Source organism: Gastrolobium bilobum, unplaced genomic scaffold, assembly GCF_033153095.1.
Source record: "Gastrolobium bilobum isolate Gb01-03AN ecotype WA unplaced genomic scaffold, APGP_CSIRO_Gbil_v1 utg8480, whole genome shotgun sequence".
NCBI lineage: Eukaryota > Viridiplantae > Streptophyta > Magnoliopsida > Fabales > Fabaceae > Gastrolobium > Gastrolobium bilobum.
In genome coordinates this window covers 655,939-726,166 of record NW_026899605.1, presented here as the reverse complement: position 1 = coordinate 726,166, position 70,228 = coordinate 655,939, and the positions used below count along the sequence as shown (strand labels likewise).

The 70,228-nt window shown below is 32.8% G+C and overlaps 10 protein-coding genes across 17 annotated transcripts; 7 read left to right on the top strand and 3 right to left on the bottom strand.

Moving 5' to 3' along the window:
* Positions 1-4,957: 4,957 nt before the first annotated feature.
* Positions 4,958-10,522, bottom strand: LOC133291908 (probable 1-deoxy-D-xylulose-5-phosphate synthase, chloroplastic). The gene is made up of 10 exons (XM_061490264.1): positions 10,253-10,522; positions 9,898-10,017; positions 9,647-9,811; positions 9,252-9,402; positions 8,742-9,010; positions 8,051-8,333; positions 7,029-7,321; positions 6,201-6,479; positions 5,703-5,987; positions 4,958-5,241 (listed from the first exon to the last, which is right to left on the bottom strand). The coding sequence occupies exons 1-10, from the start codon at positions 10,397-10,399 to the stop codon at positions 5,089-5,091; spliced, it is 2,145 nt and encodes a 714-aa protein (XP_061346248.1). The 5' UTR covers positions 10,400-10,522; the 3' UTR covers positions 4,958-5,088.
* Positions 10,523-15,529: 5,007 nt separating this feature from the next.
* LOC133291934 (EG45-like domain containing protein) lies at positions 15,530-16,154 on the top strand. Its single transcript, XM_061490290.1, has 2 exons — positions 15,530-15,653; positions 15,850-16,154. Exons 1-2 carry the CDS (start codon positions 15,530-15,532, stop codon positions 16,152-16,154), a joined length of 429 nt encoding a protein of 142 aa, XP_061346274.1.
* Positions 16,155-18,523: 2,369 nt separating this feature from the next.
* On the top strand, positions 18,524-20,710 carry LOC133291894 (probable histone H2A variant 3). The gene is made up of 2 exons (XM_061490248.1): positions 18,524-18,771; positions 20,159-20,710. Exons 1-2 carry the CDS (start codon positions 18,652-18,654, stop codon positions 20,453-20,455), a joined length of 417 nt encoding a protein of 138 aa, XP_061346232.1. The 5' UTR covers positions 18,524-18,651; the 3' UTR covers positions 20,456-20,710.
* A 565-nt stretch (positions 20,711-21,275) lies between these two features.
* On the bottom strand, positions 21,276-22,799 carry LOC133291893 (3-ketoacyl-CoA synthase 11-like). Its single transcript, XM_061490247.1, has one exon. It carries the CDS (start codon positions 22,797-22,799, stop codon positions 21,276-21,278), a length of 1,524 nt encoding a protein of 507 aa, XP_061346231.1.
* A 3,156-nt stretch (positions 22,800-25,955) lies between these two features.
* LOC133291895 (uncharacterized) lies at positions 25,956-28,307 on the top strand. 2 transcript variants are annotated; one of them, XR_009748847.1, is made up of 8 exons: positions 25,956-26,181; positions 26,282-26,324; positions 26,393-26,485; positions 26,861-26,923; positions 27,003-27,098; positions 27,309-27,386; positions 27,825-28,000; positions 28,099-28,307. XR_009748847.1 is itself a non-coding variant. In XM_061490249.1 (7 exons), the coding sequence occupies exons 1-7, from the start codon at positions 26,060-26,062 to the stop codon at positions 27,909-27,911; spliced, it is 582 nt and encodes a 193-aa protein (XP_061346233.1). In that variant the 5' UTR covers positions 25,956-26,059; the 3' UTR covers positions 27,912-28,092. The 2 variants fall into 2 exon arrangements, 1 of the variants encoding a protein (XP_061346233.1); XM_061490249.1 differs by lacking the exon at positions 28,099-28,307 and having other exon boundaries at positions 27,825-28,092.
* A 13,100-nt stretch (positions 28,308-41,407) lies between these two features.
* On the top strand, positions 41,408-48,545 carry LOC133291886 (pleiotropic drug resistance protein 1-like). 7 transcript variants are annotated; one of them, XM_061490239.1, is made up of 24 exons: positions 41,408-41,727; positions 41,867-41,987; positions 42,099-42,187; positions 42,289-42,373; positions 42,480-42,639; positions 42,730-42,806; positions 42,882-42,935; positions 43,026-43,116; positions 43,202-43,503; positions 43,600-43,881; positions 43,992-44,308; positions 44,392-44,552; positions 44,652-44,755; positions 44,869-45,025; positions 45,108-45,189; positions 45,370-45,466; positions 45,717-46,049; positions 46,190-46,480; positions 46,565-46,648; positions 46,739-46,872; positions 47,026-47,253; positions 47,631-47,802; positions 47,937-48,191; positions 48,288-48,545. In XM_061490239.1, the coding sequence occupies exons 1-24, from the start codon at positions 41,408-41,410 to the stop codon at positions 48,543-48,545; spliced, it is 4,254 nt and encodes a 1,417-aa protein (XP_061346223.1). The 7 variants fall into 7 exon arrangements, with proteins under 7 accessions (XP_061346223.1, XP_061346222.1, XP_061346220.1 ...); XM_061490238.1 differs by having other exon boundaries at positions 45,108-45,192; positions 45,340-45,466; XM_061490236.1 differs by having other exon boundaries at positions 45,108-45,215; positions 45,309-45,466.
* A 902-nt stretch (positions 48,546-49,447) lies between these two features.
* On the bottom strand, positions 49,448-53,161 carry LOC133291892 (probable protein phosphatase 2C 22). Its single transcript, XM_061490246.1, has 4 exons — positions 52,577-53,161; positions 51,396-51,602; positions 50,743-50,954; positions 49,448-50,456 (listed from the first exon to the last, which is right to left on the bottom strand). The coding sequence occupies exons 1-4, from the start codon at positions 52,724-52,726 to the stop codon at positions 49,892-49,894; spliced, it is 1,134 nt and encodes a 377-aa protein (XP_061346230.1). The 5' UTR covers positions 52,727-53,161; the 3' UTR covers positions 49,448-49,891.
* Positions 53,162-57,624: 4,463 nt separating this feature from the next.
* Positions 57,625-58,816, top strand: LOC133291933 (protein ALP1-like). The gene is made up of 3 exons (XM_061490289.1): positions 57,625-57,951; positions 58,050-58,275; positions 58,380-58,816. The coding sequence occupies exons 1-3, from the start codon at positions 57,625-57,627 to the stop codon at positions 58,814-58,816; spliced, it is 990 nt and encodes a 329-aa protein (XP_061346273.1).
* A 261-nt stretch (positions 58,817-59,077) lies between these two features.
* LOC133291932 (uncharacterized) lies at positions 59,078-59,634 on the top strand. The gene is made up of 2 exons (XM_061490288.1): positions 59,078-59,422; positions 59,524-59,634. Exons 1-2 carry the CDS (start codon positions 59,078-59,080, stop codon positions 59,632-59,634), a joined length of 456 nt encoding a protein of 151 aa, XP_061346272.1.
* A 6,743-nt stretch (positions 59,635-66,377) lies between these two features.
* LOC133291858 (protein CHLOROPLAST VESICULATION) lies at positions 66,378-67,010 on the top strand. Its single transcript, XM_061490183.1, has 2 exons — positions 66,378-66,510; positions 66,657-67,010. Exons 1-2 carry the CDS (start codon positions 66,428-66,430, stop codon positions 66,997-66,999), a joined length of 426 nt encoding a protein of 141 aa, XP_061346167.1. The 5' UTR covers positions 66,378-66,427; the 3' UTR covers positions 67,000-67,010.
* Positions 67,011-70,228: the final 3,218 nt, after the last annotated feature.

Below are 70,228 nucleotides of genomic sequence, written 5' to 3'. Positions count from 1 at the left end.
GTAAAGGAACTTAAATAATAACCATTTTGCGGTGAGCAGATGACATGTGCCTAATTTACCTAGAAAGGAAGATCATTTTACACGTCATTCGGGATTATAGTAAAATCAAATCATTGTGGCTTAAATTAGTTTCAAGTGATAAAGTTGATGATTTCTTTTTTAGAAGATATGGATTGGTGACTGTCAGAAAATACTGTCATGCATGTTAATAACAAACAAGATAAAAATGGCTAACTAGTTTCTTTTTTACATGCTAAAGATTTGGCATTGGCAAAATGAAAGAACACATGGGGCCTCGCTGACGTCCATTTTCGTGAAGGAAAACCTACTCCAAAATCTTGCAAAGGATGTGGAAGAGGTTGCAAACAAATGTACAAATTTGGCTCCTAACATAAAAATTATGGTAGTGGACATATCTTGGCAGTTTTCCAGTTTTCCAATTGAGGTGTTGTCAAGATTAATACGAATGGGGCTGCGCATAGTAATCCTGGTCCAGCTCCTTGTGAGGTGTCATTTGTAATGAGTGTGGTAAGTGGCTTGGTGGCTTTGCGTATAAATTAGGGAGATGTTATTCATTCAAAGCAGAATTATGGGGTGTCCTTAGGAGTTGGAGATGGCTTGGAATGCTAGATATCGTAACATCATTATTGAAAGTGATTCAACAAGTGTGATTAGTGTGCTCACTAAAAATGATGCAGCAGTCTATAAGAATAATTTGATTTCACGCATACGGACATGGATCGATAAAAATTGGTCTATGATTTTCAAGCATACTTTGAGGGTGGTAACTCGTGTGCAGACTGGTTGACGAATTTCATATTAGACTATGAGAGGCAGGAAAACTATCTTGTTTGACAAGAACCTCCTCCTGGCATCTAGTTACGATTGCTTGCTGATCTGTCAACTGTTGGGAGACCTCATACTTTGAGTTGCAATAATTAAGTTTCTTTTTGTGTTCTTTTTTTATTTTGTGGCTTAGAACTTTTGTTTACCAAAATAATAATAATAATAATAATAACTATTGGGTTGATACACTTAATAATAGCATAGTATACCTAGGATACCAAAAAAAAAAAAAAAAAAATAGCATAGCATACCTCGCTTGCGGCACAATCCTTGAAAAATTTCTTTGAACTGAAGAAGAAACTTTTATGCCTAATCCTTTGTTCTAATAAGGAACTAGTTCTAAAAAGAAAAAATGTTTGTCCTTTTAAAGGATATATAATCTAAGAAACACGGACACGCTTTTTTTGAGAAAAAATGTGTGTCCGATACGGACACGCGTCCGACACGTAGTTGACTTTTTAGGACAAGTTGACTAGTGGGACACGCGAATTTGACCGTATCCGACACGCGATCAACATATGTGGACACGTTTTGGGACACGTTTTGCATTTTTTTTGTAAAAATAAAATAAAATTACAATTAAAAAAATACAAAAATTAAAAAAAAAATCAGAAAGTCTGGGACACGTTGTGGTGTGTCTTCTTTTCGTTACTTCAAACCCCCCATCGTATAATCCGAAACAACCTTCTCTCTCTGTTTCTCGCTCTTAGGTTATCGCTATCTTCTTCTCTGCAATTTCGATCCTTCTCCGAATTTTTGTTGCTTCAATTTGCTCTGCAGATTACAATCTTCTCACTAGCGCCCAGCCGCCCACCATTTCACTGGTAATTTTTTAATTTTAATTTATTTTTTATTGCGATAGTTTCTCTCATCTATGTTTTTAAACCTTTGGTCTTTAGGGTTTCGTTATTCAAATTCCAAACAAGGTATCTGTTGAAATGTGGTTTTTCGGTAATTTTTGAATTTTGATATGTAAATTTTTTTAATGGGTTACCTGCGTAGGAAATCGAACAAAGCGTGAGGTTTTGTTATCTTTGTTATGTTTTTCTTCTTATGGTAATTGTTTGTTTGTTTTTTTAAGCAGGATGAGGGACTGAAGTTTAAGGGCAATAAAATTGTGCAATGGGTTTGCTTCTTGGGGATTTAAATATTGAATATGATGCCAAAACAAATACACAGAAATTATGCTAAATTGAAAATTGGGAATGAAATTATTCTAACTTCGCAACCCAGCTTGTTGGGTTTAATTTCAATCTCAACTTGGAAACTTCAATTATTCATGTTTGATTCTCATTTGAAAAAATTATGTGCAAGATTCTTTGTTCAGTTTAAATGTACTAGTCAACTTCAATAGGGGATTATTTAATTGGTTATATGACTTATTATGGATTCTTATATGTATTAAATATAAATTATATTATATATTAAAAATTTTATTTAATATCAAAACGTGTCCCAACGTGTCCAAATATGACATTTTTTAGAATTAACGTGTCGGCGTGTTGTATCGTGTCGTGTCCCGTGTTCCGTGTCCGTGTCCGTGCACCATTATATATAATCGTGTCATTTTAAGTGAGAGAATAATTTAATTTAATTTTTTTATTTAAAATTTAAATTAAAAAAAAATTATTCACTTTCTCTTTCGTAATTTTCATTGTTTGTATCTTTTTCTCTTAAAATGACACAATTGAAGACGAAACTTTTATGCCTAATCCTTTGTTCTAATAAGGAACTAGTTCTAAAATTAATGACACGGAATAAATAGGTAATATAAATATTTTAATATAAATTCTAACATCAATCGGGATAAGATATTTTGTCTATTTTTTTTTTTAGGGAGGATATTCTTACCTATTCATCTTCAATACTATTGGATCAAAATCTTACTATTTCTCTCTACTCTTGAGATTATGATCTAATGATATTAAAAATATGTAGATAAGAAACAAAAATAAATAGAATAATATATTCCATATAAGGGGAGGAATATACTTATCACCAAAAAGTTTTACCACTCTTACAACTAACCTAATCGTTATTGATTTCCATTAATTTAACGGTTATAATTTATTAAAAAATAATAATTAATTAATAAGTATGACCCAATAAATTTTATTAATTCTCAATAAATTATAATAGTTAGATTGATAAAAATCAACGATGATTAAGTTAGTTGAAAGAGTGATAAACTTTGGAGAAAATGTTTCTGCAGTTACTGCAGATAAGTTATCTGCATTTATTCTAAAACGACGTCGTTTTGGTATTAAAATCTTAAAAAATTATAAATATAAAGACTATTATAACCTTAAAATAAATTAAAATTACAAAAACACTATGATTTCCGCCCAACGATGTCGTATTGAGCTTATTGCAGATAACTTATGTGCAGTAACTGCAGAAAAAGTGAACCATTTTTATATAGTGATAAATATATGGTTCTCCTCCATATAAACCATATAATTTTTAGTAATTATACACGTAAAAATTATTTTATTCATTGTTATCTGCCGCTGATGCAGACTGTGAGATTCTCTCCTATTATTACATGTAAAAAGCGAGCACACTGGTGGCACATGAATCTTTGTTCCTATGTTTCAAACTTGAGTCAGGGTAGATAAACTTTGGTGCTCCCCTTTCGCTTAAATGGGGATTTAAAGAGAAAAATACTAGCTTAAGTGACATAAAAATTTTCCCAATTAAGAGAGAGGGAAGCACCGAGTTTTGGAATAAATTTTTGGTGCATATGTTGCACCTAGATTCAGTGTATTTTATCAATGAGAGTATTACATGTCAGAGGAGAGAGAGAGAATGTGACAGAAAAAAAGAGAATTTTGACTGACATATAATATTTTTATTGATAGAATATACTGAATCTTTGGTGCAACAGTAGCACCAAAAATTTATTCCGAGTTTTGGTGCTCCAAAGTTTCTCTTTAGTTAGAGACCTATTTAGTGAAGGCTGTGGTAAAAAGTTAAAATGACAACTTTAAGGAATAAGAGCCCGTTTGAATTGTGTTCCCAAATGAATCTTTTTTATGTCTTACTTGTTTAAAAATATTTTTTACAAAAGCTAAAGCTATTTAGATTTTTTAAAAAAATATTTGATTTTGGAAAAAAAAAATTGACTTTTGACTTATGTTTTTTTTAAAAGCTAAAATTTTAACTTATAAAAAAAGCAATTTTGACTTTTTTTATGACTTCTGTTTTTTTTTAAAAGTAGACATCTAAACAAACTTTTTTTATAAGTTCTTTTTTTCTTTAAAAAAACAATTTTTGGAGAGAAAAAATACTCATCCAAACTTCCTTTAAATAGCATGTATGAAGGTTATATAAAATAAAATAAGAGTTCATTTTTCTGCAGTAAATGTAGATAAGTTATCTGCATTAAACCCCAAGCAACATCGTTTTGGGGCAAAAATAAAATATTTTTATAATTTTAATTTATTTCAATATTATAATAGTCTTTGTAATTATAATTTTTTAATATTTCAACTCCAGACGACGCTGTTTTGGGAGTAAATGCACTAAAAATATTTTTTTGATAAGATTAAGGAAAAACACTTCTCCTTTCATAGGAGTGAAAACAGAAATCTCTTTTCATGCCACTCTCATTTCGATTTCTGCATCATCTATTTTATTTTTTTAAGGTGGGCACCACATTTTTTCTCTCTCAACCGGAAATTCTAAACTTCTCGAGAGGAGAAGTTGAAAGCCCATAAAATAAACACACGAAGAGACACACACAACACTTTTATTATTATTATTATCTCCAAACATAAACTTCTAAGGGATGGTATAATAGCCTTAGTTACCTGCTAGCATTTAGTCATTTTTCAGAACTAACGCGAACGACCATTGAGTCAAATGTTATGTGAACTACTAAAGTTACTGATCAAAAGATAACTGCTGAAGTTGACATAAAACGTTCATGCTTCATACTTTTGTTAGTATCATCATTCATGGCACTTGTAAGTAAATGCATTCTCAATTTCATCATAGATCTTAGATTTGTTAGGCCGTGTCACAGTTAATATTATTCTTTTTTTCTATTTGACATCAGTACTGTACATTAAAATGGCATTCATGATATCTTTTCTTTTATTCACCAGACATGTAAAGCAGAACTACACAAGATTACAAATACAAAAAGAGATCAGTAAACCCTAGGCATTCTTGATTCTCCTATTCAGCTATCCAACTTCCATTCATCATATCTGCAAAAGGAAACGAAGCATAAGAGTCTCAGGAGCACATAAATTGGAGAGCTTCACGGGTACGGCCTAGCAAACTCAAGGCTGTGGCAGCAATGTGATGTCCAGTTAACCCTGCCTGGTCAAGCTGCTCATTTGGTATTGCATGCTCAATATAACAATCTGGTAACACAATTGGTCGCCACTGGAAGAGTTTATCCATATAAATGAAACAAAATATTAGTTACTTGCTCAAACAAAACAAAATTTACTCATACCTTGCCATGCATGATAAGTCAAAGCTATGTATGTTTGAAAATGCAACAAATACAACATAGGTTAGATTACCAAATGATCTTTAAAATAATATTAAACTAAACAATAGGTTGTATGAAAGGGAAGCCAAGCTACTTGCAAATCCCATGTATACACAACATAACAAATATTTGGGTGCTATGAAAAGATAAACCTATATCTTCCCACCAAGAAATTCAAAGAGGTATAGAAATGAAAGAAGTTCACAGATTGTCAATTTTATATGACTAATAGTCAACAATATATCTTTAAGCCAATTATAAATGGAAGCCCAATAACACATTCACAATCCCAAATATTTTTAAAACCATAAAGCAAGTATAACCATCCCACGTAGCTTGAACTAATTACCTTAATTCTTCCATCAAGCAGTCCATCAAGTGCAATGAACTGAGCAACATGGGAACCAAATCCTCCAATAGATCCTTCCTCAACAGTAATTAGGAAAGAATGGTGTTTACAAAGTTGCCTCAGAAGCTTCATGTCAAGGGGCTTGCAGAACCTTGCATCAGCAACAGTCACCTCAATGCCAAGCTTTGAAAGAAGTGAATGAGCGTTTAGGCAGTTCTGAACCATTGATCCATATCCCAGTAAAGCAATATCTTTACCTTCAACAAGAACTCTACCTTTTCCAATCTGTGCATGAATAAATTACGGCCACTCCAAAATTAAATAAGGAAGACATATTATACAATATTATGAAAAATCTATGGTGAATGTAAAAATGACTGTTGCTTCCTCCAGTTAAATTCATGTCTAGACAAACGGACAATTAGTTTACCCTTTTCAAAGTAATAGGTTTCAGCATAACTCACGATGTATCAAGAAAATAGTGAGTCGCCCAATTACCTTAATGGGGATTCCATCACATATAGTGTGTTCTTCCCCAGCCAGTGCACCCCTTGGATACCGAAAGCAAACTGGCCTATCGTTGATTTGGGTTGCAGTAGCCACCATGTGCATCAGTTCAACCTCATCAGATGGCGCCATGACAATCATGTTTGGTAAGCATGACATAAAGGTTATATCAAATGCCCCACATTGGACAGGACCATCAGAACCTACCAATCCGGCACTTGTAATGACAAAACGCACCGGAATTTTCTGTTGATCAACATCATGGACAACCTATATTTGACATGTAACATGTTAAAAATTGTAATTACTTATATCAAATCATTATGCAATGTGCACTAAGTATCCATTCTGTATACAAGAAGGTAGGCACACTTCCACCCACCGACACAATAGTTGCTTGTTAAAATTCCACATAATGATATGATACCTATTTACTTCTTCTTGTTACATAATTTTGCGAACACTGCCATAGATCCTTGAGTACCAGACTCCCTGAAGGTTCATAAAGTACAAACCCTTCAGTCCTTACAATTTGGCAGCCTAGGCATGTACCAGATATGTAATACTGTTACCGCTTTCCTTCTCTTTTGCTATCTCTCTCTTCATATAATTATAATAATAATAATAGTACTGGTAACTGTTCAACAGGTTTCCAAATATAGTCCATCCTTCATGCTGGACATTAAATTCTTTTCTATAGAAACCATTAGATTAAAAGTTAATATCAACTATAAATATCTTATTCTCCAAGAAATTCCCATTTCCTGTGAACAACAGATAGTGATCATCATGATAGTTTAAGCTGAAATAAGGTTGAACCTGATCATAAGCTCTTTGTAGAAAGGAGGAAGGTATAATGCAAAATGGCTTCAACCCACCACATGACAAACCAGAAGCAAATGTGACTGCATGTTGCTCAGCCATTCCCACATCAAAAAACCTATCTGGAAATTTTTCCCGAAACAGTTTGAGTGATGGTTCCATCATGATTCCTGCATGAACAACCACAATATCTCTGTCTTTCTCTGCTTCTGCAATCAAAGTCTCCACAAAGCAATCACCATATGTTCGAGGCCAAACAGCATAATCTAACGAATCAGATTTAACAGAATCTGAAAAGTTAACATAGGCAACTCATTAAAAATTGTTTGGACAAATGACATATCATTCAAATTTTCAAAATAGTGTGACAGTCAAGACATAAAGAAGATAAATTATAATCTCCTGGCATTCAGAAGAGATGGCGGTATACCTATATGAAATATTAATAATATCCACACTAATCCAGATAAGAAGCCAAATAATTGCAGTACTGGCTTGGCTTCAGCTCAAGTAAGGGTCAAAAGGCTTGGAAAGAATATTAAAGGGGATAGAGGAACACCTAAGAAAATGTTAGGAAATAACATTAAAAAAGAACTTGCTCTGAACGGTTTTACTGGAATTTTTGTTTTTGATAGAGCCCAATGGTGTCCACTTATCCATGTGGCTGATCGCACCTAGCAGGATGAGGCTTGATTGTTTAATGTTGTTGTTGTTGTTTTATATAGTATCATATCCTTAATAAGTTAGTTATCTTCAAGCTGTTGTATAAAGTCTATCTGTAAGCTAATCAATAAATGAAGCTATTCATTTCATTTTCTGAAAGGCTTAAGTATTTGAAATAAACTCAACTAGTGGGAAAAAAGTGGAAAACCAAAAATTAAATAAATAAATGATACTAAGAACTAGAGTGTAAGCTTGTAATTTGGCAATATAATTATAAGCTATTTCACAACAAGAAATAACATGCAATGGAACACTACATAGAATACAATTACGACAGCGAATAGCAAAAAGCATACCACCCTGCTGCCCATCTGTTATATCACTTTTCTGACTGTTTTCTTCTCCCTGATTTTCATCCGTTATCACATGAACCAAGACAGGACCCATTGAATCCAGGGATGCTACTTCTTGCAGAACACATAATAGATCTTCAATATTATGTCCATCCACTGGGCCTATGTAGTACAACCCAAGCTCTTCAAAAAGAGTAGAACCTAGGGGACCCACCATACCACGAGCATATTCATCAACTTTAGCTGCCAACTCATGCATACCTCTACCGATTCGCTTCGTAACACCCTGAGATAAAGCAGATAAATTATCACTAACTTAAACATAATGTGAATATGAAGCACAGGGCACTAAGATATGAAAATTGGGGTCTAAAGGAAGGATCATCATTATTACTTATTAGATATATCACTTGTTTTGAATGAGAAGGTAACATGGAATAACTAGAGCAAAAGGCGGGGGATGCACAAACTCAGTTGTGACAGGAAATTAAAAAGAAAAGTGGTGAATATTTTTGACAGGCCACAAACCATATAATAATACTTTTAGTGTATTAATCCATTTTACTAGGCTCATTTTAAAGTTGAATGATGTGGCATTGTCATATATGGACCTGCATGCTAGCAACAAATACTGAAGACTAATTTACATCTATCTAGCATTCTTTCTCCCAAAGGAGGAGTAAAAGACAGAAACCTTAGCAGCTTCTCTAAATCTTCGGAAAGATTTACTGGACTGGAGCCTGCTTAGGGTACTAGATAAGGCACTGACAGATGTCTTTGGGCCCTCCTCAATTTTTGGGAGTATAGAGTGACGGCTGTCATTCAAAATCACCACCATATTTGAGTCCAAATATCCTGCACTGCTCATTGCCTCGTACACCTGACCAGCCATAGTTGTCAAATTGCTGATAACTGCAACTACACGTTCTCGCCTCCCCTTAATATCCCGTGCAACTGCCATGCCTGAAATAAAGTGTACTAGATATGATTTTGAGATCACTTTAAACTTCATCTATAGGAATTTTATTAATTCAACTAAGAAGGAAAATGTGAAGTGGCCTTATTCATTGCAGAAAAAAGTATAATTTATCAATCCACATGCATATACTCAGAACAGTAAATGACAACAACAAAAATGAACAAAGCGTGAACAATGATCAAAGAAACTAATATTGTCAAAAAGGGAAAAGGATTTACAAACTACCAAGTCCGGCAGAAATACAATTGCATCCATGACCTGCACCAAATGCATCATATTCACTCTCAAATCGCGAAGTAAAACCAGAAAGGCCATTCTTTTGTCTCATTGACTTCATGAGTGATCGCCTTCCTGTAAGAATCTTATGTGCATACGTCTGCACACAAATAATGAATAAGTTTGAATGGGTTATATCATCCAAAACAGGTCATTCATTGAATTCTTAGAAAATGAACTCCAAGAAAAGGGAATATTCATTAGTTTGTTTCAAAAAGAACTCCAAGGAAAGAACAATTATAACAATCTGCTATACACATTCAACTTCCCAACTCCAAAAGGAGAGAGGAAAATTTAAAATAAGAAGGAGACACTTGCATTATTGTTTACAAATCAAATCTTACTTGGTCCCCAATTTCCCACAAAATCTTGTCTACGGGAGCATGAAAAACATGGTGTATTGCAACTGTCAGCTCCACCACTGCCATACTTGCTTTCGGTGATATTTGTGTACCTAACATAATAGAAGACAAATCCAAACGGATTTCAACAGCTAATTGTTTCAGTTCCTGCAAATACAATTATTTAGGGAATGAGATACTGCAACATTGCAAGTACAAATGATGTAAAAACAAAACGAATAAGATAAAAATACCTTAAGAGACAAGTTCTTCAAGCAAATGGGATTTTCAACCGTGTCAAGAATGGGTGTTGGAAATTTCTCCCAGTAGAAATCATCAATATCAGGTAGTGCACACACTCGATCAACTAATCCCTACATCCAGAACTTATCAGATACTACTCATTCATCCATAATGTTGTAAAAATTAAGACTTTAACATTGTTAACCATGCTAGTGACCCTTCTGTGTCTAACACCATATTATTAAGTCATCCATGTTATCCCAATTGCATGGAGAATAATACTTTTGAAAAATCTTATATTTAATGGCGTGAATTGTGTTCTCTGCAATGAATCATTATCAAATAACACATAATAGAGATATATACCTTTGAAGCAGAACGTGGGCACAAGGTAACTCTTGAAAGGTCCACATGAAGGGGGAACTGGGAGATTGAGTAGTCAACTATGCGAGGGAGAGCTTCTTGGGAATGAAAAGAGATTCCAAGTGGGTATCTAGCAGGAGCACTACCCATTGAGAAATGAAACAAAGTGTTGTTACTGAAAATCTTCAAAGTTCACAGTTTACGAGGAACCATGATTCCATAACTTGAGAGCTATTTTTCATCAACAACAAAAATCAATAAATAAATAAATAAATTGAGTATGATGGGATGATTCAAAATGATAGATAACGAAGGAAGACACGAACGAATTAGACAACAGACAACATCGACGACAAGGCCCAGAATCTAACCACCGACTCACCCGTAGCTTTTCTCCTGGACTTGTATGCCTGAAGGGCAAATTTGGAAGTATAATATTCAGAAATTAACTTTGTTTTTTATTTTATTTTTTTGTCTTATTTCAATTTATTTATTGGGAAAAATATCTATCTTTTAAAGGATAAAAACTTATATCATTTTAGATTTTAACTGTTAATTTTCGTCTATCAACAGTTATAATCTATTGGGTCAAACTTAATGGGACAAATTTATTATTAATTAATTAATAATTTTGATCTAATAAATTATAACCGTTGATGGACGAAAATCAACGGTTAGGATCTAAAATGATATAAATTTATATCCTTTAAAATAACAATTTCCTTATTTATTTATTTGGATTTTTCATAATATATTGAACCAATAGGTGAAAAATTACAGTTAGCCGTTTGGAGATTCTTTATTTTTAGCTATGATATCTGTTTTCCCATGCGTGAATCAAATCTAAAACTACCAACTCTGTTCTCTGTTGACACATTTTCAAAACGACTCTTAAAAAAGTCTTAAATATAGATAACTAATTTTGATCATCGATTTGCTTATATATAATAATTTATATATCTAGTAAATCAAAGTTATTATATGTAAATAGAATTAATTATCAAAATTGAGAATGTAAAATGATCCGAGCATTTTTCAAAATAATTATTATTTAAGATATTGAGCAAATGTTAAGAAAATTATTAAATATTCAATGGTCAAATTACTGTTTCATTTCATTAATATTTTTTTCATTCTACTTAGTAGAAATACCAAGAGACAATAATGAAATTAAAACAAAATAATGCCTTCTTTATTTTTTTAAGGGACAAATAATTTTAAAATATTAAAATTTCTAAAATAAAATGTATTCGAATTTATTTATTTTATTAATGCAAACATAATATTACAGATTCAATTCATATGTAGATTACTTATCCAAAAAATATATATTAACATTTTCCGAACTTTGACAGTTACTCTCTAAAGGTTCAAAAACCAAAAGGAAGTTATATTATTCATTATTTAGTGAACTATAGAACAAAACAGAATATTATATCATGGGATTATTCAAAATGATAGATAACGAAGGAAGACACGAACGATAATACTATTTATATACTATTTTTACTATATCATTTTTACCCTACCTTTCATAAATAATAAAATAAGAATAATATATACTTTTGGTATAGACAGTAATATATATTTTAATATATTCTCTCTTTTTTCTTTTTTAGAATTAATGTAAAGAAATGTGTGAAAAATGGTTGTGGAAGCATCATTTTCTCTTAAAGGGTCGTTTGATAACGGAATAAATTTTAGATTCCCACTAAACTTATACCGGGAATCCTAGTTATTCACGTTTGGTACTAAGATTCTTAAAATTTTCCTAAAAAAATGAGATTCCTAGGAATTAAAACTGTAAATAAGAATCTCATGAAATAATATCACCAGGTGGGAGGTATTTTTGGATTCCTACCTGGTGAAATTTTTTTACATCATTTATAAGACATAAATAACTCTGCTTTTGTTATAAAAAAAAAAAATAAAAATAACTCTGCTTTAATATTTTCATAATTAAAATATCTCTCTTGTTCAAGCTCTGATACTTTTCACAAGATCGTAGGTTCCTCTTTTCCCTTTCTTTTACGACATGTTTATTGAGAACGATACTAGTTTGAAAAAAGTCAATTTCATTTGGAAAATTTGAGTTTGATCTCTAACGCTACGTTTTGATCATTTTGTGACATATCAAAAAAAAATTTCCTTCAAAAATTTATTGAAAGTTAGTTTTGTAAAACCAGCCCACATTCTCAATAATCATTGATATTCAACCAAACATATAATTAGGAAATTTAAGCCAATAACTCTGAGAATATTTTGGTCTACAAAATAGTTTTTTAATAATATTCTTGAGAAATTTCCTTTAATAGCGCATTTTCAAAAGTTATTTGGGATGTCAAAATATTCGCAAAAATATTAGGTTAATTTTTCTGATAATATATTTGAATATTTTTTCTAAAAAATTAATTCATATTTTTTCATTATCTGGGATTTCTGAAATAACATTATCTGAATGGTATTTTTCAGTAGTATTTTGATTTAAAAAATACACATAAAATAAAATTCCGAAAAAATAATTTTCCTCCAAAAAATTTCTCATGGGATTTTAGAAAACCGACACTCACTTTCGCAGGCATGTAACCGTTCTTTGAGGCTAGAGTTGTCATTCCCAACACTTTGATAGCGCTGTGAAGTGAACTAGCCATTCAGGACGTCAATACACTTTATGTCTCTTTACATTGTGAGCTCTTGCATTTGTTAAGTTTTGCGGCATCTTCTATGATTTGTCGATATTGTACCCAAATTCACCACCATGAGAATATCTTTATAGAGAATTACTCTTGCATCACATGTGGTATAAAAATTGAATTTTATACATACTGTTAGATAAACTTTTATTTATTTTTTAAAAGAAATCTCAACTATAATATTTTTGTAGTATGTAAAAATTTCTTCACTGTAAGCCATTGTTCCCTCAAGCAGAAAGGGAAAAAAGGTTTAAAGAAATAGAATTGGATTTTTTGTAATTTAATTAATTTGTTTTTCCTTATTTATATTATCCCCAATGGAGTCGCAGGGTTGACATATGTAACATATATGTTATAACTCCCAACCGCCGACGGCAGCCGAGACCCATAACTTAGTGCCAGTTTGCATTCTCTTTTTTTTAAGCTAGAAGCTCTTTATAAGTATAAGCTAGGCCAAACAGGTTTTGTAAAAAGCTCTTATAACGAAGAGCTTTTTTTTAAGCTCTTATCTGTTTTTCTTGAATTGTGTGCTTTTTTTTAAAATGAGGAGTGATAAAGATAGAGAGAGATAATTTTCTTGAAATATGTGCTTTTAATTAATTTTTAAGCTAAAATTTTTATGTAATTTCCAAACAGCTTTTAACTTCTTTTTTTAAGCTCTTTTTTTTAACTTTAGCTTATAAGTAGCTTCTAGCTTAAAAATAAGAGGATCCAAAGTTATACTATGTCTGTTTATATTTGTCAATAAATGAAAAAAATAGAAAAAACGTATCATGATTGAATCGACATTTGACACTTACAATCACAAGTTTTGTAATTTGAGAACCGACAAAATAGAACCAAAAGTCAGCTTTCCATGAGATCTCATAGAATCTTTCAACAACTACAAAACAACCAGGCGTTGCTCCAATTAATACCTTGCCGGAAATGACATTTCAATTTACATTTTTTTTAATACATATTTACATATTTATTTTACATCACCTTCTTTGATAGATACTCTATATGTTAAAATTATTTTTATGGTTATGATTTCTCATATTTAATATTTTCACGTATATATATGATAAATATTTGATTATTGTACGTAAAGTAGATGCAGAAATATAAATATATATATATATATATATATATATATATATATATAAAGAAAGAGAGAAGGAGAGAGTTATGGATTAAAGTGTATTTTGTCTTATTTAATTTTCTAAATGAGCCACAAAACGTATTTGTTGATTTTGTGTATTAGTTTGTAAATTGTTGTGTGATTTGGAAAAATTGCATATAATTTTCTTTAACTTGAAATTTTAAAAATAATTGTCTTACCTTTCAGTTTAACAATTTTTTTTTGAATTTTCAAATATTTAAATTGCAATTTTTATTAGACAAATTATATTTAAAGCACTGATAACTTTCATTTGGTGCGAAGAATTTTCAATTACACTTCTTACGTCACTCTCTTGATGAAAAAAAATTCAAAGCAGTGATAACTTTCCGTAGTGTTTGGTTGTAAGTTTTTCAGTGGATATCTATTTTTTTCAAGTATGGCTTTTAGAAATACCATGTTTGTTTCAACGTTTTTCACCAAAAACCCATCTATCTAATTTGTCTGGATTTATGAGAAACATAAATATCCGCACTGTTTAGAAACCCAATTTGAAGGTGGGATTTTTCGGAAAACCGGTTATCTGGCTTTTAATGCACTGTTGATTTCATAAAGTTACCTAATTTTCCCAGTAAAATTTTTTCCCACCAAATAACTTTTTTTTACATTTTTCTACCTATCTCACTTTATCTATCTTTCCAATCATTTCTCATTTTCCAGAACCAAACGCCCTCTAACGAGAAATTACACTTCTTATAATCATGCTAAACTAAATTTTCGCCGTTGAATACGCTTTCAATGATTGAGTTTCAGTATGATGTACTTTGTTGCAGAGATTCAAAATTCATCGGGACGAGGTGAGATTTACAATTACAATAACAAATTAGGTTACCTCTTATTACAAGTTCTACTTAAATAAAAAAAGAAAAATTAAGTTTGTTAGAATTAATACTTTTCCTACTAATTAATTATCCTACTGAAAAAGTATTTCTCCAATCGGAGATAAAGTTATTTTCAGTGAGTTCAAAACGATGTCGTTTTAAATTATAAGATTAAAAAAATATAATGATAAAGACTAATAACCCTGTAATATATTATAACTATAAAAAATACTTTGATTTCCTTCTCAAAACGATGTCGTTTCGAGTTTACTGGAGATAACTTATCTCCATTGACTCAGAAAAATCTTTTACCAATATTTGTAAAACAAAAAAAAAATTATCCAGATATTTCGAAGTCAATGGTTTTATTTATCAAACAAGTACAATTAACTCCAGGAATTTTCTAGAAACTAGGGAGAAAAAATAAAATAAATTAAAAGGTACGTGATTCGCTAGAAGCCTAGAAATTAATGTAACAGGTGGCGCCGTTTGTTGACCAAAATTTTTTAGCGCTGACATTGGAACTCTAAAAATCCTTGTTTACAAATTTTCTAGCATATTTGGCTTCACGTTTCTTCAATTCGTTAATTTGCACTTTGCAGCAATGTCCAAGGCTCATCTTTCATTCCAACACCCAATCCTGTTGAGTCTCATCCTCTCAACACTGTTCATCCACTACTCTCATGGTGACGTTGGCACTGCTTCCCGATATGGCCCTCCCTTTTTACGTAAGTACCAAAAAAAAAATAAAAAAATTCACACATATATATATATATATATTTATTGTGCTTGAATAAAACTGTTAATTTCATGTACCAAAAAAAAAAAAAATGGGTAATTTGAAACGTTGACATATATTATCCTCAAACGGACCAAAACCAAGTTTCAGTGAATGAATGTGTTTTATGGGTTGTGATGATACAGCTACCGCGTGTTTCGGCGGAGATGCATCACAGTTTCCATCAAGCAACATGTTTGGTTCAGCAGGGGAAGGTATATGGGACAACGGTGCTGCATGTGGGAGGCAGTATCAGGTGCGGTGCATCAGTGCAGCTGCTCCTAGAACTTGCATTCCTGGCCAAGCCATTCAGATCAAGATTGTTGATCGAGCACAATCCTCTGTTTCTAGGCCTTCCACCACTGGAACTTCTATGGTCCTCTCCACCACTGCTTTTCAGGCCATCGCAAATGCCTCTGCTTCCTTGATTAACATAGAATTTCAACAGTGAGTTCAAGCCTAGATAACTTACGTGTGTTTTACTTTTTTTTCTCTTTTAATTTATTGTTATGTTCCGTGTTGGTTTTGTTTTGGTGAGCTAATATTGCCTAAATATCATAATCATAAGCTGTCTTTCTTTACCTACAAGAGTTGGTTGACTTCGTTTATACTTCTGAAATATATAAGGTTTCAATTAATTGTGTACATTTACTATGTTTTAAATAGTACTGTGCACAGTATGAAAATATTGGTGCTACTGTTACACTAAAGACTACATTCCATCAAAAGAAATATTACATGTCAGCTAAAGTTTTCTTTTCTTTGTCAAATTTTCTCTCTCTCCTAAGATGTGTAATGCTCTCATTGATAATATATCTGAATCTTGGTGCAACAATAGTACCAAAGATTCATTCAGGGGTATGGATGGAAATGAGATGAGTGAAAATGTTAGGGTTGAAAAATTAAAAATCTGCCTTTGATTGTGGTATAGAGCTCTTCTTAGAGAATAAATCTTTGGTACTACTGCTGTACCTAGATCCAGTGCATCCCATGAATGAGAGCCTTACACATCAGAAGAGAGAGAAAAAATTTAACAGAAAAAAAGTATTTTAGTTAACATGTAATATTTTAATTGGTGAGATGTACTGAATCTTTGGTACAACAGTACTACCAAAGATTTTATTCCTTCCCAGACATAATCAAGTTTCAAACTAGCTATATGAGCTGGATTTGTAAAATAGCACAATAGTATAAATGAAAAATTTCAGTTATATCCATTCGTTTGTAAACTTTTTTATTCCAATCTTAGATGGATAGTTGAGTGCTTATGCTTATTGATTTGTTAAAATGTGAACTATGAATGATCTTATCGGCACTGAAAATATGGTAATTTTTTTCCACTTGCAGGGTTTGAAAATGTGACTTAGCCCTTTGATGGCATTATGCAAAGGGAGGGAGGAGCATGGTAAATATGTTGCTCTAAAAATTAATTTCAGTGGTAATTGTAGCAGACAATATCTACATGAAATTGCATCATATTTGTTCAATAATCAATAGTCAGTATCGGATGAAATTTGCCAGCTTTTTGTTCTCAATACACCTCTCTTCTCTAGAATTAATTTGGATTCCTCCACATCTACATAACCATCATTTTATCTTTTTTTTTTAGACAATTTATCCTCGCATTGCAATTTCTTGAATAATTACAGAATGTTTATTCAATATTCCTTTCAGTAGCGTCTCAACAATTGCTTTTAAAAGTGGAGAAAAAAAGAATGAGAGAACAATCAATGGAAGAAAACGTTCCTCTTAAACTACAAAATCTTGCACTGTAAATTTTTGTTGATTACAAGCGTTCAATATTATTTATTGAATTGAAAAATGAGTTTCCCCGGTCTAAATTTTTTTACTAAACATAAATAAAAAAAATATTTCTATCCTAAAACAGCATTAAAAAATAAAATGATTGTACACTCTCCCCGGAAACAGTAGCTGCATAATTGGTAAACAGCAATTTAAAATTGCTACAATAAGCCAAGCAACGTATTAAGGATGAATAGTCTAAGTAGTGTTTGGTCGGACATTTATTTTGAGATTGATGAGAAAATGTAACTGGATATTGGAAAATACCACGTTTGGTTCAGGTTTTTTAAAAATATACTAGGCAAATAGGATAGATGGAGAAATGACTTTTGTGTTGATTTTGGATGGAATTCACTGTTACATAATATCACTTGAGATGTGGTATTTTGAGATAACTGAAAAAATGAATAAACAGGTGTGAAGTTTCTCCCGAACATAGAATTTGCAAATTTAAATAAATTTCCCTGGTAATATTTCAGTCAACCAAATAACTTTTTTTACATTTTCCTACCAAATTCATTTTCCAACCATTTCCCTAATAATTACATTTCCCTAGTATTCAAAAAATTTCTCCTCAACCAAACACTAATTTAATTTAAGATTGTTTAATAAACATGATAAGTTCAGATTTTTTCAAAAGTTTATTTAATTATATAAGTTTGATTTCTTAAAATGATTTTTTTTACCTCCGCAAGACAGAAGGATTAAGTCCTTCATGCGGATTTCTACCAGTGATTGTGTGAAGTAAACATACTTGGATGGCTCTTTTTTTATTTTCAGAAAAAAATACTTCTCATTACAAAGTTTATTTAAAGGGTTTATCATCTATCATTTAACATTATCACAAAAAGTTTCCTACCCACACAACATTTTGTGGGACCCGCAGCAAAAAAAAAAATCGACACGCAAAACGAATCTCTATAACGTAACACAGTCACTTTTCCTACAATATAACTATTATAAAATCCTTATTTAAAATAAAAATAAATTTAAGAAAGGTGTACCGCTCCGTTCCGTTGCGAATGAAATAAATATACCGTAGACGACCCAGGCGCACCCGGTGTAAATCACTGTTGTTTGGAAATCTGAAACTGAAAGGGGTTTTGTTTTGTGAGTTAAGTTAAGTTAATTGAAAATTGATCGAGATGTCGGGAAAAGGGGCAAAAGGATTGATAACGGGTAAAACCCCAGCTTCATCCAAAGATAAGGACAAAGACAAGGATAAGAAGAAACCTGTTTCTCGCTCCTCCAGAGCTGGTCTTCAGGTCCCTCTCTCTCTCTCTCTCTCTCTCTCTCTCTTCACAACATTTACCCACTTCTCTAATCTTTAAATAAAATAAATAAATAAAGTTAAACGTGCATACATGAAACATTTTTGATATTTTAATTATAGTTTTGGTGGCTGGTTGGGTTCATAACTTATTTTAGGGCTGTCGGGTCGTCTTTTGAAATTCTTATGAGTATGTTTGGAATAACTGATTTTATTTTAGGAATTGATTTGATTTATGAAGATTCGCTAGCTATCCTTTTTCCTATGCTATGGTTATTATTATTATTACAGTTACATTCTTTTCAGGTACTTCGCTTGTAAACTGTGGACTTCATGCAGTTTCAATTTCTGTGATTTTCTTTTAGTTTTCATTAAGTCCAAGCCCTGGCCTGAGTTGTCTTACCTCCATTCATGACTAACTTTAATCCAATTTTTCTGGAGTTTTCCTCCCCTTTTGACTTTTTGGTTACAATTTGATGTATTCTGCAAGTGCAAAGTTACAAACTTCACACAATAGACTGCAGCATACAATAACTTTCACTAACCTGTGGAATAATTTTGTTTGTCTCACCTCGTTCCCCTGCTCTATTTCCTCCTGAATGCCTATGAGTGCCATCGTTAGAGCAGTTTCATTTATAACATCAAGCTTGTTTTGGGAATGCCTAGTTTTTTAAAAATTTGAAAATTTGACTTTGGAGGATGATGTGGTGGGGGAGTGAGTTAGTTAATAATTGAGCAAAGACTTTGTTATGCTTTTTATGCCCTAGTAGTTGAGTAATCACTATCAAGGTTGCATGTTGTTGAATTTTTTGCCCCCTATTGGTCACATTGGACGGGAAAGCACCTGGGTAGACATGGGTGAGAGCCTGAGAGGTGCCCTGATGAAAGATCAAACATCCAACATCATCATCATCACATCCAAGTCTTTAATACTCGGGGGCCACCGACAATTGAGCTACAAGTTCATAGGCTGTTGAATGTAGTTGATCAATCATCAATATATATATATATATATATATATATATATTTATTTCTCCATCAGTTCATCGACTATCCGACCGAATTGAGCTCAGTCAGATCGATATTGAGTGTTGTTCTCCCAAGACCATTCTTCCCATTCTTGGGGCTAGAACTCGAGATATGTGGTTAAAGCGAACAGGCCCTTATCACTTGAATCAATGATTATCGGTGATCAATTTCTTTTATTCTTGGAATGGTGTAATTATTATTTCCATATTTTAGGCATGGAGAAATTTGTGGTGTATTGGCTCAGATCATGATGAACTTTAGGGTTTTTGTTTAAAATCTTTTGTTTGTTGGTATAGTAATTGTAATACGTTTCATTTCCTCTGGTGTTTCAACTTGTATATGTTTTGATACAGTTCCCAGTTGGACGTATTCACCGTCTTCTGAAGTCAAGGGTGACCGCTAGTGGAAGAGTTGGGGCCACAGCTGCAGTATATTCTGCTGCTATCCTGGAATATTTAACTGCAGAGGTGTTGGAGTTGGCTGGCAATGCAAGCAAGGATCTTAAGGTGAAGCGAATTACCCCTAGACATCTACAGCTTGCTATACGTGGAGATGAAGAACTTGACACCCTTATTAAAGGAACAATAGCTGGCGGTGGTGTTATTCCTCATATCCACAAGTCTCTTATCAACAAGTCCTCAAAGGAGTGAGGGTTAAAAAATTATTCCCAACTAACCTTGGTTATGAATTTTACTGTAAATCTGATACTATTTTGAATTTTGCTGATATACTCTTTTGACATGTATTAACTGACATACTGGCTTCTGTGCTATGGTACTGCAAGCTACATGGAACTAGCTGTCTAGGTTGTTTATTGGAGCATGGTTAATTATCTACTTGAACCTATTATCTATGTTGTTTTGAACTGGTTGGTATAATCTTTAAGAGTTGGTAAATTCGTAGTGGACGTGTCTTATGATGCTCGTTTGAGTCGTTTCTTGTTACTGTTCTCTTTGACCATAGCAGAATTCAAAGCTGCATAGAGAAATATAAGAATTGTTTAACAGAAGAAAAATTTATGTTTGGGTACGGTGGATGTGTTATTTTGAGCAAGTCCAAAGCAGAGGTTGTTCGCTGTGTTTGGGATGTCCATTGGTAACAGGAAACAAAGTAAAAAGAATCAAAAATCAAATTAACTGTTCGAGCCTAGCTGGGTGGTGGGTCCATTCGAGCCTAACTGGATGTTTTGGATTAGTTTATTTTTATAACTTCTTAAAAGGGCTTTTGAAAAAGAAATTATTATTTTCAGAAAAAAAGTTGAAATAAACCTGCATATATTCAAAACATCCTCACAAAATGTGGCTACAATCTGAATCATGAACCTTGATAATGTCTAACGATGGAAACACTACTTCATAGCTGAAGAATTGTACATCATTTTTTCGTACCGTAACATGTGGACAGCTCTAATTTGTTTGTCACGAAGCACCTAAAATAACCAAATGGAACAGCAAAATAGAGTCACATCAATTAGATAGCTGAGAACTTGGGAACATCAACTGGGAAAAGATGAATTTCATCCATCCATGGATTCTTCTCCTTTGCTGGGTTCACCTTCCTGAGAGCCCTCCAAACTGAACTATTGCACTTGAATCCGGATCCAAATGCAATTTGCCATAACCTATGACCCTTTCTGATCCTTCCTTTGGCTTCAGTGTAAGCCAATTCGAACCAAAGTGAACTGCTCGAAGTGTTGCCAAACCTGTAAAGGGTCATCCTTGATGGTTCCATGTGCCAGTCTGTGAGTCTGAGGTTCTGCTCTAATTCATCCAGCACAGCTCTTCCCCCAGCATGAATGCAGAAATGGTCAAAGGCCAACTTAAAATCAGGGATATAAGGCTTCACTTTCTTCTTGAAAAGTTTTCTTGCAACCAAAGTGGCAAAAAAGAGCAACTGTTCAGACATTGGCAACACAAGAGGACCCAAAGTGGTGATGTTGGTCTTCAAAGCATCCCCAGCAACAGCCATGAGATCCTTTGATAAAGAAACACCAACCCTCCCAGTGGAGTCCTCTTTCTGTGTAACACAAGAGAAGCACTTGTCATCAGCACCTTTGTGAGTCCTAACAGTGTGGACCAACTGATACTTGGATCTAAGTCTATCCCACCTCTTGTTAGAAAGCAAGATTGCAGCTCCTCCCATTCTAAACAAACAATTTGAGACAAGCATGGATCTATCATTCCCAAAATACCAGTTCAAGGTGATATTTTCCATGCTAATAACAAGAGCATAAGAATTTGGATGGACATGAAGAAGATCCTTGGCGAGATCAATAGAAACCAAACCAGCACTACAACCCATGCCACCCAGATTGTAACTAAGAATGTTCCCACGAAGCTTATAATGATTAATAACCATAGCAGACAAGGATGGTGTGGGATTAAACAAACTACAATTCACAATAAGGATTCCAATGTCTTTTGGCTTCACCCTTGTCTTCTCAAATAGCTCATCAACCGCCCCAAACATGACAGCCTGAGCTTCCTTCCTAGCTTCCTCCATTGATGGGTTTGGAGGAACTCTCAAAACAGCATCAGGGAGGTAAGTTGACTCACCAAGTCCAGATCTTTCCAGAACCTTCCTCTGGAACTCGAGGCTTTGCTCAGTGAAAGTTCCTGTCGAGCTAGAACAATGCATGAATAACTGCCTAGTGCATTGGCGTGCAACCTCAGGTATGTAGCATGAAAAATCAACAAGGTAAACTGGTTGAGGACGAGTTAGAAAATAAAAGGTCAACAAGAACACAAGGAAAGATGAGCCAAGGACCACGAATATGAGATTGTAACGCAGATGGTCCCAAAGATCAAGGAGATTTTGGACTGAAAATGTAGTGATATGTGCTACTGTTAGAACCACAAGAGGTGATAAAAACAGGAACATTCCATGGGTTATGAGGTAGTGGTAGCCTAGCTTCACGTATTTTAATTTCAGAGATTGTTTGAAATCAGGAAGCTTTGATTGGATTAATGGAGATTTTAGATTTGATTCTGACATCTTTTGTGAGGTTTTAAGAGATGGGGGTGGAAATGGGACCAAGCAAACAAAAAAAAAAAATTGGCTGGGATTAGAGTTTTTCTGCCTAATGTCAATGGAACAGTGAAAAGAAAGAAACATTAATATATTGTTTTCTCTAAAAAAAATGCAAACTTTATGAGGAATTTGTGATCTGCGTTGTTTGGGACTTCATGACCAGATAATAGAAAAATAAAAATGGGTTTGGTGAATAGAGAATAAGAAATGCAAGTAAGAACCAAAGCAACCACCCTGTAAAAATGAATGACCCATCATCAATACACACAAAGAGGATGAACTTTTGTATTTATAACTAAAGAAAAGAAAGCATTTTGTATCTTCTTCATCAACCATTGCCTATAAGATCTTAGATAGACTAAGAGAATGAATGGCCAATATATGTACTAAAAGTAGAGACTATTCAAGCATTCAAAACTAAAAGACAGAGAAAACTCAAATTTGAATGAGACAGTACTGACCTTGAAATGGTGAATCTCACTAAAGATCGCCTTGCTCAAAACAAGGGGAAGAAGATACAAACCACACGTCAATCAATATAAGAATTAAGAACTGTGTTGAGTCATGTTGATTTTTTTTTTTTCAACTGATATTAGAAAGAAAAGAAAAGAAAGAAAAAACTTCAAACTAGGTGAAGAAGATACAAACCGCACCTCAATATACATATTTCAAATTATAAATTATATAATTAATAAAGACAGCAGCAGAAACTGGTGAGTCATGTTGATTTTTTTTTTTTCAACTAAGGATATTAGAAAAACAAAAAACAAAATAAAATAAAAATTAACTGCGCAGTAAATTTTGTAATGTACCGATGTTTGATTAATGAAATATATTCAATAAATTTAATTTGAATATATAAATATTTTGTTTTCCATACTTTATTTTGACAGACTAAAAATAAAATAAATGAGTCCTAAAAATATTAATGGACTCTCCTGTTTAGGACTTTTCCTGGTAATAATGATGTGCGTAGAATTTAGATGCTGATATTGCAGGTAAAATTCGCCTTTATAATTTATTTTAAAAAGTCTTATATAATTTTCATATGTGATAAGTAATCACTTTATCGAAAAATTTAAATTTGTAAATAAAGGCCGCTCAACATTTATTTATTTCTCTAATACATCCATTTATACAAGAATCATTTGGATTTGAAATGTGAATATTGCATAAATCTATTTTTTTAATTTACTTTATAATTACTTAATTTCACTACAAAATAGAGGAAGATGAGAATTAAATTCGTAGCCACGGAGACTTTAATAGCATGATAGTTGCACAAATTCATTTTTTATTTTAACTTGTGCTTACAACTAAAAAGTGATACCGGTCAGCATCGAATTTGTGATTCTGTAATCATTTTAGATCATATTAGACAGTTTGTTAGATTTATTCAGACTATTCTCAAATTGAAATTGATAATGATAAGTGATTAAGCCATAACGTTTTAACTATACAAGAAAACTATCTCATGTGTTTTTTGAAATAATTTGAGACATAACTATGTTGTTATTTATGGATCAAGAGCTTCCTTAGATTTTTAGACAAATGAAAATAACTTGATGAAAACAAATAAAAATTAAGTTTTGTTAGTATTAATCACATGATAATCAAACAAGTTACATTGAATTAATGGTGCAGGAATTAAATAATTCGTTCCGTTTGAAACCTAACGCCTATTATATTTAGATACACGTGGACGTTGGTTGTGAGAGAATTCTTGTAAAAGCTTTGTGGATGTTGATTGGTGATAAAGTATATTTGACATTACTATCGGGGTTGGCTCAAGTGATAAGGTATTTGGGTTCGCTTAAGCAAAGACTCGAGTTCGAAACCTTATGTATGCAGAAAATCTTTGTTGGGAGACTCACCTGTCAATGTCAGGGCGAAGTTCTAAAAATTAGTGGAACAGTAAAAAAGAAAAGAAAAGTATATTTGACATTTATTAGGAAATGTAATTGGCTCTGGTGTTAGGAGTACAAATGGTGCAACTCAACTACTGATGGGTTGATTAAAACATTTATTCAACTCGATTACCTAGGGATACGCACATTATGAAGGGCAGGGAAATCCAGTTTTCAACTAGAACTAGAATCCATCAACTTTCCAACTACTCAAAGAGAATGCCATCTCGTGACCACGACTACACAAACACCAAGCCATTAAAGACAAAAAAAAAAAAATGAAACACTTTTTTTGTATAAAAAACGAAACACTCTCTTATATTCAATTAAATTTCCAATTGCATACTATCCAATATCCGTTCTCTATTTTTTTTTTTTCCCTGGAAATCTCAAAATCAGATTCGATCATGTGCCAATGCCGAAGTAGTTAGGCTCCTGGTGGTCCTTGAATTTAGTTCCAAAGGACTTGATGCCCTGTTGGTCTTAGAGTCAGCTGCCATCACAATGGAGAAATTTATTTATGCTAAAAATACTAAAAGTTGTTTTTTCACGCATAAGAATTCATTTATAGTACTATAAATTATTTTTATATGTATTAGAATTAGAATTAGAGTAATAAAAATATAAAAAAAAAGTGGAATAATCCGGAAGAATTTAAATTATTTACATTAACTAATAACTTTAAACTTTTAAGGCATCACAATGAAAAAGTCATATGAAAATGATATTAAAAAACCATTATACAAAAATTGATTAAAAATGTATATTACATGATCAATTAATAATGTAATTAAAATATATTATATATATATATATATATATATATATATATATATAATGTTTTTGACACAATATCATGTAAGCTATACTTAATAAAAACAGAAGTGCATCCTGTATTAATGAGGTCAGTATAAAAATTTATTCAATAATAAAGAATATAAAAAAAAAGTATTATGTTATTAACGTTTTTTACAAAGTTATTGATATTGATAATTAAAAGAGATACAAATATGATTATACAATGTAAGAAGAGTTTAATATCTCTCATATTATAAGAAATTTTTTTATCTTTTATATATATATATATATTATAAATACGTATCCATGTTAATTTTTCGTCTCACATGTACTAAATAATTTTATCTTTTCGAAGATAAAAAACAGATTAATTGATTTATTATGGTGAAAAGTAGAAAGTCACGCGCGCACGCACGAAGAGAGACCATAGACATCATCTTCAGAAGACAGAAGAGAAGTGAGAAGACGATAACTGCAATCATTCTCCCAATTACACAAACACAAACACAACAGCTTACGATGTCGTTTGGATCGTCTCTGTTGTCTCCTCCGCACGCTGTTTGGTTTTTGCCGAACAGAACATGTCAAACCTTTCGCTTCAAGGCCGCTGCCAACGTTCCCGATTTCCTTTCTGCAGATTGGTATGGTACCCCTTTCTGCGGAATGAAAAGAAATTCATAATCTTTCTGTATTTTTTTATTATTATTATTATTATTATTATTATTGTTATGAATACCGCAGGTTTGAATCTCGCAAGAAAAAACCTTTTGGGCCAAGATTAGATGTAAGGACCACTTTCCATTTTCAGGTGTTGCTTCTTCTTTAGTTTCTTGGAGTTAAATCTTTTTATAGTTTAGTGCAGAAGATGCTGTGCATTACCAGCTTGAAGCATTGAAAAACAATGACCAGCCCCGTCAAGATTATGGAATTGAGGTTATGTACAGGGTAATCATCTCTCTCTCTCTCTCAAAATATATATATATATATATATATATATATATATATATATATATATATATATATATAAGCATTGAAAAAGATCTTTTCACTCGGCTCTAAGATTTAGAAGTCTTATTCTCTCTGTTAATAGTCAATTTTCATCCATTTATTTGAAATTAATAATTAATTAATTGATATAACTAAATAAACTATAAACTATAAGACTTCTAACTTAATTAATTAATGGATGGAAATTAACCGTTGAAATGGGGAATAAGACTTCTAAGAGAATAAGTATTGTGCCTTTCTTTGAGAAATTAACCGTTGAAATGGGGAAACTAACCCCTAGTAACCTATCTTTCTTTTCTGCTATTGTTGTAGTTTGCAGGATTTGATCCTTTTGAAAGATCGACCTATTTTGGGCCTTTCTTTGATTTGGGTCAGGTAAGTATTGTGTAATTTTTTTTATAAATTAAGAGATAATGTATAGGTTGCTGATGAACAGTCATCTCTTTGTGTGCAGTTTGAAAGGTTCAGGCGGATTTTTCACCATTCTACTTATCGAGTCTTACTAGGTCACAAGGAAAGAAAGATCATGAGCAGTTTGTTTGTGGAGGAGGTAAAAAATCACTTCTCTCTTACATGGAGGAAAATAATTACACTCGAGCATAGGTTGTGCAGCTTTTGTTTGTTTATGCCTATGGATATCTGTATTTGCCATTGTTTGAGTTCCTATGGATATGTATATTCTTTCTTATTTTTCAGACTTTTTTGGCTCTTTATCTCTGTTATCTAAACTGCATGTTGTGGGTTGATGAACTTCAAACAGAACAAATATAAACAGCGGGTTTGGGTTCGTGGAAGTCGACCAGAGGAAGAGGAGATATTTCAATTTACCGTGGTTCAGGTTTGATCATAATTTCTTCCAGTAGATTATAGTTATACTTGTCAGGCATTTAATGTTTCCAATTTAGTGTTTGCATTTTAAACAACACAAAGCAATTAGAAGCCTCCTTTGGTATAAATTTTTATCTGCCCGGAGAATGGTTTATTATGTACCCCAACCCGATTCCTTAGGTGTTTATTATATGCTGTAGGCTACCTAATGCATTTCATGCTTGTTTTGATGCACGCCTGAAAGTAGTAGTTCTGAGTAGCGCTCTCATCATAAGACAATAGATGGTCAGGGAAGTTTGTGAATGGTGGATTACTGCAGGTGTATTTAATTTTGATAGTGCTTTTCCTGATTCAATGATAATCTAAACAATTGTTGTTCATAGTTTAGTATATTAGTTCCTTGTTTGTATCTGATTTATCACATGCATCTCTTGTTCGTCACTGGCAGAGAGTTGGCGGTTGCTGGGATGGTTATTGGTTGACAGAGTCTTTGCTTCACGATAGGGATACATTTGCTGGTGGGTTGGCATATTAAAAAAGATCCAATGTGCAAGAATCAGTTTCATGAGCCTCCATTGTCAAAGCATGAAATGATCTGCTCTTACTATACTAATCTGTAAATATGTAAGAAAATTAGCTGTTATTATGTGTAAAGTGAGAGATATAATTGGTCATCGCTAATCAAATGTAAACATTCTTGTCTATTTTATTGAATGTTGCAGGATCTGGCATACGTTTAGTGCTTAATTATACTCAAATGTGTATACTTGTGCTCAAACCTTCATGTACGTGTATTTTAATGCACCCTCGGATTCATTTATCCTACAAAGTGGTTCAAAATTTGTTGGCCCCCCTTGGTTATTCCAAACCGTAAGTTGTATCCCACCACCTTTTGTAGTTCAAAGTTGTTGTTATTAAGATAAAATAAAATGAAGACTTGAAGAGAACTACCCTGACAATTCCACTGTTTTATATTGTCTTCTTGTGATATTTTGTTTTTCAATTGTGTTGATATTTGAAAATACGGAGAATGTGAGCAATCTCGATTGCAGGACCTCTCAGCAACTCATGGAATTAAAAGAGATTTTATAGGTATAGCATTAAATGGAAATTAAATCAGGGCACACCATGTAAGTTTATCAAATTCGTTTAGCTAGAAATTGAAATCCTATCATTTGTAATTGCTTGCCGAAAGATATAGCTGGGGTATCAATTGAAAACTTAATTCTGCAGTTCGGTATCTACTTAAAATTGATCGGGTGCCATGGTATCTCGTTTGCAATTACTTTTTTTTTTTTTTTTTTTTTTTCTGTACCGACATTCGAACCTGGACCATTTTTAGAGAAGTCTTGAGTTCAGATAATTGAGAATGAAAAGTTCTGCACTAAAAATGTTTAAATATATTTCAATGATGCAGACAGACTTAGATGAATATCACATTAGTAGGCAGCCCCGTAATGAAATCCCAAGTTCTAACTGCTGGACTTTCTTTGATGCTCAATTCTTGGAATCAACAACTAAAAAGCACCGACACGCTTTTCTTTTTGAAAAATGCGTGGGCGATCAATATTTCAGGACACACCGATAATAATATTTTAGGACACACCGATAATGCAGTTAACTTTTTCCGATATGTAGTTAATGCTTTAACACATGTCTGATACTTTTTTTTGTTTAAATTTTATTTATTAACTAAATATGAAAAAATTATTTATAAATTAATTTTTTTCTGTTATGAAATTTGATATGAAAAATTAATAAGGTACGGAAAATTATTTTTGCTTTTATATTTATGATATCGAATTTGAATATTTGATTAGTTATATGACTTATTATGAATTGTTATAAGTATTAAATATAAATTATATTATATATATTAAATATTATTTAATATCAAAACATGTTTTAACGTGTCAAAATATGATATTTTTTAAAATTAATATGTCGACATGTTAAGTCATGTCGTATATCCCTTATCTCATGTCAGTGTAGTGTCAGTGCAACATAGATCAACAATGACACCTTATACATTGACTTAGGAAGGGCACAATCTCTATCCTAAAGGGTCAACTACAATAGTAACTTGACTTAGAAAATAAAATAAAATTAAATGAAATTAAATCATAGCACTAAGAAATATGTATCATGAAAAGGAACAGTGACCATACTATATCATTTTTGGCAATTTTTTACCAATATGTCACACAAACAATATTTTTTACCATACTGCCACACGCTGAAATTTGCTACGACTGGTAGCGAATTTGGTAGCCAATGATTTAGTGACACATGACACACTTTAACAGGAAAAACTGACTGCCAGGTGTCCAAATTCGCTTGGTAGTCAATGATTTCGTGACATATGGCACACTTGCACAGGAACAGCTGACTTGACTAAGTTCGCTACCAGGGATAACAAACTTGGTGCGCTATGTGGCACAATCTCATTATCCGATCAGAATTCATCTACCAATCACAATAAAAAAGAAGAAGGAAAATGCTATTTAATTAATATATCAATCACAATTAATGTACCAATCACAATTAATTTTGATTGGTATATTAATTGTGATTGGTGATTGGTACATTAATTGTTTGTGATACCATTGTTACAAATTCGAACGATATTTATAAAAGATAAAATATGTCAAATGAGGTGTCATTGCATAGATATCGAAAAATTATGTGAAATAAAATAAAAGGGTAGGAACTTCAACACGTGGCAGTATAGTAAATTTTTCAATTCACGTGGTAACTTAATATATAAATGTAAAAAACCTAGCACATTATTCATTGTTCCTTATGAAAAGGCCAATCAGCAAAAACAGCAGAAATGAAAGAGAGATGGAGGTGGGTTATTACCTAATAAATTTCGGGGAGCCTTGAGGCCAATGCAAATAGTGCTGACTTGGATGTGCTAGTCCACTCTTCTGGTTCTTCAAGCCCATAAACCTCTTGAGGCAGACTGAGAAATAGGAAGGCCTTGGGCTTAGAGATGGGTGTTTGGGAAGTACATCGGGGCCCAAAGAAAAACTATCATAACGACACATGCTGGCTTAGACTTTATGGACCGTTTACATGGCTGGCTAAGACGTGACGGACCGACATATTGGGCCTATGGCACAAGTAAACGCTAGGCAATCTTTTTTCTCCCTCTCTGACTTGTTAATATTTTTAAGGGAAATTGTTATGGTGCCTAATGAGTATAGTGTCCATAACTTTGGCATTCATTAAATGATGATTTCATGAAAATATTCAAAATTATGTTGAATATAACTAACAACTTATGAAATGCTTAATGGGTCTTGTGCTTGGAAAAAAATGAGTACAAGAGTAATGCTTTATTTTTATTGAGTTATCATAATTTGATTGAGGCACAAAAAGGGAAAAGGGAAAGAAAATTTGAATATTATTTAACTGCGATTCAGGAGTAGTTAAATTTATTTGTGCTTCTTACTAAGTGCCTGTTTCATCATCTTATTTTTAGCTTCTCTTCTCTTTATTAGCAAAAGTTAAGTCAAATAGGTTTTTGAGAAAAGTTCTTACGATGACAAAAAAATTATAATGAAGAAAAAAGTTAAAAGCCAAAAGATCTTGCGAGAAACTCTTTTTAAACTTTTATTAACTTTTCTTGAATTGTGTATTTTTTTCTTAAATGAAGAGCCATATAGATAGAGAAAAAAGAAGAGAGATATATTTTTCTTGAACTGTGTGCTTTTAAATAATTTTAAGCTAAATATTTTAGGTAATAACCAAATAACTTTTAATTTCTTCTTTTTTAAGCTCTTTTTTTTTAGCTTTAGCTTAAAAGTAACTTCTAACTTAAGGACAAAATCAAGTTTTGATTTTGCTTCTTCTACTAATGAAATATGAATAAGAATTAATTGGGCTTTACATATTAATGTGTAATTATGAGATTTGCTTGGAAGGAAAGTTCTTGCACTGAAAGCAGCTACCATATGAGCCCAGCTAGCTAGGGGTTGTCATCACGAGCGCAATGATAAATGATTGAGCATAAACCCTTTTTCTTTTTTTACTATCATCGTTCATATTTCCCAAGATGATTGTGTCTCCCATTTGATCTTTAGATGAAGTTTCCAAGTCGTTGACCATGTCCAGGTACAAAGGATCGTAGCGCAGCTGTTTTTCTTTCTTTCATATTGTTTTGTTGCCTGTCACCTTTCCTGTCATATTATTTATTAGTTATGTATATTGTGTATGTTTTTTTTTAATCGATATATATGTTGTATATAAAGTTTATGATTGTGATAATGAAATATTATAATGAATCAACTTGGGGAATCTCAGTGACGAACCCAAAAAAATTATTTATGTCCGTGCATTCAGTAATGGAAGTTTAGAGGTGGGTTTCTGAATTTTTTTTAAAAGATAATTTTATGGCTTTAATGTTTCTACAGTGAATGTTATGTTCGCTTCCAAAACGTCGTCGTTTTGGATTGAAAAATTAAAAAATTATAATGAAAAAGACTATTATACCCCTGAAATAAACTATAATATAAAAATAACTTAATTTCTGCCTCAAAACGACATCGTTTTGAGCGTTGACTGTCAAAGAAACGAATCCTAATTTTAAATGCATTAAAAAAAATATATAAAAAAAAACTTCAATTTAATATAAAATAATAATAATCAAGAATTAACTAATATGTTACAATATAAAGAAGCCCGTCACCACATTCATAATCTTAGAATATCATCAAAATTCGTTTTGAAAATAAATGGCGAGACTTGTTGATGCAATAGTTACGGAAAGGGGTGCTTCTTGCTGGCTTACCTTGATTTGAAGCGAGGGACATCCTGATCTTAAAAAGAATAATACAAAAAATATATTAGTCAGAGAGTTTGCTTTTTATATTTTATACGAACCCTGATCTATTGCTTGGAAGGCAATTATCCTAACCGTTGGACTACTGACGCAGAGTCGTGGGACGTGATTTAATTTAATATAGTACTCTTGCATTTGAACCTGCTGCTCGATGTCTTTCTCATCAAGTTTGGTTAATCCATTATCGAATTGACAAAATGGAACAAAACTAACGCATCAATTGAATTTAGTATCCCTAACTACTAGCTAGATTAATTACTTTAATTAAAGTGAATGATGCACTTAAAAGAAAATGTACGGCGTTATAACTATTAATTGAAAATTTTAATAATTATAATTCATTATTTTTTTTAAAAATGCTTCGTTCACTTTAAAATAGTCAAATTATTTTGTTTGTATCCTATTGACAGTTAGCATATCATCGAATCAGCATGGAATATGCTAAAGTTTTATGTAATCAAACTCTTCGTTTAGATGATGGTGGTGAATGGTGATGGCTGAACCCGCGGCTAACTAACCCTTTTTATATGGCCAATATCATGACTAACTAGAGTTCTTCTGGAGACAGAAAAAAAACAAAGCAAAGTACTTTCCTATCTGAAAAACTTGTGTTTAGTTAGAAAGAAGGGCAAACATCAACTTAATGTACGTCATAATGTACGATATTAGTTGTTTTTTCCCCATATATTAAAGCATATTCATGACTAAGGGAACTCGATTCTCTTCATGTCTTATCCCCCAAATCTTAAACAATGGAGTTTAACCAACTAGTTGACATAATTAATTTGTCACTGAAAAGTCTGCTCGAGAAACTCATCAAGACAAAGTCATCTTGCAAATTATTGCAAATATACTAGAGCTCGCTTTTGTCTTGTTACCAAATTAAAAAGTCCACTATCGTTTTTGTTCTTCACAAAAAAAATTTCTTTCTGATTTAATTATTCTAAACCAAACAAAAATTACTCAAATAAGTGCATACATATGCAGTTTATCAAATTGAGACCATATGAGATAACGAAAAAAGAGTGCAATTACACAAACCAATTAGTTTATAAATATTATTAAAATATTTTTCCTTCAAAAATAGATATATGCAAATTATCTTCCTTTTTTAGCACAATAATGGTATAAATATTCTTCTTCAAAAAAAAAATGGTATAAATATTCTGAAAGTAATTTTGTTCCTAAACTTATCCAAATTCATTCAATATGTACATTCTCAATAGTTTCATTTATCGTATGAGATTAATATTATGAAAGAACTGAATCAACTTCATTTTCTTTGATTCCTCTTATACAAAAATGTCTCAAACAAAAAGTTTTATTTTTTTCTTCTACTACATATACCAAAAAGGTATTCACTAAAGTTAAAAATATTAATCACCAGATATTGTGTTTACTCATAGATTTTTTTTTTTTTTTTTGTCATACAATATTTTCTCAAACTTTTCTAAATGAGAGACTAATTTATCCTGCGTGCTTTAACCTCTAATATTGTAGAGAGTCCTCGATCAACTGTTTTGTTCAATATTACTTATCACTTTTTTTTTGGTAAAATTATATTACTTATCACTTAACTCGTATATTATTTATTAATTAAATAAAAAGTTTTACACCGGTTAAATTTAAACGCAATAATTTTTTGTACAACAAAAAAAAAAAATTTTAAAAATTAGATTATTTTGTATCTAAATAATTGTAATATTATAAAATATTAACATCTTTTTTAAATTTAAGAGACTATTTTTTGTTTGTGATACTATATATGCCGAGTTTGGTTGGGACTTCTCCCATCCATGTCGATCTCTTAATTATTTAAATATTAATCTTATGTTATTATACTCGTGCATGCGTGTGTTTGTATTACTTTCCAAATGGCAGGTAAAATCATGGAAGTGGTGACACATTAACATTATTTTCGATTAAGCAAAGCTCCGGGCACATGCAGTCTAGATGTATGCATGATGTAATGATAGGATTCTACCAAAATAAATATAATAATATTAATCTAAGTAACATATAATAAGCATCAATTCAACCTAAAAGCTTAAACTGGTGAGTGAGACTACATTAATGCACAGGCCAACCTATTTGATACCACGTGAAGAACTATTTCAACCTAAAATTTTATGATGTTGGGTGAGGGTATTTTTAATGGTTTATATTATTCTCTAACACACTCCTCACATAAGAGCCCTTTGGGCTTGAAATGTGGATATTGTACAGGCTTAATATTTTTTGTTTTACTTTATGCTTATTTTAATTTCACTCGAAAATGAAGACGGTGAGTTGAGGATTGAACCCGTGACATTGTGGTGACTTAAGCAGCTCTGATAGTGGAAAAGGAAGTGATCGAGCGATGACAACCAGGAGGTGGGCTTGGAAGCAGCCATCCTTTGAAGAAAGTCATATAAAGAACCAATTCAACTCAAAAACTTAAGTCGTTAAGTGAGGTTACATTAATAATTTTTTATATATCTCATCACATCATATACAAAATTAATATATATTCGTCGACCCCTTAGACCGACAGATCTTCTCCGGATCCATGGGGATTTTGCTAACATGGGATCTCTTTCATCAAAAGATCCACACAACTCATATGTCGGGTTTCGAGTCACACCTCTTATCCCCGTTAATGATTTGAATCCACGTTATAACATTGTACTTGTAGAATTCTCTTACAGGTAGAGATAATAATGTCACAGGCTACACAATTTCATTTAAAAATAATTATAATGAGAAGTCCAACATATTAATGTTTGTTTGAAAATGATCATTTTCAGCCATGTCATTGATAACAATCGCTAATGTATAAATATGTATGAATATGATGAAACATATCTAGTATTTTATAGGTTTTAATTTAATGTAAGATAATATAACAAGTGAAGTCAGGCATGACGAAATTCGCTGCTGCTGATATCAACCATTTTGCTCTACAACATCATTTCGTTGTTTATCTTATTGGTTAACGTGTGTTTCATAACTTCATATTTAGAGATAGGGTAATAAATATAATTGTTAGTACTCGCGGATCAATCTAGACAAGAACTTCTTTTTTTCCTGAAACGAATTTGTATTGTCCAATTTTTAGAGAATTAAGTTCAAAATATGGTCAATAAATGAGACCATTTGATATTATCATTACGAGTGTGACCGGTGGCTTCTTTTTTAAATTTTTAGAAAATGAGTACGGTCCATAACTTATACCAAAGCTAAAAAGTTTACATGGGTTTAAAGTTGGCACTACCTACATTTTATAGGTTGCTTTAATGATATTGTAGAGTACATTATAAGCCAGTTTACTCTTTTCCATTACTAGATTGTACTATAAGACAATTCCTCTTTTATTATCTTGGAGAAAACCAAAAGCTGGTAACCATATAACATGTGATAAAAGCAACATTCTTTTTGTTTTTTAAGTACAAAAAACAACATTCTTTCAATCTTATGTTTAAACACTAGAAAAAAAAAATTCACGTGCATGCCTCAAAATTAACGAGTCGCAAATTGCAATGGGACACAATAGTTGACAAAAAAAATAAAAAATAAAATCCAACATGAATATTAAATTTATATGAGTATTTATCCGAAAATAATAAAATTTCCCAAGAGGAAAAATAATAATTTTAAGCAAACATATAGAAAGAAGATGATGAATACAGCTAAATGCTGCATACAAAAAAAAAAGGAGAAAAAAGCTATATTAATCTCAATTTTTTTTATTTTTTTTTTGGCACAGCCTGATTTTTTCCCTTGGCTTCGCTACTGAGTGTGACCATGGAGATTAACTCAAAGCAATCTCCTTCAAAGAGTATTTTTAGAAGTTTTAGGGATCAAGCCAATTCTAGCTAGTCCCTTTAGTGCACCCTACATCTCAGCTTCAAACGGAACTATATATGATTTCCCAAAAAATTAGTTATCCCACCAAGCCAATCACCTCTATTCGAACAGATTAGTATCTCACAAGCAATTTTTCTATTTACAATCTTGACTACCCCATCAAAGTTAACCTAGCTTGATCCATCCAGTCTCAAAAGGGCACCAACTAGTAAACCCATTCTCCTTTGCCTTAAAATTAAGGATTATATATATATATATATATATATGCATGATCTCATTACATCATTTCCATAGAAATTATGTGATAACAAAAAATAATATCCAGCCAACTTTGATTGAATTAATGTCTTTATTTACTATGCTGACTATCATGCAGTCAAGCATGTAAATCTCAGGAGAAAAAAATCTATCCATACAGTGGCCAAGTCAATAACGCCAAACTGGGACAACAACCCTGCAATCTCACAAGACATGCATGCAGAATATTTTCTTCGTTAGTAGGACATTCCTTGCAATAGGTATCTCCATGATTCCATTTGCTTGTATAAGCTTTACAACGAATTCTATTGTGACCAATTAACCATATGCAATGTTCGTATCATTTGTGAACCATGCCACCTCCATTAAGATTTCCACATGGAGCCGAACTGGAACTTTTCATTACTTATGAGGCAGTTGTACGCATTAGTGCAAGTGTTTAATTTATTAGTAATATGAGCTTTAAAGTTTAAATGCAAGTGAGATCGATGGTTAAAATTGGTCTCTGACTTTTTATTCTTATACAGATATAAGTTGATCCTACTCTTAATATTATTTTTTAATTTAAATTTTGAATTTTTGTATTATTTTTTCTTCTCTAAATTATTTTTATCAGTAATTTTCCCAAAACAAGAAATTAACAAATATTAAATTTTATTATAATAATAATTTTTACGTATATTTTATTTTGATATGTAATTTAGATTTAAACATACGGTGTATTAAAATTAAATAAAAAAGAAATTCATCCTTTGTTTTTCTTATTGTAAGAAATATTCTTATCTGTGGAGTGTAAATGAGTTGAGTTAGTTAAACTAGATTAGAATTTGATTTAAATAAATTAGATATGTATAAAATATTTTAAGCCTATTATGGCTTTTAGCTTGGTCTAGCTAAATTATAGGTATCAAAAGGTCTGGCCAAGTCCTGTTTGTCTATTTATTGGGCTTTCAAGAATTAAAATACATATATACTTTTTAAAATAAATTTTTCTTAAAGCCTGTGTATGTTATATTTTATTAAATATACTAAGTTATATTTTATTAAATATATTAAGTTAGGCCATTGTAGAGCCGTAGAAACCTGATAGATCGTATGACCCATATATATATATATATATATATACATACTGCGTCATGTTTCGAGAAATAAAAAAAATCCTATGACATACAATCATTATTTTTTGTAAAAATAATAAATTCTTATTAAATTTTATATATTATGTAAAGAATTTTTTTGGTATGATATTATATAAAGAATTAATTTAATCTAAACGCTTAAAAATTCTTATTGAGTTATATCATTATTTTTTAATACATCTAGTCAGGCCAAATATGTTTTTAAGTTTCGAAATATAAAAATTAAATTTTTTATTAAGAACGAGAGCGGTAAGAATTGAATTTTGAATTCCATGGCATCATAAAGATTTTGATATTATTTAAACAATTAATTCAATTAAAAAATTTAAACAATTAAATAAAAAATTATTAATTTATATTATATTATTCATTAATATTGTTCTTTCAAAAATAAATAGCATATTTTATCCTTTGAGGTTTGTTATCAAATTGTAAACGAATTAAACCTGAACATTATTAAGAACGCACTCTCCCGCGGATACACATATATCCATGGAAATGTCATTTTTTTATATATATATACATACATGGAAATGTCATTTATTCCAACTTATTTGATACAATTCTTATTCTGTGAAATCATGAAATTTGTGTAACAAACCCGTCAGCTTTTAAAGATTTTTCAACTCATATAAGATCCCTAACAACAAAAAAGTAATAAAAATTTATCCTTTTTCAATTTTACCAAAAAGATATTAAAAAGAAAGGAAATGATGATTATTTACCCATGAAATTATATTAACAAGGAAACATGATAGCACTTAACATTATTAATAATTAAATTTGTGCCAAATAAAAAAAAATGACCAATAGTTATTGAGTTTTTATTTTTATTTTTGGTAAACACCAATAGTTATTGATTTAAGTAAGGAGATTGTTTTCTTTAATTGATGGGGAACTTGTTTCCTTTAATCAAAATTCTCCGGTTCCAATCCAGAAAATAAAATATTATATTAATATTGACACACCTTGAAAAATATGACAAAAATTACTAAAAGAATAAAATATCATCAAGAATTAATTTAACCAAAAAAAAAAACTTAACTTATTATGCAAAGGTAAATAAATTATTTTATATTATATATTATATTTTTAACATATTTCCGTTATATAACTTACATAATGGTTTATTACATGGGTTTTCGTTTTATCCTTTAACATAACACAGCAAACTTTCCTACTCTCACAACATTTTGTGGGGTCCACATTTTTTAAAACAAAAAAATAAATAAAAAATTAAGGCACGCAAAACGAATCTCTATAACATTACACAATCACTTTTCCTACAACATAACTCTTATAAAACCCTTATTATATTTGAAAGATATGTGAAACCCTTATTATATTTGAAAGATATATAATATACAAACTCATCTTCTTCTTTTTTTTTGAAATATTCCAATCGGTTCATTGCTTCGCAACTAATCCGATTCGGGACGGGTCCAGGATTAAGGCTTTAAACCCCTCCCAAAGGTGGTACTGGGGAGATTCGAACACATGCTCTCACTCTCACCCCCACCTGCTTAGCTCCCATGCGCCAACTGAGCTACCACAATTTGGTTATACAGACTCATCTTGTAAAGAATTAATCCAACCTAAAAGTTTAATATGTTGGGCGAAGGTCTTTTTAATGATTTATATTATTTTTTAACACACTCTCTTACGCAAGTACCTTTTGGACTTGAAGCGTGAATATTGTATAGACCCAATTATTAATTTACCTTGTGTTTTACTTAATTTCACTAAAAATGAGGGGGCGGTATTGAACTTGTGAGCTCATGGTCATTGAAATTCGATATCATAAAGAATCAATCCAAAAAATTAAGTTGTTGGATAATGACTTTTTTAATGATTTATATTACTCTCTAACATATCTATTGATATTGAAAAAGTCTATAATATTTATTAGAGTAAAGCCTCTTTTGAGTCTCTAACAAAAAGCACGGTCTACACTTTTAGTCCCTTACAACAACAACAACAAAAAGTCTCGAGGTTCCTAAGAAATTCAAAGTGGATCCATTTAGTTGAAATCGTGATCTCTCATAAATTCAAAAAAGATCCATATTAGTCCCTCAAAATGACTAAAATGGATCCACTTTGAATTTCATAAGGACCAAGCAACTAATTTTTTTTTGGGTTCGCTTTTTCTGCAGTTATTGCAGATAAGTTATCTGCAGTAAACCCAATATGACGTCGTTTTGGGACGGAAATAATAGTGTTTTGTAATTTTAATTTATTTCAGGATTATAATAGTCTTTATATTTATAATTATTTAGGATTTCAATAATAAAATGACGTCGTTTTGAGAATAAATGTAGAAAATTTATTTGCAGTAATTGCAGAAACATTTTTCTCTTTTTTAAAAAAAAAAAAAAAAAACTGAAGTGAAGACCATATTTTTTATTAGAAACCTTAAAGGAGCTTTAGTAAAAGAATGACGTGACTATACAACATCCAATTATTTTATCGATCGAGTATAATCATTATTTACTCGTCAGAGATATTACAAGATTCTCTAATAAACGCATCTAACAACATTTTTTATGTTCATAGCTATGAACATTACATACTAATTTGGATTTCTCATAACAGAGTGGGGAGGAAGTCATTCTTCCTTTGCCTCTACAGAATCTGTATTTTGCTTAAGAAGCCAACCATTTTAATTGAGATATAAAATAAAGGAAAAAATTATTTTCTCCTATACACCCTTTAACAAATGTGTCATTTTTTTTTTCTTTTTTTTTTTCAAGTGATGGAGTTCACAAATAAGATAATTTATCTCCTATGACATAAGATTAATAGAACTCTAAAATAAAATATGTGTGGTCGGCGACTAGTTGCCCTTGTAACTTGGGAAGAGTTCTAATTACGAGAGGCCACAAGTGGAAATTTGCAGTTTCTATTATGTAACGCAGGATCAAACTTCAAAGCTAATCGTTCCGAATATAAAATTATAGCTTTTTTCCTCCTCCAAAAAGATATACAAAGTTATTATAACCAAATTTAAACTGGGAAAATGGATCTCTCATGTGGGAAAAAAGTTACTATATGGTTATGTTTTTGTAATTATATATTTAAATATTTTTTTTCTTTCTTTTTTTTTTTTTATAACATTCTTTCTTTTTTTATTATCATTGATTCATCTTTAATTATGATTTCTCACGTACCATATCGTATTTTTTTTTTTTTTACCTGAGGATCCTGATGCGAATCCAAATTTTACTAAATACCATTTTTCTTCATTATAAATTCTTTTGGGTCTTCTTTTTTAATTGAGAGAATCTAAATTTTATTAAATACCATCAAATTTCTTGGGTTCTGTATTCCAGTAGATATCCCTCGTTCTACGTATGTTCGCTTGTGTACAATTAAATATACAAAAATAATATTACTATGATTTTTAACATAATTAATAGTATAGTATGAAAGCGTGGGTATCTTGAGTAAAATACTCTCATTTTATGAGTAAAAAAACTCATTTTTAATTATATTTTAAATGCTCTATCAATTTCAGGAATTTACCTTTTTACAAACTTTGGCTTATGTAAATTTTTAAAATAAAAAAGTTGTGTAGTGAAGACATTGTCATACAATTGAAAGCAGTTTCTTGTCTTAATCTTTTGTTTCTGTTTTTTTTTTTGTTTTTTTCTAACTTTTTTATATGAATTTGAGGGACCGTCCTTTTCTCTAAGTTCGTAATGCACATTTAGTTTGAATAAGAATTAAGAAATGTACATTATTCAGAGAGCCAACGCAGAAAATTGCATGTAGGATTCATTGTTGTGATGTGACTTGGTCTTTCTAGCACTATAAGTATGGCTCATTCTCTCTCTATATATTGAACAACCCAGAACACATTTCTAGTAACACATCTTAACTTGGGTTTTTCCATTTCATTGCATCATTGCATGACAAGTATATTGAAACCTGAAGCATTACACAATGGAAAGTGGTGAACTGAGAGTGGCAAGTGCACGCATAGGAAGCTCTAGTATCTGGAGAAGTAGTGCAGTTGATGTTTTTTCAGGGTCTTCACGGAAAGATGATGATGAAGAAGAGCTTAAATGGGCTGCGATTGAGAAACTTCCCACGTATCTACGCATGACCAGAGGTATACTCACTGAAGCAGAAGGTCAATCTTCAGAGATTGATATAATCAATCTTGGGCCATTACAGAGGAAGAACTTGGTGGAGAGGCTAGTCAATATTGCCGAGGAAGATAATGAGAAGTTCTTGTTGAAGTTAAGAGAACGCATTGATCGGTAAGCTAAACATGAATAAAATGATACTAAGGAAATGGATCTTTTTTATGTTTGATATGTTTGTTGCATGTGTTAAGAAATTTATTTATGATATAGTTGTGTTGCTTATATGAATATAAATCCAACTTTGAAAGTGCAGGGTTGGAATTGATATTCCAACAATTGAAGTCCGTTTTGAGCACTTGAATGTTGAAGCTGAAGCTCATGTAGGAAAAAGGGCATTGCCGACAGTCTTTAACTTCTGCATTAATTTGTTTGAGGTAAACCATTTGGTCAACTGATTTTGATGTTACCCCAATAGTTAATTTTTTGAAGCAGGGAACACTGACAATTTTATATGTACGCATTTTTTTTGCTCTCTCTTTCTGAAGGGGTTCTTGAATTCTCTTCACCTTCTTCCCAGTCGAAAGAAGCCATTCACTGTTCTTTATGATGTTAGTGGAATCATCAAGCCTAAAAGGTATAAGATGGAAAAGCCTTTGTGAAGTTTGTATGTAGGATTGTTGGGGAAATAGTAATACCTACCTATTTTTCTCAACAATTTGTTTTTGGTTTATGCAGAATGACACTGCTATTAGGCCCTCCAAGCTCAGGAAAGAGCACATTATTGTTGGCACTGGCTGGAAGACTCAGCAAAGATCTAAAAGTAAGGACATGTAAAATTGCTCTTGTTTCAGCAAGTGTGTTGATGAATGCTTAGGTTGGAGAATCAGAATTATGATTCATTCAATTCTATTGATGATAAATTGCAGTTTTCTGGGCGAGTTGCTTATAATGGTCAAGGGATGGAGGAATTTGTACCTCAGAGAACATCAGCTTATATAAGTCAAACTGATCTGCACATTGGAGAAATGACAGTTAGAGAAACATTGGCTTTTTCAGCAAGGTGTCAAGGGATCGGAACCCGTTATGGTCAGCATAGTCAACCTTGCTTTTTGGACTTTGAAGGATTATGCCATTTAATTCTCTGATTGAACTGTTTTCAATTTGTGCAACTTGCAGAGATGCTAGTAGAATTATCAAGAAGAGAGAAGGCCGAAAACATTAAGCCAGATCCTGATCTTGATATTTATATGAAGGTGAGTTAAGATAGAAATTAAATGTTTATAGACCCCATTGCTGTTCTTCGAAGTAAGCCAATGATGAATTTTCAGGCAGCAGCACTAGAAGGCCAAGAAACCAATGTAGTTACAGATTATATAATTAAGGTAGCAAAGTAAATTCAGCAAATTTGTAAAATGATTTTAAGATCAAAAGAAGAAAGAAACTTAGCTGTTCCTGTTTCTAACATTTGGCAGATTTTGGGACTAGATGTTTGTGCTGATACCGTGGTAGGGGATGACATGATTCGGGGTATTTCTGGAGGACAAAAAAAGAGAGTCACAACTGGTAAACCATAAATCTCATTGTATTCTGTATAAATATGAAATTATCAATTACCGGGTTGATTTATTTTGTGGGCAATAAATTATAGGTGAGATGCTAGTTGGACCAGCAAGAGCACTTTTCATGGATGAAATATCAACTGGTTTGGACAGTTCTACCACATTCCAAATGGTTAATTCTATAAGACAATCTATCCACATTCTGAATGGAACAGCTGTCATCTCTCTTCTCCAGCCAGCACCAGAAACTTATGAGTTATTTGATGATATAATTCTCCTCTCAGATGGACAAATTGTCTATCAGGGTCCAAGGGAAAATGTTCTTGAGTTTTTTGAATATATGGGTTTCAAATGTCCAGAGAGAAAAGGAGTAGCAGACTTTTTACAAGAAGTAATGTGTTTAGCTTCCCTAGACTTTGTTTTTCTCTTTTCATCCTTAAAAGACACAAAGAAAGGACTCAGCTCATTCTTTTCATGTATATAACAGGTAACATCAAGAAAGGATCAAGAGCAGTACTGGGCAAATAAAGACGAGCCATATATTTTTATCACTGTTAAAGAATTTGCTGAAGCATTTCAATCATTTCACATTGGTCGAAGACTTGGTGACGAACTTGCTACTCCATTTGACACCTCCAAAGGCCACCCTGCTGTTTTAACCAAAAACAAATATGGTGTTAACAAGAAGGAACTCTTAAAAGCCTGTGTATCCAGAGAATTCTTACTCATGAAAAGGAATTCTTTTGTCTATATTTTCAAGATGTGGCAAGTAAGAACTTTTTTCAAGCTTTAATATTTTCTCTTTGTTAGGAGAAGCTTCCTTAATCATTGGTGCTATTTCAACTAGATTCATGTTTGTTTGTTCTCATTCATTTTCAGTTGATTTTAACGGGCTTCATAACAATGACATTATTCCTGAGAACTGAGATGCACCGGGATACAGAAACCGATGGTGGGATCTTTATGGGTGCTCTTTTCTTCGTAATGATTGTAATCATGTTCAATGGATACTCTGAGCTATCCTTGTCCATCATGAAACTTCCTGTGTTCTATAAGCAAAGGGACCTTCTCTTTTTTCCTTCTTGGGCATACGCTCTTCCTACATGGATCCTTAAGATTCCTGTCAGCTTAGTAGAAGTTGGTGTTTGGGTAGTGATGACTTACTATGTTATAGGTTTTGATCCAAATGTTGAGAGGTGAAAATTCTTTATTTTTTTAATGCATAGACTTCATATATTTTTGCTATGCTCTTCAGTATTCTGATAGTTCCTCGTGGCAGGTTTATCAAACAGTACTTTCTGCTAGTTTGTGTCAACCAAATGGCATCTGGACTTTTTCGATTTATGGGTGCAGTTGGGAGGAACATTATTGTCGCAAACACAGTTGGATCATTTGCTTTACTTGCAGTTATGGTCATGGGTGGATTCATCCTATCCAGAGGTGAAGTGTTAGTGCAGTTTATTCTCAAATATGCCTATTGCTTGTTTCAAGGTATTTTGATATCAAAATCTTACAGAAACTACGTTCTTTTTGCTTCAGTTGATGTGAAGAAGTGGTGGTTATGGGGTTATTGGGTCTCTCCCATGATGTATGGACAGAATGCTATAGCTGTGAATGAATTCCTTGGAAAGAGTTGGTCACATGTAAGCGATACAATCACATTCCCATGAATGAAACATGTATAAGAATACAAATATATAACTAGTGAACAGTCTTGATCAGTGTTTGATAAATGTGAATATTTATTGCATTGCAGGTTCCACCTAATTCAACAGAACCATTAGGAATACAGGTCTTGAAGGCACGTGGGATTTTCCCTGAAGCATACTGGTATTGGATTGGAGTTGGAGCTTCCATTGGATACATGTTACTATTCAACTTACTTTTCCCATTGGCCTTACATTATCTTGACCGTAAGTACTGTATAAGTATCCTATACATGTGCCATATGTGAAATTGAAGCAGTGCTCTAACAATTGAAACATTTTGCTGCAGCATTTGATAAACCCCAAGCTTTAATATCAGAAGAATCCTTAGCTGAGAGAAATGCTGGAAGAAACGAACAGATCATTGAACTGTCGTCTACATTTGAAGTTCCTTCCGGTTGGTTACAAGTTCACTCACTTTCTATTCCTATTTTAACTTCACATTTTCATGCAGTGTAAGATGTTCACTATAATTTCAATGCAGATAAAGGGAATGAAAGTCGAAGAAGTTTGTCCTCTAGAACACTGTCAGCAAGAGTGGGAAGCATTAGTGCAGCTGATGACAACAGGAAGCGAGGGATGGTTCTTCCTTTCACACCCCTTTCTATCACTTTTGATGAAATCAGTTATGCAGTGGACATGCCACAGGTACAAAAATTGACTTCAGAAAACGAATCATTAACTTGAAATGTAGTAGTGGCCTTTTCTGTAATAGAGCATTAGAACAAGTCACCCTATATGCACTCCATAGCATACTATATTGGCATAATGAAGGTTACATAACACTTTAGAATTAAACAAGCATAAAATGCGAGAGCCATTTGCAGTCTTCCTCTTTGATATATTTCTAATGGTTCCCTGGAAGTGGATCCTGATTCATTTCCCTTTATGCTTGCAGGAAATGAAGAACCAAGGCATTCTTCAAGATCGACTTGAACTTTTGAAGGGTGTTAATGGAGCTTTTAGACCAGGAGTTTTGACAGCTCTAATGGGTGTAAGTGGTGCTGGTAAAACGACTCTAATGGACGTGTTGTCTGGAAGAAAAACAGCAGGATATATTCAAGGGCAAATCACTATATCCGGTTACCCTAAAAAGCAAGAAACCTTTGCTCGCATATCAGGATATTGTGAGCAGACTGATATCCACTCTCCACATATTACAGTCTATGAGTCTTTGGTTTATTCTGCATGGCTCCGGTTACCCCCTGAGGTTGATTCTTCCACCAGACAGGTAAAGCCTGTCAGGTTTTGGTTTCTCTTTTACTTTGTGAATTAGGTCATGGTATACTAACACACCACACATGACATTGTACCTTCTTCCAATTGTCCAATTTAATGTCATTTGCCTAAAGCTCCTATTGATTGTTGTAGATGTTCATTGAGGAAGTTATGGAGCTGGTGGAGCTAACTCCATTAAGAGAAGCCCTGGTTGGATTGCCTGGAGTTGATGGTCTGTCCACGGAGCAGCGCAAGAGGTTAACAATTGCTGTTGAACTTGTTGCTAATCCATCTATTATATTCATGGATGAACCTACCTCTGGCCTTGATGCAAGAGCTGCTGCTATAGTAATGAGAACAGTGAGGAATACAGTGGATACAGGGAGAACTGTGGTGTGTACAATCCACCAGCCTAGCATTGATATATTTGATGCTTTTGATGAGGTCAGAGACCCTTTTCCTTTTTCTAACTTGCTCCACAAAAATTGAGTGGTCTCAATGCTGAACATCTATGTTGTATTGTTACAGCTACTTCTCTTGAAGCGTGGAGGTGAGGAAATATATGTGGGGCCTTTAGGCCAGCAGTGTTCTCACCTTATCAATTACTTTGAGGTCAGTGCTATCTCTAGTTAGTAATAAGTAACTAAATAGTTCTATATTATCAATCAGTTTGTTCATCAAAGTAAGCTGTGCTTGGTGTAGGGAATTAATGGAGTGCCAAAAATTAAGAATGGTTATAATCCTGCCACTTGGATGTTGGAGGTTACTTCAGAAGCACAAGAAGCAGCTCTTGGAGTTAACTTCGCAGCAATATACAAGAATTCCGACCTATATAGGTAGGAACAACTTAAGAAAATTCCATGTAATATCATTAGAAATCCACAATGGAAAACTTGATTCAGATGTTTGGAAGAAGACTCTTGTCTTAAGCATTTGTTACTGTTAATATGCTTTTCTATGGTTAATCAATATTGCACAATTACATTCAGGAGAAACAAGGACTTGATCAGGGAACATAGTACACCTCCAGCGGGTTCTGAAGAGTTGTACTTCCCCACAAAGTACTCAATGTCTTTCTTCACCCAATGTATGGCTTGCCTTTGGAAACAGCATCTATCATACTGGCGAAATCCTCCATATAGTGCAGTGAGACTCTTGTTCACAACATTCATAGCTTTGTTGTTCGGGACAATATTTTGGGATATTGGCTCCAAAAGGTACCACAATGAAACCTGTTGAGATATATAAAACCATTAATTTAGCCTCACCCAATAGCTTAAACTTTTGGGTTGAATTGGTTCTTTACATGGTATCAGAGCCTCGGTGTATCAGGTTCGATTCTCACCGCCTCCCACTTTCTTTCTAGTGAAATTTCTTAGGTAGGTGGGCCTGTGCATTGTCCACCCTTCAAGTCCAGTGGGCTCTCGTATGAGGGGGCGTGTTGAGATATATAAAACCATTAATGTAGCCTCACTCAATAGTTTAAGTTTTTGGGTTGAATTGGTTCTTTACACAACTAATATCCCTAATTTCTTTAGCCTCGTTTCTGAGTTCATTTTTTGTGACCATTATTTATATATTCTTCTAAATGCAGGTATAGAAAACAAGATCTATTTAATGCAATGGGATCCATGTACGCTGCAGTCCTCTTCATTGGGGTACAAAATGCTACATCTGTGCAGCCAGTTGTAGCCATTGAGAGAACAGTTTTCTATAGAGAAAAAGCTGCTGGGATGTACTCAGCTTTGCCTTATGCATTTGGACAGGTATGCATCAAGTTGCTCATGTAATAACTAAGGAATATTAACTATTAATTAACACTAATTATGAAGTTGAATGAAAATAGAACTGTTTACTTATGAGAAAATTTTAACCAACTTTCTTCATTTGAAATATTCAGGTTGCCATTGAGATCCCATACGTACTCATACAGACCCTCGTATATGGGGTTATAGTGTATGCTATGATTGGATTTGATTGGACTCCTACCAAGTTCTTTTGGTATATCCTCTTCATGTTCTTCAGCTTTTTATACTTTACCTTATATGGGATGATGGCTGTTGGTGCTACCCCGGATCCCAACATTGCTGCTATAGTTTCAATTGGGTTCTACTTGATATGGAACCTTTTCTCAGGATTTGTCATTCCAAGAAGTGTAAGTTCCAATGTCCCTTTAGCTTCATTTTAATATTAGACCAATGTACTTGTAGACAATATAACTCACAAAGGTTAAAATCTTGATATGTAACAGAGGATGCCAGTATGGTGGAGATGGTACTTTTGGATTTGTCCTGTTTCTTGGACACTATATGGATTGGTTACTTCACAATTTGGGGATATAAAAGAATATATGGAGAATGGAGACACTGTGGAAGAGTTTGTTTCGAGTTATTTTGGGTATAGATATGATTTCATAGGCATTGCTGCGGCTGTGCTTGTTGGTTTTTCACTGCTCTTTGGATTTATTTTTGCCTTTTCAATTAAGACATTCAATTTCCAAAAGAGATGAGTGTTTTACACAACTTGTAAATGAATTATCAAATTACAGAATTTTGTTGAATTACAAGGATACATAGAAACGTTGATACAACTCTCCTTTGTTGTGCAAAATGGAAAGTCATTTCTGCATGCGCTTTCATTCTTATTGTATTCTTTTTCATATAGACAATTATTTTTTACTATTTATTCATAAAACTTTAATATATATATATATATATATATATATATATATATATATATATATATATCACCATACCCTCTTCATTGTATTTTTCTTATTTTGGGAATCTCAATAATTGGTCCATGGCCTATGGGAATGTGAATATCGCCTCTAGTGACAAAATTAAGTACGAATGAACATAAAAGGAGACCAATGAAAGGAATAGATGAAAAGCCAACAAAAGCAAAGAGAAGAATTCAGGGGATCATTTTGATCAAATTGATTCCATTTAATCGATTTGGTTGACAATCATCATACAACAATGTGATCATTGGCTCAAAATTAAATACTTAGGTTAATAATGGATGTAAAAAAAATCATTTGAATAACTATTAATGTCCTTGTATTTTTATTTTTATTTTTATTTTTTTGCCCCTAAGAAACTACTGCTCTTAATCAAAATCCGGCATGGAATTAACCAGGGAAAGGATTCAATTGAAAAATACAAACACTTAAATTCAAAGGGGGAAAAACTGGAATCAAATGTTAAATAATTTGATGAACAATTATATATTAAATTGAAATACACTTTTTGAAAGTAACTTCTTGTTTTAAGTAATTTTTCTTCACAAGGACTTACTATTATTTTTTCTTTAAATTTCTCGTTAAAGCTATTGGATAATGGTATAGATTGTACAAATACATAAACATAATTACTAGAAATATCTTATCCCTTACAAGAATGTGCCTTCTAAACATCATCTCCCAATAGACACCCAAGCTACAAACACAAGGATACGCCTGATGAGATCCCAACATGATAGTGCCCCTCATAGTCTCTAATCACAAACGAGCGCTGAAGCTACGTATTGATTGGCTTTGTTTATGCAAAAACATAATAAGAATGAAGCAGGGCCAGTAACTCTACATCGCCAATGACCAAATGACTAAATTAAATGTAGACTAGATGCCGCATATGTTACAGTCTAAGTTTTCTCTCAGCCTACACCTACAATTACAAATGAATGTTAATTCTCAGAGGTAACCAAAAGGAAAATTGAACAAGAGGGAACCAAAAGGACTACAAAAAGAAAACTGAACCAAAAGGTACCAAAAGGACTACAAAAGGAAAATTGAACAAGAGGGAACCAAAAGGTCTACAAAAAGAAAATTGAACCAAAAGGACTTGTGCCAACTCAATTACCCAAGTCGTCCAGGAAGCTTTGCAACTCTTTCAAACCTTCAGCAGAGAAGCTCCTGTGTACTCTAGAGCGCGGTGCCACCAAGTTAGGTGGAGGCTGCTGCTGGAAGCAAACCACAACAGCAGCTAAATTGTCTCCGCTCTTTCTCTTTAAAGCCTCATCAACCAGATCTTTACTACACATGACTGGGTTGTTATGCTCCTGAAGCCTGCGCCGAGCAAAATCCACTGCATTTTGGCTCCTAAATACTTCCCAAATCCCATCGCTACCCATGATGAGAAATTCATCCTCAGCAGTGAGCTTTGAAGTCATGAGTTCAGGTTCTGCACTGAGTGGTCCACCATCTCTGCTTTTCATTCCTTCCATGTGCCAGTCACCAAGAGCGCGAGCAACATTAAGTTGTCCATTAAGATAACCGTCATAGACATATCCCCCAGATGCCTCTATACGCTTCTTCTCTTTGCTGCAAATCGGTTTATGATCTCTTGACATTTCAATTGCTTTTCCACGACGGCACAGCACTGCTCGACAATCTCCAGCATTTGCCACCACTAGCAACCTGGAATAAGAAACTATAATCAACATGCATCCAATCAAACATATGTAGTTGATGTCACATCTGTTTTATGTTGAAGGAGAATAAAATTGGAAATATGGACCAACTTTTGTGACAAGCCAAAATGCTCTTGAACCTCATTCTGATGATTTCTGGATTTTGTACTTACTCAAAAAAGGTGGAAACTTACTCAAAGATGAACAAATAACATACTTTCGGGCTTTTGGCACTATTTGAAAAAATATAATGTGCACCCACATTACTGAATAATGAAAGTCAAAACCCTGACCTTCCAATAACAAGAGCAGCCAATGCAGTGGTGCCAGATGCAAGGGCAGCATCCAGAGAGCAAGCTTCTGCAAAGGCATTGTCTGTTTGCAGAAATGCTGAAGCAAATATCCTTTCAATATCTCTTGGGAAATCTTCAACCTCAAGAATGAACTTCGGCAAATGATGACAAGCAAAGTCAGCAGCATGCTTTCCACCATGCCCATCAAATACCTGACAAAGCCATTGGCATGTGATGTTACCTGACTTACCACAAACAGTTTACAAACAAATGCAAGCAACATACACAAATTTCTCTATTCTTGTCAGCCGTACAAACTCCATGACCCTGCATGGTTTGTGTAAAATGAATTTTTTTTTTTTTTGATAACATGTGTAAAATGAATTTACATGCATGGGTCCATGACATTGGTAAAGCAACACATTATTACCAGAGAACATTAGCATGTGATGGGATTTGCAAAGAACTTCCAAACAGACGTCATCAGATGTGGATAACATAAGGGTGACAGAAGACAAAATGAAAGAAAGAAATAAAAAAGAAAATAATGGCGCATGAGGATGACAATGAATAAAAAAAACACGGAAAAACTAAAATTCATGCACACAATAATCAGTACTCCAATCAAGTTACCGCCAAGAGTAGGGATATACCCCATAAAAAGCACTGGGTCCATCTATATTGTTCTTGAGCCCGTAATCCTCAATAAAGTTGTCAGCACAAACATATACATCTTCCATACTTGACCGGAATCCAATATCAGCACATGCTCCAGAACGAAGCATTGGGAGGAAATCAGACAGAAAATCTTCAGATACATGTCCTGGCTCAGCTAATACATCAGACAACTTTGTTTTCATCTGCTTATCACCATAAAAAATCAGAAAAGAACACATCAAAAAATGAAAAAAAAAATTAAAAAAGTTTAACTTTTTCAGTGGAAACTTGAACTCCAAAATTAACACCACTAACAGCAGTCATTAATAACCAATGACAAGGCTGTATAAACTACGTCAACAATAAAACTACGGAAGAGGTTATACTTACTACCTTTTTTTCTTACTATCAAATCTTAACCATTGATTTCTGTCAATCTAACGTTTATAATTTATTGGGTCACACTTATTAATTCCTAATAAATTATAATTGTTAGATTGGCAGAAATCAACGGTTAAGATAGATTTAGTAATAAGAGATAAAAAAAAGATAGTAAGTATAACATTTCCCTAAAACTAATTAGGATAAGATGAACAAAACGAAGATCCCCAGCAGGTTAGCACATCTTGTAGTGCCCATCTAAATTGCTAAATGCCTGTTCCTGCTATTGAAAAAATAAAAAACCCCAATTGTTCCTCACAAGAAGGAATAAAGCGCAATCTTTTCCAGATTTTACATGATGTTTTTATCTAATTCGCTGCTTCCACGATCTCACATCGTTGTTTAACATTTCTTTTTCCCAACAGAATTTCCTTCTATCCTAATCCTAGACTTAAGAGAGAGAGAGAGAGAGAAAAACCAAAAGCTAAAAATACTTGCACATAAGACTCAACAGTTTTCCTTTGCTACAACTTTCCAAAAACACTCACAGCATCAAAATGACAAATGGAAAGAAAAAGGAATGATGCCAAAAACTTACAAATATAGATAGAATCACTTTAAGGAATTTAATAGCTCCTGTTCTAACAACAACAGAATAAATTATTCTATGTCCGTCCAAAAAAGATAAGCACACTAACACCATAAGCACAGTGAATCTACCACTTTTTTATATATAAAAATAAATCTAATCTTGAGGGGGGAAAATAAATAATTTTTTGAGAGGTGAGAAACTTACAAGAGAATGGTGGCGAACAAGGGAATTCTTGCATGGCCGCACCAAAGGATCAGTGCTGTGGCATTGGCTTGGTGGGTTTGGATTGGGAGGTCGACTCTCACTAGAGCTCCTACTTTCACCACAACAATTCAACCCTTCAATTTCTTCCATTCTTCTCAACCATAAGATCCCCGTTCCAAATACCCACGATTACCCGACCCAGTAACTGCAAATCGAAATGGGTTCGACCCAGATTATAAAAAGTTATTGGGTAGCTATCGCGACTGTAAAAATTAGGTCTTTTTGGAATTAGGTTGGGTGGTTGGGTCTCGGCGATACAAAGGGAACAAGGTGTCACGAATGTAGGGATTCGTGAGAAGGGGTTTACAAATAGGAGTGGCTGCACACAAATGTTGTTAAAAATAGAGAGAGAGAAAAGGATTCACCGTCGTAGCTGAAGGCGGTGGTCGGTGGCAGGTTCGTAACGACGTCGTTTGTCTATGTAGCGTTGCGGAAGGCGTTTTGAACTTTGTTAACGGCACGAAACCTTCTCTCCGGGGGCACGTCTTTTTCATTATACATGAAAACTATAAAGTAAATGAATAAATCTAATAAAATATCTTTCTTTGTTGAAAACAGTATGATTGATGATTTCCATTTTCAAATTTCAAAGACATAGCAGCATCAACCAAAGGATGGTTAGATTAGATATGTTCTCCAATCATTAGACCTCTTTAGTCATCATCGTAAAAACATTAAACTTGCATTTTATGTAACAGTAGCATAAAGCTATACCATTTTTTTAAATTATATTTACACGAGAGATTATAGTTATTATCTCTTTTTCTTACTATCTCTTATTATCAAATCTTAACCGTTGATTACCGTCAATCTAACGATTATAATTTATTAAAAATTAATAAAATTACAATCGTTACGTTATATTAACAAAAATCAACGGTTAAGATTTAGTAATAAAAGATACTAAAAAAAAATAGTAACTATAACCTCTCCTTATATTTATACATTTTTTATAAATTTTTATAATTATTTTTTATTATTTAATTAAAATCAAACCAACGATTACAAAAAAATAAAAAACATAAATTGAGATCCATTAATTTCATTTTATTTAACATAAAAAATGGTTATAAAAAATGGGAGAGGTTATATTTATTGTCTATTTTCCCTTACCACCTTTTACGATCATTCTTATGGTTGTTGGATTAAAATTAAATCAAATGTTTGGTACATAGTATAAGATAAGGCCTGATAGTATAAGAACTGATTAAATTTTAATATTATCCAACGTTTGTTATGATATTGTTTAAGATAATATCCTCCAATATTTTATAAAAATAATATATTAAAAAATTTATTTTAATATATTAATATTGAAATGATATATTAATTCTTGAGAATTGTACTTATAAGCAATATTAATACATCAATCATTTATCAGGCCTGATTAAGTTATACATCATTTTGATGTATTAAGGGGTTCTGCTGTATAAGTTTATACTATATGATGGTCACACCAAATAACTTAAAATTTCATAACGTATAGTATAACCTTATACTATCAAGTCTTATACATCACACCAAACTGGCCGTAATTCTCATTTAATGTTATTTTGTAATTATTGATTTGATTTTAATCCAATAATTATAAAAATAAATATAAAATATATTATAAAAAATTGTAAATATAATTTTTTTAAGGGAAAAAAGTTTCCGATGTTACTTTAGATAACTTTATCTAATGTTCATCGAAACGACGTCGTTTTGGGGTTGAAAAAGTAAAAAATTAGAGTGATAAAGACTATTATAACCCTGAAATAAATTAAAATTACAAAAATACCATGATTTTCGTCTCAAAACGACGTCGTTTTGATGAACATTAGATAAAGTTATCTAAAGTAACATCAGAAAAAACAAACCCTTTTTTTAATATAAAAACTTAAAAATCAGTTCCGTGATTGACTTCCGTCAGTTTGAAATGTGTAATAGTCTATAATTATAAACAGAACTTGAAAATTTAGATAAAAAATTAAGATTAGGCTAAAAAATCATCAAACAAAATATTGATAGGGAAATAAGTTAGAAAAACAGTGAGAATATTTTACAAATATTAAAAGTTAAGTATTAAATCCTATTCCATGAAAATATAAAATAAGGAATGAGGTTTCGTGAATTTGTGGAATAAAATTCACAATAGATCGAGATGTCATTTTTCTTTTCCTTTGTTGGCTTCTGCTTTTTATGAACTTGCAACCCATGATAAAGACTAAGGGGTTTGTATTTATCATACAACATGATCAAAAAAAAAATCTACACACACAATATTTTGTGAAGTCCGTATTTTTTGAAGCAAAAAAAAAAATTACGGCACGCAAAACGAATCTCTATAACATAGCAAAATCATTTTTTCTACAACATAACTTTTATAAAACTCAAAAGACTAAATAGGCATGAAATGGGCTGTCCAATGTTGATTTTAATAATTAATAAGCACGTCTCTATTGGTATTCTGACTCAGTTGTTACTATGTTTGTCATCGTGATTAAAATTTCTAAATGTATCGATACTTATCTATGATAAATCAGCCAAAGAATCTTCTTTATGCCCACAAGGCTAGTAGCTCCAAGGGGTAGAAAGTGCAACAATGCTCCACAGAATTCCGAAGAAAACTATTTTTCAGTGCCTCATTTTCTTTTGCTCAAAAAATTTAGGTTACTTATAATTATAGCCATCTTGTTCACATGATCTTTTACGCAGTGCCTGTTAACCTTTAATTTGAATTTCTTTTGGTGAGAAATTACCCATCTTCTTCTAGAAATGAATGCAGCCTGGTGGTACTTTAAAAATTATTTGATGCTTTGCTTAAATTTTAGTCTCACTATTCACAAATACTTTTTTTAAAATAAAAAATACCCTTTTATCAAATATTAAAGTATTTTGATCATAAAAATATTAAATATTTATTAGTATAAGCTTAATAAATTTTTTGCATGCTAGATTTGGTGTGAAAATATGAAAGAATAAAGTGGAAAGATGAATGTTTATTGGGAAAAAAAAAAGTGTAAAGAAGTAAGATAAAGGGAGAGTTGGGGGCGAAGACCAAGCAAGCAAGCATGGTCGAAGAAATTCATCCCTAGGGGTGCGTTTGGTACGCAGATTATTTTTGTTTGCCTGGGATAGGGAGATCGGCAACATGGTTTACCCATGTTTGGTTGCAGATAAAGCGCAAGTTTGCCGGATATCTCATTGTCCTATTTTTTTGTTTTTTGTGTGATTTAATGGGAAAGTGATGAGAGAAGTTGTCCATCGAAAATATAGGATTCACTGTTACCCGGGGAAGTGAATCCTCGAGCGCGAAAATGATTACCAAAATAACCCCACTTTTGTACAGAAAGATTAGATGGTGGATTGACAATATATATGGTGGAGTGCACGTTTCGTGGAAAAAGGAGAAAGGCAGTTTGTGGTTGTGCAATTTCTCCCTCCATTTTCTGTTGTCCTAGCTGAGCTTCTTCCTTGCATGTGAGTGAGGATGTGGGTATTTGTGTTGGCCTTTTGATTTTATTTGCTTTTGAATGTGCATTTTGCATTTTGTTGAAGGTGGGTTTAGTGGTTGTGATATATTCGAAACCCTAACTGAGCTGCATTTTGCATTTTGCTATTTATGACTGACTTGTTTCATTGGTTTGCTCACTGATCCCTTCTTTCATGTTCCGAAGTAGAAGCGGTTGAAGGTGCTGAGGTATTTGTTTGCTTTCTCCACAAAGGACTCGCAAGTGAGATAACTGAGGTAAAATAATGACACTTCCAATTTGACTACAATGATTTTATCGTGTGATGATAAAAAAAAATTGGAGATATTTGGGTTGTGGTTGGTAATATATAGTTTTTTAGAAATGTAAGTTTTGTGATACTCCTCTGTTGTTGTCAATGGGTTGCTACTGTTTAATCTGTATACCCAGTCCAACCAATCTCTCTTCAGATTTGCCAAACTGTTTGAAATTGGAGAATAAATATTTTTTTGAACTCAAAAACTCATGGATAATATGTCACTATTCCTTTTATTCTTGTATCCCTCTCCAGACACCCAAATAAAAGAAGGATACCTATGGCCAAAAAGGCTAAAACAACAAAACATTTTTTTGGGGAGTCTGCATCATTGACCTTTTAGAAATGGGGTTTATGCAGTTCCCTCGAAGCCAAGAAACTAATGAACAAATGACATAAAACTAATGAACATAAACAGACAATTAGCTCATAAACAACAATAAAAGCCAACGAAGTAATGAAATATTTGAGATGAATAATAGTGAGTTAATTAATGGAACTGGATCACTACAAATGCTACTGCTACGTAAAGCAAGCGAGGAGGTTTTTTATGAACTTTTCGTGAAATGGTATACCTGTGGAAGACCATTTATTCAGCTTTAAAAGTTATTTGACCGAAGGTGAAATATTTATATTGGCAAACCCATGTGATCGTAGTTGTGGTCAAGGATATATATTAAATGGAAGTGTTATATTAAAATCAGCATGAAGTGGAACAACAAAGCCTTTTTTATTAATTGCATGGAGTGTGGAGGCTGATTGTTTGTTGCCTCCAATCTGCCCATGCTTTTTTCAACCCTGAAGTTGAGTTTCTCAAATTGATGATATCTAGGTGGAGTTTTTGTATCATACATTAAGCATCGTAGAGTTTAATAGTACCCTACAGTCATGACCATTAGTTTGGTTTATAACCTTATGCCCTCTAATTCTTGTATTATTCATTGTGTTCTTATACTTTTACTTCGTTCATCATTGTTGGATTAATGTTAATTACTTTAACCTTGTTGTGTTAGATTGAGGCAATGACCAAAGCAATGGAGTTGAGTGTCGTTATTGTTATCCTTTGTCATTTGCAATCTTTGAATCATCTCACTATGTTATTAGTGAGAATTTATGGTATTTTATTAGCTGATATGGAAAGAAGGAAAAGATCAAGGAGGAAAGTTAAGTGGGATTGTTGCAGTAGGGCTCCGACCAGGGAAGTTAATATGCATAGAATAATGTATATTACTGACACCGCTTGTATTGAGAATACAAGGATGGATAGGAGATGCTTTCATAATTTGTGTGACTTATTGAAAACTGTTGGGATGCTTCAACCAACAAGACACATGGGGGTAGAAGAGCAAGTTGCAATCTTCCTTCACATATTGGCTCATGACATTAAAAGTCGGATAATTAAAAGACAGTTTATGAGGTCAGGTGAAACAATTAGTAGACAATTCAGCAAGGTGTTGCAGGCTGTGTTAAGGTGTCATAGTGTACTACTTAAACGCCCTGAACCCGTTCTTGAAAACTCAACTGATGACAAATGGAAGTGGTTCAAGGTATGGGTTTCAAAAGACAAATGTCTTGATGTGTAATTTACAATATCATTTGTCAAATATATTGTCTTGTCTTGTAATTGGCTGTCGTTGTTTTTTAGAATTGTCTCGGAGCTCTGGATGGGACATACATCAAGGTGAATCCCTTACAAGCTGATAAGCCAAGATACCGCACTAGGAAGGGTGACATTGCGACGAACGTCTTGGGTGTTTGTTCGCAGGATTGTCAATTTATTTATGTTTTGCCCGGATGGGAGGGTTCAGCAGCAGATTCAAAGGTTCTCAGAAATGTTATCTCTCGTCCAAATGGATTAAGGGTACCTAAAGGTAAATTTGGGAATTTGAAAACGTGCCTAACTTCCTTGTACATATCTTTACGTGGTAAATTCTATAGTCACGAGTTAGCTCACGAAGTGGTCATTTGGTCGTAGGTTACTATTATTTGGCCGATGCTGGTTATATGAATGGGGAAGGTTTCCTTACACCTTATAGAGGGACAAGATACCATCTTAATGAGTGGAGACATGGCGCACAACCAACGACACCGCAAGAATTTTTTAACATGAAACACTCAGGTGCTAAGAATGTGATTGAAAGATGTTTTGGGTTGTTGAAGGGGCGTTGGGCCATCGTAAGGTCTAAGTCCTTTTACCCGGTCAAAACCCAAACCAGGATTATCACTGCATGCTGTTTGCTTCATAATCATATAAGGAAGGAAATGCATATTGACCCATTGGAGGATAATACAGTGGACAATGCAGTGGCTGAAGATAACTTTGAAGGACATGAAATGATAATGCATTTTGAGTCATCAAATGCATGGACAAGGTGGAGGGATGAATTGGCACAGCAGATGTTTGACACGTGAGGAATTGAAGTTGACTGATTCGTCTTGCTGTCATTTACGCATGTCTAACCTGTTGCATGTTTTGACTTATTTTGATTTCAGAACAATTATATAGTTGTAGTAAATTTTTTTGTTAAAGCCCGGCTATTTGGTTGTACTAAGTTTGATTTCAGAACAATTATGTGGTTGTATTATGTAATCTTTTTTGTCACCTAATATATTTCCATGACATTTAATGTTTATTTTTATTGTCCAAAATATTATTTCCATTACTTGTTGCAGATGGCTGAAAAGGATAGTCAATCATCGAAACGGATTAACCATACTTGGACAACCGAAGAAGACAGGGTCCTTGTGGAATGCCTTGTTAACTCTAGTTTAATGTGGAAGGGTGACAATGGTTTCAAGGCTGGCTTCCCTGATCACTTAGAGAAGATGATGGCTGAGAAAATTCCTGGATGCACACTGAAGGGCACTCCCCATATTACTTCTAGGATCAAGCTGCTTAAAAGGCACTACAATGCCATTGCTGAAATGATGGGGCCAAATGGAGGAAGTGGTTTTGGGTGGAATCATAGGGACAAAATGATTGATGTGGAGAAGGAAATTTTCATGGACTGGGTTAAGGTAAAGGATAATATCTCAGAAAACTTCATCACCGGTTTATGTCTTTTATGTTTTAATTATATTTTTCTTGTTTAACCTGTCTCTCAATGTTATCCTTGCAGCATCATCCAAATGCAAAGGGTCTTTACAAAAAACCCTTCCCACACTATTATGCTTTAGGACCAATTTTTGGGAAGGACATGGCTAATGGAGAGCATGTTGAGGGTCCATAGGATGCTGTTGAAGCAATGGACAATGAAGGATATGGAGTTGGTGAAAGTGGGACTGCTATGGATGAGATTTATAATGTATTTGAAGAGAATGGCACAAACCCTCATTGGTCACCACCACTACCCGACACAAATGAGCAAGAAGCCACTCAGACTTCGCCTGTGTCAATCTGTGTTGCAAAAAAAGGCAAGAAGAGAGGGAGGAGTGATGAAGCTTTGGCTAGTGAGGTATCCTTTGCAATTAAGGATCTTGGTAAGGATTATAAAAGCACCAATGACAAAATTGAAAGGTTGATTAATTGCTTTGAAAATCAAACTGAGGGTAATAGCAAAAAAACATCTGTTGTACACGAATTGAAAAAATTTGAGGTGCTTACAGTTGAACAGAGGGTAAACCTTGCAATGATAATACACAAGGATCCCACCATCATGGAAATTTTCCTGGAAGGAGGTGAGGAAGAAAGACAGTTTGTGGTGGCATCTTTACTTAGTAAATGTTAAGCTAGTGTGCAGTAAACTTTTTGGAGACCTCCTGATTATATGGGGTTGTTTTGAATCATTTATGGTGAATGATTTATATATGTAATCATGTGTGATGCAAATTTTATTATGATGTAACCTTTTTGGAAGTCAGTCACAACACAGTTGCATTTGCTGCCAACCCAAGATTAGGACAGAGGCAACATGCATTGGGTTTTTTTGGAGATACACAATCATTCCCATGTCAGATGTATGGATATCTGGTAAAGCATATGGGTACCATGTCTGTTTTTATTCAATTATGTATGTATTATTTCGGGTTTTAGGATACCTGTTATGTTGAGAATACAATGATTTATACATGTTGATAATGCATGGTTATTTTTGTTGCAGGGAACATGGACTGTTAGTTGATATGGTGATCCATTTTTGTTGATGGCTGCCCTGTTACAGCCAAAGCAGGCAATTTGTGTTACAAAGTTGAAGTTCATCAACACTCAGTTGAGTTCAAAGGACATAGACATATGAAGACCTGTGTCCTTGTAGAATTGTCACAAATGATATCTCAATTACAACATTAAATCATATTACTTCTACATGTATATGTCCTGAAGTACTCAATTGAGTTAGACATGTGGGATAGGCTCTAGGGTACCTAAAGTCGTTTTTGAACCATTTCATGAGCTTGTAATGTCAAATTCTGTTGCACCAATGTTGTTGGGTTAGCAAAGATATGTTGTTATATGTAAGTAACATTATCCTGTCATGACCTTTAGAAATTCTCTGAACGTATTGAGTTGCACTTGACTGTATTTCCTTCATCTCTGAATAGAAGCAATAATTAGTAGACAATGATGTTGTAATAGTAAAGCTGCTTTAAAAAGAGAATGTCGTTTAAAGAGGTATAGGATAAATTCTCTGAACGTATTGAGTTAACATTTATTACTGCCTCACTTCTCATAACCTGTTTCACTTATTATTTGGGGCATTACAATTTTTGTCTTATAAACACCATTTCACTTAAAACCTTAATGTTGTTATGTATTTCTGCTTTATATCAGACTCAACTTGAATTTAATCACAACTACTTTTTCTTGTTAGTTTTTATTTATTTTTTTCTTTTATTTATTCAATAACAAACATCCATTATTTATTTTATTTTTTTCATTTTGGGGTCAAAGATAATGGATACAGCAAAGTCCAGATACATTGCCCTTTTTTACTTTTTTATTTTTTCATCTAGACTTTATTAATGTCCAATTTTATACCTTTTTATTCTTTGCCTAATCAAACAAGCATAGCCTAAATCATGAGTCGAATAAGAATGAAAGTTTGCGTTGTTTAATATCTTGAGAAATTGAAATTTCACTAATCATATACAAAACTCATTCCATTGGATCTACTTTTTCCTAAAACCCACTTGCTACAGAAAAATATTAGAAGTGGGATTTGATTCCATTCACAGATTGCTATAACACACACGAGTTGAAAGCAAGAGTACTAAAAATGAGTGAGCAAAATACATGTCACTATTATACTGAATGGGCTTAAGGGCAAAAGGTTACATAATTTTTCTGCTGTAAGCATTACAAATGGAAATAACAAAATACTAACATTTAATGTACTGTCAAATTTACACATGTCCTCTAACAGGGTAAATGATTACAACACTGAAACAGATACACAATCCTTATGTTGCATGGTGGAAAGGCTGCTGCTGAGAGCAATGTACATCTCCTGGCTGCTGCTGACATTTTTCCAAACTGTAACATCACAATCTGCATCATGTTATTAGATCTGTCTCTCACGGAGACAAGTGGTACAATCTGCATCAAGTTATGAGATCAAAGCCCAACAGTTAATGATAGCATAAAAATAACTACATTTTTGCTGCTTGCATTGTATAAAGAGACTGTCATCTCTCATGTGTGATTTCACATTATGTGATCATGTCAAGGATTCTTAAACTTTGATAAATAAATCAAACCTTCATTTTTTCCCACCAATATTCCAATATTTTATCTCAAAGCTTCTTATCCCCTTAATGTTTATCTATCAAATGTTCATAACCCTTCACATGACCATGTCATGTGAAATCAAACATGAAAGGGTCTACCGTAAAATTTTCATACATAAATATATGTATTTAATTTTTTGTTTAACCTCACCGTCCAAAGTTATAATCCGTCTTTATTTTAACTTTGAAAAAGGGATTTTCTGAGGCGAATTCACTAGCTTCTTTCAGCGCTCTTGTCCGCAATGAAGATCTTTTAGTTGTCATCCCATCTATGGCAAGACACAGAACCACATAGTTTAAGGATGCACTCAGCACAATGTTGAAATATTTACATTGCATTTTCATAGGGAGTACGAAAACATGAATTGCCAACTGGTCATACAGCATTCATGTCTAATATTTACCTTTTCTTGTATTAATATTTAAACATCCAACATGCAGTACTTCAATGAATTCCATCTCATTGAACAATTTTTAGGTAAGAAAATTACAGCCATTACTATGCAGATCAAATAGAATAATAATTTGAAAGAAAGACCAACTTGTATTACCTTGAACTGAAGGGGAATTTGATTCTTTTGCAAGTGGAAAGATTTGTACTTTCAAAGTAAGGTCTCAGATGTTGGTCATCTCAAAAAGACAAACATCTCCCACTTGAAAAATCATTATCAGTTAGCATGCCTAGTTAAATTCATAAGCATAACAATAAATAAAAAAACCAAAAAAAAAAAAAGATATGAAGGAAGGAATGTTTACAAGCTTTCCATCTTGAAGACTTGTTCTAAGAATAATCTTGAAAAAAAGGATTGGAGTGGGGATAAGATGCTTATTTTCCCGATTGCAATGATAAGTCATGGATGTAGGTATTTGAGTTCTCCCTCTTTCTCTTTTCTATGTGTGCGTATGCTTCTTGTAATTAGATCTCAATCGACAAAGGGATCACCAATAATACAAGTTTCAAAATACAAAGTATGACAAAAAATATTGGCACAACAACAGTATGATAACACACACAGACACAAATTACCCACACCATTTGTCTTCTTCATGGTACGTGAAGGAGGATCGATGGCCCCACATCATGAATCTTGTTCATGGTCACTCTGAAGCTACACCCTGCACTTGATGAGAAGGTGGCAGACAAAAATTTAAGGCACAAGGTGAAGCAAGTTGAAAGATTAAACCAAAAAATTCCATATCAAACGATGTGTATATACTGCACATTCAATCTTCTTCGTAATCATAACTTGTGGAAAATCTAGGCAGGGGAATAACATACATGCCCGATAATATGTGGTAATTATCCTCTCCACATTCATACTTGAAAATGTAAACTAGGGTATGTCAGTTACAAAGCTTCAAAATAATGACAATCCCACATACCATATTGTCATTTCATAAGTTCACAAAAAGCAGCATACCACATGATTACAATTGAAATACATAATTATAACTTACACACAGAACTACTTCTTATATAATACATACCCTATTACTAAACTTTGAGTAATTAACAAGACAGCCAAAAGCTTCAACAAGGTGTCCTTCTTCATGCAATTGACGCACGTCGGTTCATTAACCCACTCAAAGAAGTTGCACTTCTCATTTGTTGAGAAGTTCGGGCACCCAAGGAACTTCCTACCTGGATTTTTATTAGTCGAAGACCTACGCAAAACAGCCTTCTTACCACACCCACACTTTGTCACCCTCGATGACGATGAAGATGACGAATGACCAGAATAAACACTTTCATACCCCCACTTACCAACCTCATCTCCACCCATATGTCCTTCAACGAAAGAGGCTATCACACCCAAACAATTAATGTTCCCCTGCAACAACAATAACAGAAAAATATGTAAGCCCACATACAGCAAAAAAAAAATTAAATTGCATCTACATTCCCAATCTTGTCCTACACAATTAGGAAGCCGTAGGACATTTTCCCCCCACCCCTACCATGTATTGTTCATTCTTTTAAAAACCATGGACAAAGAGTACCAAATTTTTAAATTATTTCTGGTACCTACCACTATTTAAAGTTTCAACAACCAAACATGCATAACTACAGGTTATCTATTTGGGTCATGAGTTACACTTGAAAGTATGTACCCAGGATGTTGCCATATCTCCTCACAAAGATCGAACATGCAAGGTGGAAGGAAAAATAAAAAAATAAAAAAATATAGTGGACAACAAGGTTTTTCATCCTTACCGACAGATATACAAGGTTGTCTCCAACACCGGACAAAAACTCAACTAAACTCGAACTGAAGAGTAAACTTGGGAGTCTTTGTGTGCAGCTCGCAGTCTCCGTCAACGAAGCCCAGAACAATGTCTTCAGGAAGACTCCATATGCATTACCAGTCGTCCAGAGGCAGATCAGAGAGGTCATGCGTGAGGAAGAAACCGTTGATTTGAACCACTCTCAAATATCAATGGAGTACCTCACACACCACCCACTTCCTAAGATATCTGAGGTGAAAATTGTATAATATTATATTTGAACGAAAAAGTAAATGGGGGTTATTTTTGTAAAATAACCCTCTTTCCTACTACTATTATATAATCAACCAAACATCAACTCAGTAAACTTATCAAAATATTCCAGGTAAAATTTTTGTCAACCAAACACATTTTTATAAATTTTCCGGGATAAATTATTTCCAATCACATCCCAGCAAAATTAGTTACCTAGTAACCAAAAAATTTCTCTCGTACCAAACGCCCCCTAGTGGTTTGATGAAGACGGCGACCACAATGGACTTGGCCAGATACGGTAGCAAGAAGCGAAGTAGAAATAGCTAAAGGAAATTAAAGTCGTGGTGGTGATGTTTCACTTTCACCAGAGGCGGGGTTTGTAATTTTCATGATATATTTCATTAGAAAAGGGCAATTTTTTCTGAGAGGAATTCACATACGCTACACTTTTTCTTGCTGGTGTGACCACTGACCACTAGGAAAACTAAATTTTATTTATTAATTGTTTAATCAGTTGATAAAATAAATGGAAACTACGCAATTGAAATATCTTCTTTCAAATAAACTAGAAATCATACCAATATATATAAGGGAATATTATTCTCTGCAGGTGCACATACGCTCAGAGATAAATGATTTATTCGACCCACACATTTAAAAAAAATAGATGGTGTAAAAAATATAGGATTTATTGTTTCTAATATAACAAGAGAAATGGTAAACCGTTATATATAGAGAGAGAAAGAGAGAGGGATGTCGAACATCCTTTTTGTCCTACAATCGATTTTTAACTTATGTATTTCAAGGAATACATAATTATAATATTAAAGTTATTTTTTTCTCTCTCTTTCACATCAGTACAAAAAATAACTTTAATATTATATTATAAATATGTACTCCATACTTATGTAACAAAAATCTCATTACTATAACATAATATTTGTATTTTATATATATATATATATTATATATATATATATATATATATATATATATATATATATATATATGGGGAAGGATATTGTGACAACCAAGTTGTGTTACTACCAAGTGACTACCAATCAATCTTACCGTTAGATCGATTATATTGATCCAACGGTTATATTTATTTTCATCTTTATATGGTTATGATTTCTCATATTTAATGCTTTCACTTTAAATATGAGGAATCATGACCATACAAAGATGAAAATAAATATAACCGTTGGATCAACATAATTGATCTAACGGTGAGATTGATTGATAGTCACTTTATAATGACACAATTTGGTTGTCACAAGATCGTTCCCCTGTATATGTATATGTGTCTGTGGGCGCTTTTTGGAGATAATTAAATTATACAGAGGGTCAAAGTTTGACGTTTGAACGTTACAAATGACATGAGCAGGCAATAAACGAGGGCGGGGATTGAGGAAGTTGGTGCTCGGGGTGAGGAATGGGAATTCCAAATTTTTAGGAAAGATACATAGATTGTGACTCCTCTGTCTTGTCTTCTACTACCCAATGCGAGATTGCTGCAAAGACGGCAAGCAATAGGAACCACCATGAAGCTACTCAAGAATCAAGAATATGGCTTTGGCATTTGGAATACGCCAACCCACGTGTCCAACCACGAACTCCCACCCCAATGGTCTTTTTCACCTACAGTTTTACTTTTCCACGCCCACGCTTCATTATTTTTTCATATTTTTCTGCTATAACCCTATATATCTAGCTATATGTGTATTCCTTCCTCTTTTTATATTTCTATTTCAAACTCTTTTTAGTACACAAAACACATAAAGAGAGGGATCGAGTGAGCTAGGAAGATTCTTCACCATGAGAACCAATTGCTGCCTCAGTCTCCCCCCTCCAACTTCAAACGCTTCTCTCGTCCCCGTTAAGCCACCTCATGTTTCATTGTAAGTTTTAGTTTGTACATGTGTTAATGTTTTCGTTGGGTTACACATGTTATATATTTGACTCATGTTATGTCACTTACAATTAATTGAAAACCGTGCCCGAATTAATGTTTAATTGTATTTTATTTATTGGTTGTGAAAAAAAGGGTGAAAAACGAAGGATGTTGGAGAAGGCAATGCTTTTTTATGGGAGTGACATCGTACTGCACCATAATTGTGTGCAATTCGGTGATAGCCGTTCATGAAGCTGTTGCTCAGGAGGAATCGAATTATTCATCAGTTTCGGTTGGTGGTGGTGCCAAATGGAGCGAGAAAAGGGCGTGCCCACCTTGGCGTGGCCACTCGCTTGAAACCATCGTGCCGGAGAACCTTCCAAGGCCAGCTGCACGACGGAGATATGAGACCGTTCGTTCCAACTCCAAGACTGCGCCGCCCCTCACACCATCCATCAAACTTACGACAAACAAGGGCAGTTGCTTCTCCATGTGAACAACCAAATAGCAATCAATTAAATTATAAATTATATTACTTGTATATAATAATTATTATTATTATTATTATTGTTATTATTAATTACTTGTCCTTTTACACAAATTATTTTCCTAATAATATTCAAATGTTACGACTTTTTTTTTTTTTATTTGTTGAAAACACAAAAATATCCAACAAATAATTCTATGCAATGGTGGTAGTACTCGTACTCGATTGGATTTATGCAGTTTGGTGATTGTAGTACATGTAGTACAAACTTCGAATCCTTTTCCCCTTCAACCATGCATGCCCAATGTACTACACTGCTTTCTTTTCTTTCTTTCTTTATTTGTTTGTTTTTGTCTGCTTTCCTAAGCCCACCAATTTTATTCCCACTTTTCTTTCCTGTAATTATTGGGCTAGTCCACGAGGCCATTAGGCACACCGCTAATTCTCATTCCTAAGTCTGTGTTGCGTTAATGTCCTACTCAATTTTTTTATTTTTTATTTTTTTTTAGATACCCTACTCAAATTTAAGATATACGGCATTGTCCCCTAAAAAATATGGAAATAGTTTTATTTTTTATGAGGCACTAGTATTTCTTTCCTCGTCCTTTTTATCCGATACATATAAATAAATTACGTGTTGACTAAAATTAAAGAAAGAAAACTTCTTTTGCTACAAATATTTTCATGGATCTTGTCTGTTACAAATTTTAGATACGTCGATTAATAATGAGTTAAGATATACTTATATCTACCACCAAGTACATAGATCAGCTGATAAAAAGCTATTCCAACTTAAACGCGGTCTGACTTCGGATTTTTGCAAATGCACTTTTGAAAGTTCGAAATGCACATTTTCATCTTCATTATGGAATTAATACTTTCTAGGTATCAAGACAAAAATTATTTTTCATAAACAATATTTTGATGTGGGAATGATAAATGGTGTTTTAAAAAATTGAAATATAATATAGATGAAGCTACGACATGAAAGCTACAATATATATATATATATATATATATATATATATATATATATATATATATATAAAAAAAAATGGGTCCGCGGCCCTAAAGTTACCTATGGCACAAGAGCATTATGCTAATGGGTCACCGATCGCGGCCCTAAAGTTACCTATGGCCCAAAATAATAAAGACCGTAATCCCTTGATAAGTTGTGGCCCACTGGCCCTTGTTCTAACTGTATCCAAGGGAGTCCCTCCATTCCAATAGGCTGACGGTTAACGAGCAAGTTTTTTATAAATTCATATACATATTGAATTTTATTTCTCTTATGTCATATAAGAGAAATTTTATTTCCTATTTTCACTTCGATTTTTGTGTTCTATTTTTTTTCTTTTTTAAAAAATAAAGAGGGTCCCTACATTTATTATGAGAGTAGGAGAAAAAATTTATCTTATATGACACAAGAAAAATAAAATCCTAACATATTTTATCTTCGAATATATAGGCAATCACAAGTTCAAACTCTTTGCAACTTATCTTATTCTTAATATGGTATAGTTTTTCTTGTTCAACATATATATATATATATATATATATATATATATTGAAAAATGATTTGTAATGTGACTGTATATAAGCATTGGTGCAGTCACCTAAAAACTACGTCGTTTTGGGTGGGATAAAGGAAGATCGCATTTAAAATTAATTGTAGAAAATAAAAATATTATATTTATTTCCAACTTTGTATGGTTACGATTCTCGATATTTAATGTTTTATATTTATTTTCATCTTTGTATGGTTATTATTCCCCATATTTAATGCTTTTATATTATAAAACGACATAATTTTATATGGCTGCACCAATCCTTAGGTGCGGTCACTTTACATCTGCTAAACCCTATATATATATATATATATATATATATATATATATATATATATATATGAGGTAGAATCATTTGACATCAGTGTCAAATTTGAAATTTGACACCTCATCTGAGAGCAATTAGATCAAAAGAGACCAACGACTCTGATTTGTAAGCATGTGACACCATTGATCTTTTTTGATCTAAGGACTCTCAGATGAAGTGTCAAATTAAAAATTTGACACCAAATTCTATCCGTTGATTTTTCGTTAATTAACAGGTATCATTTATTGGGAATTAATATTAATTATACATACATACATATATACATATATATATATATATATATATATATATATATATATATATATATATATATATATATAGGGATAGGATCCTTTGACATCGGTGTCAAATTTGAAATTTGACACCTCATCTGATAGTCGTTAGATCAAAAAAGATCAACGACTCTGATTTGTAAGCATGTGACACTATTGATCTTTTTTTATCTAATGGCTCTCAAATGAGGTGTCAAATTTCAAATTTGACACTGGTGTCAAATAATCCTACCTCATATATATATATATATATATATATATATATATATATATATATATATATATGTGTTTGATATTTATTATATTACATGAGATAAAATTATCTCTTACACACATGTAAAAGTGTGTGAGATCCATGTGGGGCCATATAAAGAGATGAGAGAGAGAGAGAGAGAGAAAGCATGACCTTGCATACTTTTATGTATATGTATGAGACAATTTTATTTTTCACAATTTGAAAGACATTAAATGCATTGGGCAAAACAATTTAATTAGTTTCTTATCAAGCAAATTACACTAAGTTTTGTTTGGGAGTTTGGAGAGAAAGAAAAGGACGAGGATCCAACGGAGAAGGAGGGGAAGGAAATTGAAGGGTATTCTCTTGTCTTGTTTGGGAGTTAAAAGATGGTAAGAAAGAAAAATGGAGGGATAAGGAGATATTTTTACCATTTTAAAATTTTTTTAAAATAATATAATTATTATATTTTACAAATTAAATTAATTTTAAAATTTTTAACAAAATTGTTTATGTACTTTTCACACTACTACAAAATATCATATTTTCGACGAAATTTTTTCATTACAAAACGCAATTATTCTATCAAAAAAGAATTTTCTTGTTGAAATACCTTCCATTGAAAGGCAACAAAATTTTTTATCCATGGAAATTTTTACAGAAATAAATTTCTGTCAAAATTTGTAATGAAATTAGTTTTCGTCAAATGTTTTGCCGAAAATAATTTCTTAAATATTTTCGAAGAAAAGAATTCTATTAAAAATTCTGACGCAATATTTTCCGTACGAAATACTCAATGGAATTTAGATTACATAAAGATTTTTGACGAAATATT

Excerpts from the sequence above, each read along its gene's own strand:
- LOC133291895 (XM_061490249.1), top strand. The coding sequence starts at position 26,060 with ATGTCGTTTGGATCGTCTCTGTTGTCTCCTCCGCACGCTGTTTGGTTT. Across the intron at positions 26,325-26,392 it reads CTTTTGGGCCAAGATTAGAT|TTTAGTGCAGAAGATGCTGT; the intron begins GTAAGGACCACT and ends ATCTTTTTATAG. Across the intron at positions 26,924-27,002 it reads CTTTCTTTGATTTGGGTCAG|TTTGAAAGGTTCAGGCGGAT; the intron begins GTAAGTATTGTG and ends CTTTGTGTGCAG.
- LOC133291908 (XM_061490264.1), bottom strand. The coding sequence starts at position 10,399 with ATGGGTAGTGCTCCTGCTAGATACCCACTTGGAATCTCTTTTCATTCC. Across the intron at positions 9,403-9,646 it reads TGTGGGAAATTGGGGACCAA|ACGTATGCACATAAGATTCT; the intron begins GTAAGATTTGAT and ends ATTTGTGTGCAG. Across the intron at positions 7,322-8,050 it reads AACAGATGGGCAGCAGGGTG|ATTCTGTTAAATCTGATTCG; the intron begins GTATGCTTTTTG and ends TTAACTTTTCAG.
- LOC133291892 (XM_061490246.1), bottom strand. The coding sequence starts at position 52,726 with ATGGAAGAAATTGAAGGGTTGAATTGTTGTGGTGAAAGTAGGAGCTCT. Across the intron at positions 51,603-52,576 it reads TTGTTCGCCACCATTCTCTT|ATGAAAACAAAGTTGTCTGA; the intron begins GTAAGTTTCTCA and ends GGTGATAAGCAG. Across the intron at positions 50,457-50,742 it reads GCTGCTCTTGTTATTGGAAG|GTTGCTAGTGGTGGCAAATG; the intron begins GTCAGGGTTTTG and ends TTCTTATTCCAG.
- LOC133291933 (XM_061490289.1), top strand. The coding sequence starts at position 57,625 with ATGTATATTACTGACACCGCTTGTATTGAGAATACAAGGATGGATAGG. Across the intron at positions 57,952-58,049 it reads ACAAATGGAAGTGGTTCAAG|AATTGTCTCGGAGCTCTGGA; the intron begins GTATGGGTTTCA and ends GTTGTTTTTTAG. Across the intron at positions 58,276-58,379 it reads TGGATTAAGGGTACCTAAAG|GTTACTATTATTTGGCCGAT; the intron begins GTAAATTTGGGA and ends ATTTGGTCGTAG.
- LOC133291934 (XM_061490290.1), top strand. The coding sequence starts at position 15,530 with ATGTCCAAGGCTCATCTTTCATTCCAACACCCAATCCTGTTGAGTCTC. Across the intron at positions 15,654-15,849 it reads ATATGGCCCTCCCTTTTTAC|CTACCGCGTGTTTCGGCGGA; the intron begins GTAAGTACCAAA and ends GTGATGATACAG.
- LOC133291886 (XM_061490233.1), top strand. The coding sequence starts at position 41,408 with ATGGAAAGTGGTGAACTGAGAGTGGCAAGTGCACGCATAGGAAGCTCT. Across the intron at positions 43,117-43,201 it reads AAAAAAGAGAGTCACAACTG|GTGAGATGCTAGTTGGACCA; the intron begins GTAAACCATAAA and ends AATAAATTATAG. Across the intron at positions 46,481-46,564 it reads TATTTGATGCTTTTGATGAG|CTACTTCTCTTGAAGCGTGG; the intron begins GTCAGAGACCCT and ends GTATTGTTACAG.
- LOC133291893 (XM_061490247.1), bottom strand. The coding sequence starts at position 22,799 with ATGTCAGAATCAAATCTAAAATCTCCATTAATCCAATCAAAGCTTCCT.
- LOC133291932 (XM_061490288.1), top strand. The coding sequence starts at position 59,078 with ATGGCTGAAAAGGATAGTCAATCATCGAAACGGATTAACCATACTTGG. Across the intron at positions 59,423-59,523 it reads TTTTCATGGACTGGGTTAAG|CATCATCCAAATGCAAAGGG; the intron begins GTAAAGGATAAT and ends TTATCCTTGCAG.
- LOC133291894 (XM_061490248.1), top strand. The coding sequence starts at position 18,652 with ATGTCGGGAAAAGGGGCAAAAGGATTGATAACGGGTAAAACCCCAGCT. Across the intron at positions 18,772-20,158 it reads CCTCCAGAGCTGGTCTTCAG|TTCCCAGTTGGACGTATTCA; the intron begins GTCCCTCTCTCT and ends GTTTTGATACAG.
- LOC133291858 (XM_061490183.1), top strand. The coding sequence starts at position 66,428 with ATGAGAACCAATTGCTGCCTCAGTCTCCCCCCTCCAACTTCAAACGCT. Across the intron at positions 66,511-66,656 it reads AAGCCACCTCATGTTTCATT|GGTGAAAAACGAAGGATGTT; the intron begins GTAAGTTTTAGT and ends TGTGAAAAAAAG.